The following is a 55,629-nucleotide window of genomic DNA, read 5'->3' on the forward strand; positions in this document are numbered from 1 at the left end:
ATTTGGTTTCCACAGAGCTCTACTTGGGGATCTTTCGGTAAATGGAGAAGACTGAGAGCATGGTGAGCAAAACGAGCAGAACTGAAGCGAACAATGCAACTGCAATGGAGCTTCCAACATGTTGACAGAATTTATCATACACATTGCACACCTTGCCCCATCTTACATGACTGTTGCCCTTCAATCCGACATATGCCACGCCTCCGGCGGCACCGGTTGCCGAGGCTACTATTCCCAACATAAGCTGCACCATCAACAGTATTTTTTGTTTATTGTTGTAGATGCGAGCTAATTTATCATTAAAACTATAATATCTATATTTATCACGGTTTTGTAGTTAAACTGTAGTGTAGATAGACATATCAAGTCAACTTAATCTTGAATTGGAGGAGCAAACATATCCTATTTATCAAGCCAACTCAATATTTATTAATTATTTAGTGTTTGGATTTGGATGGAAGGTCTTATTGAGGTACAAATAAAGGATGACATTAAAAAAACTTAATTGAAGGAGGACCATATTAAAAAACTAAGAAAAGTAAAGGGATGTTTGAACTTATCAAGATGTATAACAAAACCAAATATAATTAACAAAATGGAAAGCTTACCACGTCCAACAAAGCAAAATGGAGCAAGAACCGTGTTGCATAAGCTGGCTTCAAGACTGTTGAAATTGCTGCTAGGGTTGTCAGGATGCCATACAAGCCGGCAACGGATAAGGCCGAGATAAAGTATCTGCACAGAATCATACTTATATTAATTTCCATTATTCAAAGTTAAGTTGTCTTTTTAAGTTAAAATTATATTTAATATAAATAAATCAAATCAATTCTTTAATTTGAAGAAGACATGCAGTAAGATTTAAAACTTTTAATTCTTGATTGCATAAAAATCCCGATTCACTTTTATAAAGAACTTTTGATTTATAACTTTATTACAACTAAAACTAATTTAAATCAATTCATAAAAATCAAAGCAAACATAACCTAAATTTATGAACTATATTTTAGAATATAGAATAGTAATATTAAATCACTTTTATGCTTCATCAATGTAATTAAATACTAACCAATAATTGAAACTCAACTTATTGAACTTACTGTTTGTTTGTGAGTATGATTATAGTTGTTTTTCAAAGTGTTTTTCACTTGAAAATACATCAAGATAATAATTTGTTTATTTTTTAAAAATTATTTTTGATATTAACGCATCAAAATGATTTGAAAACATTAAAAAAATTAATTTAAAATAAAATAAAAAATAAAAAAAATTTAAATTTTTTTAAAAACATTTTTAAAATACAAAATTAAAATTTAACAACAGACTTAAAAAGCTACCTACAGACGCTTTACACCCAATCAATCATTCCGGATAATAAAAACTTACTGAGGTGGCTCACCAACTTCTTTTTTTTAAAAAAAAAAAAAACAAATCATTTAACACTCGACTAAAAATCAAACAACAATATCGGAAAAATATTCTAAAAATATAGAGTGGTCGACGTCGCGTCCGTAAGGGAGCAGACATGGTCGTATGGGACCTTTATCGTTCTTCGACGGCAATCATCGCCTTATTATTTATTACTTATAGTGGCGGCCCACGTCAATTTTCTATCTAATCGTCGTTTAATCTCAAAGGGTATTTTACGAAATTTTCTATCTAATCGTCGTTTAATCTCAAAGGGTATTTTACGAAAGTGTTTTAGGGTTCACTAATACAGCTTATGGTGGATTCCATATCTTCTTCTTCTTCTTCTTTTGCCTTTAATTTAAAAATAAATTATATTTTTTATTCAGTAATAAAAAATATTTCGAAATAGTTTGTGCATTAGTCGAGACTAAATATATATATCTCTTTCCAAGTACACTTCTTGGTGAGTTATTACAATATTCCATGCAATCAAGAACTTGAAGACCATTTCTCCAAAAGAAAACATAAACAAAAGAAAAGGTGAAGATCAAAATAGTTTTTTTTTTTTTTTGGGTTTCAGATTAGAATAGCCGCCATGTTTTACAGGTGGATTGACTAGAATAATTAACGCAGGCAATGAATTATTGAGAGCCTTTTGGACTTGCTGCACGCTGCCTCATTTATGAACAGATAAGAACATTACAAGTGTTTTAAATTGGAAAATATGGTAATGATTTGAAATTCAAAATCTTGATGAAAAATCTAACCTGTCCTGTAGGTTTTAAATTAACTTCGTTTTAATAAAATAAAGTTAAATTAAAAAAAAAAAAAAAAACAGGACAAGAAAAAAGTTTAAGCATGCACACCATGTCATTATTCAATTAATAAATAATTTATGGAAAGAATTACACATGAACCATATTAAAAAACCATAACTCTTAATCAAATGCATGCATGCCTAAGTATTAATTCATGGAAAAATATTAATTTTGTGTTTTTACTGAAATGATTAATGGAGTTTGTAATTAGCTAATAGTTTCGGCATGCTATGAAACTAACCATAAATCATGCTCAGTTTTTTTAGCTAAAGTTTAATACATGCAAGAAACCCGCTTACAGAAAGGCTGGGGAGTCGCTGAATTTGGCTTCGAGAGGAACGCTAATAGGTAATCCAGGCACAGGAACAATCTCCGTTTGCTTGGCAGTGACCATGACCACGACAGCAGTCACTGAGGCTGCAAACAACAAGAACCTGAGAGCAACATGAACAGAAGAATAGTTGGAACGGCGAGGATGGGCTGCAGGTGCCTCCTCGGACTTGATGGATTCACGGTCAGGCTTATCAGTGGATGCCATGAGGGTTTGGTTATACGGTGGCTAGCTAGCTATTATGGTTTGATCAATATGCAGCAAGTGATATATGTTCAAGAGTGGTCGAAAGTTGATATTGTACAAACGAAGATGGCTAAGATCTAATGTGTCCTGTAAGCATTTATATATTTTATTGTGGTGGTTAAAATCAAATGGGAATCCAATAAAAATTAATAATTGATTATTAAATAAATAAATAATGGTTGGTGATACCGCCGCCACAAGTGATTTCAAGAAAAATTCAATTGAATGCAAAGTTGACATTGAATGGTAAGTTGCCTAATGTGAACAAACTTTGGAGCATATTTGTTAAATCCATACCCAATACATGTTGATTTGAGAAATTGGTTGACTTGTGCCGGTTTCAGGTAGAGCCAAAAACAATATTGATTGAAACCTGAAGTTTAATCTAAGTGGGTTTCAAGTTGATCCTGAAAATATATTAATCCAGTGAAATCATGCATGTCCAGACTTGATCAAGTCAATAGTAAAAAAAAATATTTTAATTAATTAGTAGTCTTCTAGAAATTTGTTGATGTTGATATAGCATATGTATCTATTTCCCCGTGTTGTATTGTTATTTATTTTTTACCCTACAAAAAATCATGAGAAGAAAAAAAATAATCCAAAATACAAGAGGGATACACATTACAAAAGCTCACAAGATTGTCCAAGTTGATGATGAAAGATAAAAATAACAAGTGAAAAAGTTGAAAGACTAGAATGTACAAGATTGGCAAAATTGGCGAACTAATTCTGATTGACAAAAGACCCATTTGGTGAAAATATTTTTATTTGGGGTAGGGGTCTAAATGCACAAATCAGAAACCAAAGACTAAGATGAAAATGACAATAAACTTCGGGGCTCATATTTGAGTCTGGCGAGGGTTAAATTGAATACAATTAAAAGTTTTTCTGTAAATTAAAGGTGAATGTTCCATAATTAGAAAAACATGGACTAAAATGAAATATGTCAGATTTCAAATTAAAAACTCTAATTTCTAGGGATTTAACATAGACGATGTGTTGTTCAACCGCTGTTTATCTTCTTCATTGACAGTTCTAGATGATCAGGTTAACATCTTTTAAGAGCTCGTTGAGGAGTTCTAGACAACCAATTTTTTTTTAGTCTAATAAAAGTGTTAAAGTGTTAGTTTTGAATCTCAGATTGGTTAAACATGTTTCTTGTTATAATTTAACAGTTTTGAAAAATAAAACTTAATGCATATTTATGATGATTTGATGTTTTTGTTAGTTTTTTTTTATTCAACTATGCTTGATATTGATAATGTGGTATGTGAGGACCAAAAGCAGTAGGTTTAGAGGCCTAAAAGTCCATTTTCTGGGTTTGGTAGCTTGTTCTTCAATTCTAGGTTTTTGATGGGCAATGTTCCTTGTGTTCTTCGAAAGAACATTGGCTTAGCCTCATGATCTGGACTAGTTTTGGTCTATTTTTTTGCAGCAAACCATCTGGGAAACTCGATTAGTCAATAATCTATAATTTATTTGCATCATTAACAAGTTTTTAGGGGTTTTAATCATAGAATTTTGGTTTTGAAACGAAACTCATTTTGATCAAATCCTAACTTTTAAGTGATAATCGATGGGATTTGATGCTTGATTCTTGATTTATGCATGTTTACGAATAAAAACATGTCTTTGTTTGTTTGAAATTTGGTATGGGTTACGTTTCATGTTGTTAGGTTCAGGTTTGAATGTTCTTCATTTTCTTTGTGTTTGATCTATTTTGTTTAAGATATTTTAAGTTTTTATATTTTTTTTTATGTTTAATATGTTTTTGGCTTTGGTCTTTGTTTTTTATTTGTTTTCGAGTCAACCAAGTCGGGTCAGATATTTAAGGCTTTGTTTGGTTTGTCATTTGTTTTAATAAAAGAATTTTTTGTCTAAGGAGGTATTTGAAAAACACAACCTTAGATCGATTTTGGCAATTTTCTAAGGAAGAAAAAATGGTAATAAAAAAAAATATTAATAAAAAATAATTTTTGTCTATTTCATACGGCCCAATCCTTATAAAAAATTACATTTTTATTTTTATATATAAAAAACAGTATTGTTTTAGAAAATACTTGTGTTGATTTTCTTTTGCATTGTTTTTTGGGATTTACAACAAGTTTTAAAATTCCTTAAGGATTTGATCAATATTTCAATAACTCTAAAATTTCTAATCACTGAAAATTAATGGTCAATATTTTGGTATAAATATTGGACCTACAATTAGGCTGATATTTAAATATCAGGAGTTGACTAGAAAATTCTTGGAATTATTCTGGATATTCACAAATTTTATTTGTGAGTATTTTTCACCACAATATACGAATTGCGGAAAACCCTTTCGCCTTCTAGGATAGGTGAACCTTGTCAAGGCACCTACATGGATCATTTTCATAAGAATTTATCTGGGTATACGAGCCCATTATAAATTTAAAATATTAGATTTATTCGTATTATCTTAAGTCAAAGACTGACCATCAGTTAGAAACTCATCAAAACCTTTAAACCATATGAAAACCACACAATGCAGCTTACCTCGGGTAAGATACGTTAAGGGTGCTAATACCTTACCTAGCTACAATCAGTGCCTTACCATAGAATTTTTTATAAGACTAGTACACTCAGGTCTCCTAGTGACCCTAACAATTAAGTGGCGACTTCTTGACCCCTAACGTTATTCGCCCATGTGTGACATGTTGAAACATTCACAAATAAATAAAAAAGGACGAGAATATTTGTTAAACATGGATGGTGATGAAGTCAATAAAAACTTCAATGAATCTCTGAGCCTTTTTCTTGCTGGTAGTGGATTGAACTTGTATTTTTATGGTTGGAATTACGTATGAAAAAAACAAAAAAAAAAACTCTGATGCTTAAATCAGTTTGAGTTTTTTGTTAAGATGTTCACCAAGTAAAGATTTCTTTGGAAAATGAAGAAGATGAATTGTGTTTTTTTTTTTTTTTGGTATAGATCCTAGATCCTTTCACCTCACTCTGGTCCCTAAGTTTTTTTTTATAAAAAAAACTTATTACATAGATTACCTTTACCTTTCCTAATAAAAAAGGCCAAACATAGGGCGAGGCATCATAACAGTTCATAGCCCATTGTGTGAAAAGATTCTTGTAAAATAATAATCAGTGAGTTTCATTGGTTTAGAGGACGAAACCTGATTGGTTGTGTATGTTGTCCAATAAAATCACTTGAATTGAATTTATTGAATTGTGTGAAAATATTCGTACAAATAATATAAAAAATACACACAAATATGTGAAAATATACACAAAATGAGTAAAAAATACCCGATGGCATGGCCAGCTCGTCTGGGTTGACCAAATGTGTAGCTTGCGGGCCTTTGGCCCTTTTTTTCACCAACATTGCTCCCAAGTTATTTCTAATGTTATGTGTTAAAAATAACTTATCATGTCAAAAAACAAGAAGGAAGACAAATCCATTTATGAATGGAAATCTTAGTCGGGTTGTAAATTCAAACTTGGTGTCATGCATTTAAGGAACAATAGTTTATATAAAAATATTAGAAAAAAGGAGGCATAATTTGTATTAGTTTGGTTTGGGAGGTAAAAATTATGGGTGTGGAATGCATGGTTTTTTTATTGGTGTGTAAGGAAAAGAGGAGGGTGGGTGATGAGCTGTAAGGTATAAAAAATGTCTTGGCATATGTGTTGGCAACCATGCATTGTGTTTGGATGGGAGAATGACACTTTGCATTTATGTGGTGGAGGAAAATAAAGAAATGAAAGAAAAAACAAGAAGGAAGGTAAATTTTGTTTGAGTGGTCTTATGGTCATTAATATGTGTTCTTATGATGCGTGATGTGGTCCTATGTGTTAACATGTGTTGTATGTATTTTTTTTATCAGCATGAATGTTTCTTAATAAAGCATGTAGTCTAGATTGTTCAGGTTGTGTATACGTATTGTTTGTATCAAAACCTCCTTCAATATGAAGATTATGTGTAATCTATTCTACCATCTATGTAGAATGTGTAGAATAAAATTTTTTATTTAGCTATAAAGATTAATTAACTATGGAGATTATGTGTAGACAATAAACACATAGAGACATGAAGAATATGGAGATGTAAAATAATCATGGAGACAATTATTTATAGGAGATTGTCCATTCCTAAAAAGAATCATTAAGAGAAAACCAAACTTGGAGGTAAATAATTTGGAGGAAACCAAACATGTAGATAAATAATTTGGAGACAATGAAGGTGATATAAAAACTTAGATGACATAAAATCCATAGGCAAGCATAAGGCAAACTAGAATCATAGTCAAAATAAAGCACTTAGTATAATGAAACATCACTAGTGCTAATAGAGAGGCATAAACAAGGAAAAAGAATTTCATCACAAAAATAAAGATTAAAAACTTGATGTTTCAGCAGAAGCAAGTAAATCTTTAAATGGTCATAGTTCCACATATAGAGAAGATTTTCTCCTTGCTTATCCTGCAAGTGCTCAGTGTTGGATTTAATTGATCGTACTACTTTAAATAGGTCATCCCATTGTGGCACCAACTTTCCTCTTCCTTCAATGTTTTCTATTGCCTTCAGTTTTCTTAATACCATTTCCTCTACTTTGAAATGTTTGTTATTCACCTTAGCATTGTGGTATCGAGCAGCTTGGTTTCTGAAAACCTCATTTTTTTATTGTTGCATTAAGTCTCACTTTTTCCACCAAATCTAGATTTTCTTTCAATTCTTCATTATTCATATCGGTGGAGAAAAATAAAACCATCTGATTGAGGCACTTAGTTTCTACTGGGATCATTGCCTAAGTTCTATATGTAAAGAGAAAAGGAGTTTCACCTATGAAGGTCTTTTGTGTTGTCCTGTAGGCCTATAAGATTTTGTCTAAGAGTTCGACCTATTCTCCCTTAACCCTTTTAACTTCTTTTCTAGACCATTTAATAACAACTTATTAGTGAGTTCTACTTGTTTATTTGTTTATAGGTGAAAGACCAACAAGAATCGATGTTCAATATTGAGCCTTTAACATTGCTCTGTCATCTTCTTGTTATCAAATTAGTTTTCATTGTCTGTTATCAGTACCCGTGATAGTCCAAATCTACAAATGATATTTTTCCATATAAAAGAGATGATTTTGCTGGTAATTATTTTTGTTAAGGCTTCTGGTTCTACCTATTTTGTGAAATATTCCACAACCACTAAGATGAATTACTTTTTTTCAGATGCCTTGGGGGGAATAGACCTGGTACATCCATTCCTCATTGAGAAAAAAGTTATAAAGACATGATGGTGGTTAACTCAGCTGATGGTCATTGAGGAATTGTGTGAATCTCTAACACCTATTGCATTTCTTCACAAACTTGATTGAATCCTTCAAGATGGTTAGCACATGAATACCACATATCCTTTCATAGATTTCCCTCAATACATACTAGCTTTCATATGGCTGCTTCTGGCATTTTAAATGTGCTCTCTAGAATTAGAAAGATCATCATAGTTGTCCAAATTTATCTTTGTAACGATAAACTCTCTAGGGAGACATGTGTTCAACATATCTTGGCATAATAGAGAGTCCTTCATATGTCGTGTGATATTTTTGTCACTTATATCCTCTTACCTGCATGGTTTTTTAGGCTTTGGGCTATTAAATAGAGATTCTGATGAAAAATAGGGTCATTGTCGAGAGGTATGTCTGTAACTTTTCCACTTGATATTTCCATGAGAACAAGCAACAATAAGATTCAAAGAAATTGGGATAGAAAACTAAATAAAGCTTTTATTCAAGTTTCTACATACAACACAACTAATAAAATTGATAAAAACTTCAACAAATATCTGGATTTTTTTTTCTCACTAGTAATTGACAAGACTTGTATTTTTATGGTTAGGGTTACCTATAAAATAAAAATTATAATGCTCAAGTCAATTTAAATTTTTTTGTTAAGATATTCTCAACAGAGGATATATTTGTTTCTAGCTTATTGGAGGCATGGTTTATTTAGGAAACCCTTTTTATATTCTTTAAGTTTGAGAATATCATTCCTCTCTCTCTCTATATAAAATCATTCATTAAACTTCATTTCAAAGCTTAATTTTTTTATATAGAATATTAAACTTGGTCTAAATGTACACTAACTTTTTTTAAAAAAAATAAATATCTGGAACGCATTTAAAACAAAGAAAAGGTTCCCAGGTAGGCCACCAACCCCTGAGAATAGTCAAAACACTTTCTTCGAAATTGGAGAATCCCGATCACCTGTTCTGACCCAGATCAGCCACCGATCGAGACACGTTGCCTTTTCTTATTCTATTTGCTTCCTTCTTACGAAAATGGAGGAGCATTGCTTATTTTTTATAATGGTGATAATCAATTGCCAGCAATCAACGTTGTACGATCGGAGACTATATTGCCAAAGCTTCGTTGTAAAGAAGATATCAACAAGATATTTGCCACCTTAGCACCTAATAATTCTCTCAAGATTATTTTACCTTTTATATATATATATATATATTGTTTGGAATATTTTTATCCAATCTTTACTTTAGTTGTATCATTTAAAATTAATTAAAATTGGGAGCACAAAAAGGCAATCGTTGTGTTTCAATCCTTCTTGTTAGTTGCTCTACCAAAATGGATTTTCTGTTTCAATAGTTAATATAAAATTTTAATTTTATAAAAATTAAAAGAATTTGTTTTTCATTCACTGAGATCTTACATATAAAAATTTATTTCATAATATTTTTGATCAAATATATATTTTTAAAACCTACTTTTTAAAATCATAAATAAAAATACCTTTTTAAAATTATAATTATAGAAGTTATCACAGTAACAACCAAACACACAGATATACAATCAGAATTGAAAATACCATAAAAGAATATGCTCTTCTAATCACTTCTCTACCAAGCTCAGAATGAATTTTTTAATCCAAATGATAGCATTAATAGTAACTTGTGTAGATCAATAGACAGTGAAACATAGCATATCCTTTAATTCAACCTTCAGCCCAAATTAATTGATTTTTTATATATAATTTATAGCAATCTGATTTCGTGATCGACAACAGTGATGTAACATTCAACTTACTTCTTGACTTTTCTAAAGAAATATGAGAAAATAAGAAAGATCATGATGGAAATTAATTTCCTACATTCAAATTAGGGTAGAAAGGCTTTCACACGACCATGTTTTGATGGATGCATGCATGGTTGCCATTAAATATTCTCATCATTTTTGGATTATTCAGAATAATTCTGTCTTTTATACAAGAATATCTGAATATGTGATGGAAATAAAATTTGGAGAGACTTTTTAGATTTTTTTAAAAAAAAATACCACAATAAATTAAAAATATTGATGGAATAGAATAATTTAAAAAATAATTAGTCAAAATTCGTAATACCTTATCCTTTCATGTTTTGAAATAATGACACGTCACAAAATTTAATCCTAACATCGCTGTTATTAATATCGTGTTTTGTAAGAAATTCATCGTTGAAAAACATGACATTTACTTAATCTCAGGTTTTATAATCACAATTTTTTATATTTCTTGTTTTGAAACCATGGAAAGCGTAAACTGTGATATATTACTAAAATTTTAAATTTTCTACGCTAACGGCCGGAAATAGCGGACTTTTTACATGGAGCTGGTTCAGACAGTTGTCGTTGGATGTTGATATCCTACGTTCGTCCAGGCAATACATGCGTGGCGGGCTGCTTGTATCTTTTTGGCAAGGCAAATGGCAAATGACAAATCTCTCCCCGTAGCAAAAACAAGATATTTTCTTCAAATTATTTAAGGAAATTGAGAGTTGTAGGGAGAAATAAGTTGCAAAAAACGATGTTATACATGAACAATAAAATAAGTTTAATTCGTTGATTGCCTACAAAGTTATTTATCTTTGTCCACGTGGTATAATTTCATTATTATTATCAAAATATATAAAAAAATAAAGACTTTTGAAGATAATTTCATTATTTTTTTTTCTTTTATGTTTACACGTTAATTAAAATAAATACTTTTCTTTGTACGATTTTAAGTACAACACTTTTTATATCTTCCAGTTATATTTATAAAAAAAACAAATAATAAATCTTTCAAGAGACTAAGTCAAAGTTTCAATGTAACAAGATTAAGGAATAAAATATTTTATTGAACATTGATAATAGTTTATTTTTATAATTTTCAAATAAAAAGTTGTCAATTTGCCTCATGGTTTGACAGCGAGCGTGACCAGATTTATATATGACATTAAATGTTTCAATGATTATCTAATATTTAAATATTAATTTATGTCTTTTTAATTAAATTTTGTTGTAATTATCTAATTTTTAAATATTTAAGTATGTATTTCTCATTAAATGTTGTCATAATTATCTTGTATTTAAATATTTTTATGTCTTTTTCATTAAACGTTAATTAGTGAAATATGAAATTAGTTTGTGGCGGGGTTGATGCGTTATGCACAACTAATAAAATATTAAAGGTGTTGACAAATCATTATAGTCCACGCCACTATGAGACCATTTACACGCACGTAATTCATTATTTAGTTATTTATTTATGTATTTTACTTGATTAAATCATTTTAGACATAATTAATGATCAATTCATGTAAAATTGCTAAGAAATGGTAATATTGAAAGTTAGATGATAAAAATGAACAAAAATGAGAACATAAGTGGCGATTCAAAATTAAAGTGAAAAGTTCTTATTTTTAAAAAATAATATTTTAGTTTTTGAGAATTCAATTTTGATATAAAATTTTATTTTATTTATTTTAATTTTAATACAAAAATTTATTTTACTTATTTTCTAGTTTGAGAGAGAAAAGAGAGTTATCAAATTTCAGTTATAAAGAGAGAAAATTATTGGAAAACTCCATTTCAATCACTAAAAATGTTGATTAGTGAAATGTGAAATTAGTGCGTGGCCATGATGTGGCGGGGTTGATGCGGTATGCCCAATTAACAAAATATTAAAGGTATTGACAAATCATTGTAGTCCACGCCACTACGCGACCATTTACACGTAATTCATTATTTAGTTATTTATTTATGTATTTTACTTGATTAAATCATTTTATGACAGAATTAATGATCAATTCATGTAAAATTGCTAAGAAATGGTAATATTGAAAGTTAGATGATAAAAATCAACAACAAAAAAAACATAAGTGGCGATTCAAAATTAGAGTGAAAAGTTCACTTTATTCCTAGTATTTTTAAAAAATAATATTTTGATTTTGAAATAGTTTTGAGAATTTAATTTTGATATAAAATTTTATTTTATTTATTTTAATTTTGATATAAAATTTTATTTTACTTATTTTCTAGTTTGAAAGATGAGAGAGTGTTATTAAATTTCAGTTTTAGAAAGAGAAAATTATTGGCAAACTCGATTTCAATCACTGAAAATATTGATTTTAGAATCCACAAGTCTCATTTGATGTTACGAAGTTTAACTTGGGTATTATTTTCCATTAAAACTATCTAAAAAGATAAATCTCACCTCATTAATTTTTTAGATTTCATGTTGATTTTTTTATTTTTGGATTGTTTAAAAGTATAAAAGAGGTTTGTGTGGGTATTTATGTTATTTTGTAGGTGTTCCGGTCAAGAAAAGTTTTAAAAAATAATTTTTAAGGGTTGAAAAACCCCTGTTCTAGTGTTTTAGTGACCTGGTAGTCACTAGAAACTACAAACGTTGATGATGGGTAGGTAATATGTTGTAGTAAATGATGTGTCGTCTCTGTCGTTTACAAAAGTTAAATGGACAAGCACATACGCTCATGCCCTTCCTATTGGGGTAATTCATTAGGCCAAAGCTCATGTGCTCCTTTTTAAAGGGTTTCCTTTAATTTATTTCTTAACTTTGTTTAAATAAAATCAAAAAATTTATTTTTTAAAAAAAATCATAAATTTATTTTAGATTTGAATCACGAGTTTAACATTTATATTTACTTGAGATGTTTATTTAAATTATTTTTAAAATTTATTTTGTTATTCTTCAATATTTGATTTATTAAAATTAAATTTTCTAATTTATTTTAATTTGTATTTTATATTTCATCATGATTTCATAAATCGGATCTTGAATGTATCATATATATATCTCATAATCTTAATATTTTAAAAGTGTCATTCAATATACATTAGATTTTAAATTTTCTAAAATCTTTTATACTTTATAGTTTGAAAAAATAATTTAACTCACAAAGCTTAACTAATTACGACAACATTTAATGAAAAAGACATAAATAAATATTTAAATATGAGATAATTATGACATTTGTATTATTCAATATACCAGAAATTGTATTTTAATTTTTATAAAAATATAAAAAACACATCCAACATGACAATAGTTCAGAAACCTTATCTATCTATATACGATAAAAAAAAAAAAAAAGAATACAACACGGAACATATCGAATAATTCTTTTTTTGCTCAAATTACACAGCATCGACATCATCTAGTCATGATCTTTTGTTTCAAATTTCAACCTTAAATTTGATTCTGGACGTTTCATCAAAATTCTGGTTTTTTTTTTGTGGGCTTGTGCTGGTATGTTGTGTCGGCTATTTTTTGGACGGGCCATGGCTTTTGTACTTCTACTGTATGCCATGGATTTAACCCACTTGCTGTGGGTTCATAAAAACCAACATCTTTCTATTTAAACCAAAATTATTAAACCCAGTAAGACTAATGGTCACACTTAAAATTCAAAACAAGGGTTGAATGAATTAATTAAAATTAATTAAAATAATACAATTTTTTAATTTTTCTAAAAAAGTTAATAAAATTTTGACCAGTTCAATCATATTACGAGTTAACTTTCACTTAATATTTCTCAAAACACAACCCATGTTATATTTTAATTCAACCTGCCGAGCCGAGCTAGATTAATTAATGATGATTTAAACATATGAAAAATTATTTATTAATAATTAGAAATATATTGTACCATAATAAAGATTATGTAATAGTTTTTTTTTTTAAAAAAAAAACAAAGTTTATTGATGCAGTAGCATCTATGGGTCTAACAAGATGTCAGGTCCAACTTTTTGGACTCAGCTACGCATCAAGCCCAATGGTCGTGGGTCTAGCAAGATGACAAACCCAACTCCCTTAAAATCGGCCACACGCTAAGTCCAAACGTCTGCGAGTCTGTCAAGACGTGAGGCTCAAAAGAAGCCTGAAGTTGGGCATTGTTCTGGATAATCCTAGGTCTAAGGACTTTTGAGCCTAACTTTTGCCACACTCGCAGGCGCTTGGCCTTGACATGTAGCCGATCTCAAGGGAATTGGGTTCAACATCTTGCCAAACCCGCGACGCATGGGCATATCGTGTAGCCAAGCCCAAGGGATTTGAGTCTAACATCTTGCTAGATCTATAGGTGCTTGGGTCTAATGCGTAACTAAGCTCAAGAGAGTTGAGTATAGCATCTCTCCATATCCTCTTCTCATGAGTTTTGACTTGTGGCAGACTTTTATAATGAGCCTTCTTTTTCTAGACCCTTTTAGTCATGGGTCTTATAAGAGTGGATTTTAGTATGAAATAAATTGAACCATCATTGATTAAATAATTGTTCATTCTTTAGGCACTAAAAAAACTAAAGTTTCCTAGCATTTTGAGCATCATCATTTAAAATATATACTTTTTATATTAAATATGAACTAAAAAGAAAGTTAAAGTGAAAAAAACTTAAAAAGAGGACTAAAAAAACACATAGAAATATTTAAAAGCTAAATGGTTTAAGGACTTTAAAGTGTTTTGTGGAAGTGATAATAGTGTGCATGACTCATTTGAGTTGAATAGAAGGGAAAAAAAACCAATTTGAGTTGAATAAATTGTCCAGTGACATCCTTTAGTTGTGAACTAGAAACGTGGCCCGCGCTATGTTGTGGGTTAATTTTTTTTGCATAAAAAATATTAAAAAAAGTTAAGATATAAGAGTGTTAGGTCTTTCTGCAAAGTTATACCTAAGAGCATTGGGTCTGTCTGCAACGCCTGACCCAAAAGTAATATTTATAATATTAATAATAATATTAAACTTGCATGACTCAAGTTTAAGTGGGTTTGGCTGCAACACCAGACCCGAAGCCTTGGATATGAGTCTAGTTGAAAGATCGTGTTATAAAAGTGTGATAATTAAAAAGAAAAAAATTTAATATCACAAAATAAAATTTAAAAAAATTAATTGAAAAGAAAAAAACAATAAAGCAAAGCACTATTCATTAGAATAGTGCTTTGCAAGGAGGGGTACAGTAAAATCCTCTCATGAGATCACAATAATATAATGAACAGTAAACAAAACAAATTATAAAGTTTAATTCTTAATCAAATCGATATTAAAAGATGAAATTGAAAGAAAAAAACTACTTAAGAAAAAGAAAAAAAAATTGAATCAACTGGTTTAACCCGCCAAACCAGGTTAACCCGTCAAACCTGGGATCCATGTAATGAGAGTGTGATAACTAAATAGAAAAAAAAAATAATATTAATAAACTAAATTAAACAAAAAAAGATTAATTAAAAAGAAAAAAGCAAAAAAAAAACCTAAAACTAATAATATTTTTTTTCAATTTTATTAATTATTATATTAGCACTATTCATTATAATAAAAATAATAATATTTATAATACAAATAATAATATTATAATATTAATAATAATATTAAACTTGCATTACCTAAGTTTAAGTGGATCTAGCTGCAACGCCAAGTTCAAGAGTCTTGGGTTTGGCTGCAACACTAGACCCAAGAACCTTGGATGTAGGTCTGACTGCAAGATCGTGTCATGAAAGTGTGATAACTAAATAGAAAAAAAATTAATACTAAAAAATAAAATTAAATAAAAAAAATTAATTGAAAATGAAAAAAAAAAAAAAGCAAAGCACTATTCCAATGAATAGTGCTTTGCGAGGAGGGGTACAATAAAATCCTCTCATGAGATTATGATAATCTAATGAAAAGTAAACAAAACAAACCATGAAATTTAATTCTCAATCAACTCGATATTAAAAGATGACATTAGAAGAAAAAAACTAATTAAGAAAAAAAAATCTGAATCAACCGGGTTAACCCGCTAAACCAGGTTAATCCATCAAACTTGAGATCCGTGTCATGAGAGTGTGATAACTAAATATAAAAAATTTAATATTCACAAATTAAATTAAACAAAAAAAAATTAAAATTAAAAAGAAAAAAAAACAAAGAAAAAAGCAATAAAAAAACCTATAACTAAAAGGTATCTGCCTTTCACTATGGATTTGCACAGTGCAATCCACAGTGAAAGATTGATATATTTTACTTATAGTTACAATATTAAAAGATGAAATTGGAAGAAAAAAACTAATGAAGATAAATAAAAAAAATCTGAACAACTGAGTTAACCAACCAAATCAGGTTAACCCGTTAAACCTGGGATTCGTGTCATGAGAGTGTGATAACTAAATAGAAAAAAAAACTATAGGTAGAAAAAACTCATGAAAAAAAAGAAAAAAATCTGAATTAACCGGGTTAACCCGTCGAACCTGGAATCCGTGTTATGAAAATTTGATAACTAAATAGAAAAAAACTTAATATTAGCAAACTAAATTAAACAAAAAAAATTAATTAAAAAGAAAAAATCAAAGTAAAACATAAAAAAAAAAAACTAAAGACACCAGCATTTTCACTGTGGACTGCACTTCGCAATCCACAGTAAAAGGTTGATACCTTTTAGTTATAGTTATACAAAATAAAATTGGAAGAAAAAAACTAATGAAAAAAAAATATGAATCAACTGGGTTAACCAACCAAATCAAGTTAACCCGTCAAACCTGGGATTCGTGTCATGAGAGTGTGATAACTAAATAGAAACAAAATGTATACTAATGAACTAAATTAAACAAAAAAACTGATTAATTAAAAAAGAAAAAAAAACCTATAAGAAGAAAAAAAACTAATGAAGAAAAAGAAAAAAAATCTGAATTAACTGGGTTAACCCGTCAAACTTAGGACTCGTGTCACGAAAGTTTGATAACTAAATAGAAAAAATTTAATATTAGCAAATTGAATTGAAAAAAATTAATGAAAAGGAAAAATAAGAAAGAAAAAAGCAAAAAAAAAAACTATAAAACAAAAAAAAGATTAATTTAAAAGAAAAAAACAAAAAAAAAAACATACATGAAGAAAAAAACTAATGAAGAAAAAGAAAAAAAATCTGAATTAACTAGGTTAACCTTTCAAACCAGGTTAACCCGTCAAACCTGGGATTCGTGTCATGAAAGTTTGATAACTCAATAGAAAAAAAAATTACGGGTTAACCCAGAATTAGTTGGGTTAAACCGTCAAACCCGGGATCCGTGTCATGAAAGTTTGATAACTAAATAGAAAAAAATTTAACATTAACAAACTAAATTAAACAAAAAAAGATTAATTAAAAATAAAAAAACAAAGGAAAAAAAAACCTACAAGAAGAAAAAAACAATGAAGAAAAAGAAAAACAAATCTGAATTAACTGGGTTAACCTGTCAAATCTGAGATCCGTATCATGAAAGTTTGATAACTAAATAAAAAAAATTTAATATATAACAAACTGAATTTAAAAAAAATTAATTAAAAAGAAAAGAAAGTAAGAAAAAAGCAAAAAAGAAAGAACTATCAAACAAAAAAAAGATTAATTTAAAAGAAAAAAACAAAGGAAAACAAACCTGCAAGAAGAAAAAAACTATTGAAGAAAAAAAAATTGAATTAACTAGGCTAACCCATCAAATCAGGCTAACCCGTCAAATCTAGGATCCGTGCCATAAAAATTTGATAACTCAAAAGGAAAAAAATATTTATAGGTTAACCCAGAATTAGTTGTGTTAACCCGTCAAATTCGAGATCCGTGTCATGAAAGTTTAATAGCTAAATAAAAATAAATTTAATATTAATAAATTAAATTTAAAAAAAATTAATTATTTAGGGTGTAGTGCACTGCACAGTAAAAACACTTTGCCGTTATTTTAGTTATAGTTAATTAATAGCAGGACCTCGAGACTTGACGATTTTATCCTAAAAGTATTGAATGAAAATCAAATCTGACTTGATTTCTTCATCACCAATTTCATTTACTGGTTATATGCATTGAATACTTTGTTTGCGTTTTGCCCATTTTTGTCTGAATTTAACATTAAATGTCATTGAAGAACCCTCTTTTTTTCAACAATATATTGTCGGCCGATAGACGTATCTCCCAACGATATATGTGATAGAACCCTCTTTTTTTCAACAATAAGATTCAACTGAAAAGCGATATTCATTCCAAAATGCCATTGAAAAAACAAAAAGTCACTCCTTTTCTCTCTGTATGACGGAAGCATCCTTGTAAAACAAACAAATATATATATATATAATCTACACGTATTTAATCAAGAAATCTAAAAACTCCTAAATTAGAGTAATTAAGAGAGTTACCAGACAATCCAACATTCAACAACACACATACAACAATATATTTACACCGCGTTCTTAAATATATTCTTACTCTATCTAACAAAGTTATGTTTATTCTTCTTCTTTTTTGGGTAAATATTGTAATTCTTGTTTGTGGGTTCTAGAATTTTTATCTTTCCGGGTTTACATCAAATATAAAGTTCTAATATAATTTAAATTCATACGAAATTTCAACAACATACCTCTTCAAAACATTATAAAAAGTATGAGATTACTTACTTGGAGGGTATAGTAAGTATTGGGATGTTGTTATAATAACACTCTATTTAGCAAAATCAATTAAGATTATAAGGAAGTTATTGAGTCCCCTAATTATTCCGAAGAAAAGGAAGGACATAAAATACTTATCTACATATGCTCAATGATCTCAAAACAAACTTCAACATTAAGATTATGTTCTAAGAAGAGCATCCGTGACTAGAGTGAGATCATTTGGCTGTTTAGTTTTACTCTTTGGATGTTATGTGTAATAACTTTTTTCCTCTTCCAAAAAAACAATGGCTTTAGAGTTGGGAGTATAAAGCTTTTTTTTACATGACCCATCAGTCATTATAAATTGATCAAGGATTAATGTGTAGTTTCTATTTTCTATACATTAAAATTACCCTTAAAAGCAAAAATATTTTAGAACATGCTCTTTTCTTTTCTTTTCTTTTTTGTCTTTTTTACATACCCAAACACAATAAAATAGTTGATTTACCCTTAGGAGACAAGAAAAATAAATGTTGCATAAGGGGGTTTTTCTTTTTTTCATCCTGTTTTTTCATATTTATTATCAAGTTGGTCGATGACAGTTTGGTCTTTTAATAAATATAAAATATTATATTAATGAAAAAATTATTGGTGCTAGAGAGACACGCACCAGCGTGTGGGGAGTGCCTATAGCCTTTTGGTGATGTGTGTGACTTCTCTTGATGACCGAAAACACCCTTCCGCTGGAATCTTCATGACATCTTCTTGTTGGGGTGGCGCGTGGAGATTGTTGTGAGACGGATTATCACCAAAGAGGCTTTTTTTTTCTCTTTTCTCTTTTATCTCCAAAAAAATCACGTCGCAGTTCAAAATTTCATGGTTATCCTCTTAGTTATTGATATATGTTAATGATAGAGAACTTTTTTTTTATTGTGTTTTTTTCCTAGCCAGAGACCCTTTTTTTATATATTTTTTAGTTGGTTATCAACCCTTTTCAAAGTTCATTATATAAATACTAGAAGAATGTTTTATTTTTTTCAATGTGTGATTTGAAACCCTTTAGTATATATACTGTATGTTCACAAGAAAAAAATTATTTTTTTAATATGGGATTTGAAGCTTTTTAATATATATACTCTATGTTCACAAGAAAAAAAGTCATGTTTTTTCAATGTGGGATAAAAAACCTTTTTTGTTTAAATACATCAACTTCAAATGATAACATAGTATCTTTTTAATATGGGATAAAAAATCTTTTGAAATAATCTTTTAAATTTCATTATTTACAACATGTATAGCCTATATTCACATGGATTGTTTTTTATTTTTTTATATAAAATATTAAAACTTCAAATATTTTTTTTAATTTTTTCAGGTTGATTCGGGTTGACCCGGGTGAACTCGTGTAACCTAGGACCCGACTCCTTGGTCGGGTCAACCCCTGTATCAGATTTGATGACTATGATTAGGACTAGGAGATTATTATATTCTATGCTGTTTGGGAGTACAATAGGTTTTTCTTTTAAATGATTTTAAAAAATACGTTTACTTTGAAAAATATTAATTTTATTATTTGCAATGTGTTTTTAATAATTTTGATGTGCTGATATTAAAAATAAAAAAATTTATTTTCATATATTTTCAAATAAAGAATACAATGCATTGCATTACCAAGATAAAGAAGATGAGAACAAAAGATTAATTTTCTATAAATCTCTATTTATCTATTCAACGATCACAACGTCAACCTTAACGTAAAATAATAAATTGTATTAATATTTTTTGTTATCAAAAGTTCTCATTTGGGCCTCGTTTGCCTGGCGGAAAATGGTTTCCTGAAAATTATTTTTTAAATTTTTCTGTATTTGTTTGCCATTAGAAAAATTAGTCAATGAAAAACACTTTATAATCAAAGAAAAATTTGGTTTGATTTTCAGAAAAGTGTTTTCCTTTTATTTTAGGTGAAAAATACTTTCCAGAAGTTATGAAAAAAAAAATTAAAAATATCATATTATTTGCTGATTATAACAAATTTGGTCCTTAAACTTTTGATTGCTATATATTTTGTTTTGAATCTTTTTTTTTATTTCACCCTTTAGAATTTAATTTAATTTGATTTTTATATTAACTTTGGTCCTCATTTCTATGATTGTTATTTGCTTTTCTTTTATTATTTTTTTAATTGAAATTTTTTATCTATCAAATTTGATCCTTATTTTTTTTATTGTTATTTATTTTATTTGAAATAATTTATGAAATTGTAATTATTATTATTTTAATTTCATCATCTTTTAATTTTTTTATCTGTTAGATTTGATCTCTATTATTTTGATTGTTATTTATTTCATTTGAAATAATTTATGAAATTAGATTTTTTTTCTCAATTTTATTTTCATTCAACTTTTTAATTTGTAAGATTTGTTCTTTATTATTTTAATAAACTTGAAAAAAATATTAATAAGTTATTTTCCAGCTCATTTTTCATGACATAACCAAACACTGGAAAATATTTTCCAACTTATTTTCTATGACACTACCAAATATCGGAAAGTAATTCACTTTCTAAAAATCCACTTTCCAAGAAAACTACTTTCCAGCAAATAAACAGAGGCTTAGAATGTTTCTTTCATAACAAACCAATCATGTACTCTATGCTATAAGATGATATAATTTTAGTTATTTCATATATATATTTGATTATATTATCATAAACGTATTTATATATTATCAGCAATGGAGCCTGTCAACATAATTTGTAATAATTGTGAAAGAGAAAACTACAAACTATGAATGAGACTCACGTTTGTAATTAATATATTTTTTTCATAGAAAAATACAATTTCTTTAATATTAATGATAATACATTACTATTACAATTTTTATAATACTCGAATAACGATTAAAAAGGGTGAGACTTGAATCTAATTGAATGAAAATAAACAAGATAACTAAAATAATAATTATTAAAGCTTCGGGTAGCATTTCTTCTCTATTTAAGAACTTTTCAATGAGTTCATGGAGCCTTTCTCTTTTAAGTTGTCCACAAAGACTTTTTTCTATACATGTCTGCGTATCTTCGTCGAGTGGAGCCACAATCATTTCGCTAAATTTCGATTATTATTTTTTTAATTAATTTTTTATATGTTTTTTTATTATTTAGATGTATTAATATCAAAAATAAATTTTAATATATATTATTTTAATATATTTTTATTAAAAATAAATTATACATTTTAAAAAATAATATCTTGAAATCTGTTGCAACCACTTAATAATGAGAGAAAATGTTGGGCAACTAGGCCACATGGATAGAAGAATCCAATAACTTCATCACTTGAGACCACTTCACAATTGCAAGTCTATTTTTTAATCCACGATTGGTCCTTGAATAAACACGCAGCCGACGTTAATAAATAAATAAATAAATAATCTCGAAAACCAAGGATGAAAAACCAAACAAAATCACATGATATAAAACTTACAATTATTTGAATCTCTAAGAACATCGATCTAGGAAACCAAATATGAAATTGTTAAAAAGAAATAAATATATAAGGAGGGAGGGAGGAAGAGGGGTTGTCGTGACATTATATGAATCGTGCAATTAATAGAATTAGTTTATCGTTTCCCGCTGGACTGTCACACACACATCTTCTCATCTCTGGCAAAAATAATATTGACAGGATTTCTCAACGAGTGTGAAAATGGCTCCACTGCCTGCCTCGCACATATCACAAATCTTCTGAGACGTGTCAGTGGAAGACCAGCTTGTACATCTCTGTCTATATCTTCTAGACACCATTAATTCCACATTAAATCGCCTCCTTTCTCTGCCCTACTGCATCTGCCTACGAGACTTGGGCACAATCCATCGACCCCATGCCCTCCACTTCCTTCTTAATTCACGCCAGCGGCGCCAAGCATGTATTATAGTTTTTGTCTCTCTCACGCCTTCCTACCTGACCAAGGTTCACACTATTTAATGCCCCTCCTCCTTTCCTAGTGCTCGATCGACCGAGCTCCCTTTTGGGACCCTCCCTGCTAGCTCACCCTCTCTCGTTCTCTCTCTCAAGGCCAGGCTAGATTGTACGTACGTAGTCATTATTAGCATGGAGAGCCAAAACAAGGCCAGTCTTCCTGTAATGGATGGGCTTGAGAGGAGAGTAGTGGCGAGCCAAAGTGAAGGAGCAAGTACATGTGACTTGCTTCTACGAGTTTTAGCCTTGGTGCTGACTCTGGCTGCTGCTATAGTTCTTGGGGTAGACAAGCAGACGAAGGTTGTTCCGATTAAGATTGTGGATACCTTGCCAGCGATTAACCTTCCTGTCTCTGCAAAGTGGCATTACTTGTCTGCCTTTACGTAAGTTCTCTCTTCCAAGTTAATTATGAAATATATATATATATATATATATTTGGTTTATGTGTTTTTAATTACCATGACCTTGATTTATTATCTATTTTTGCTAACATGAAAGAACAAAATCCTCAACTTACAGAATCTCAGCGGTATGTTGGGATGCCATATAAAGTCTACAAAAATCACATAATAATAGATAAGAGATATAGATATTGTTTTGAAATGAAAAATAAAATAAAATCAATGTAGCGATCGATGATTGGGTTTTAAAACTCGTGAATAATGTCATTAAATTAACTATTTTTTTATAGAATTAATCATGTCTTTTTTTATTATACTTGAATTAGCTCAAATCTTGAATTGACCTATCATGTTACACTTATCTATCAAACCGATCTAAATTTTACACCTTTATTTACACCAATAACTCAAATATTGTACTAATTATAGTTGTGAAGCTCAAGTTAATATGACAGGTTAAGATTTACGACTACGATTAATACAAGATTTGAGTCATTAACGTAAATAGGAGGATGACGGTGACGAGGGCTAGTATGGCCCAGACCTCTTACAAAAACTCATTAATATTATGCCTTTATAAAAAGAATTTATTTGGCGCGGTGGAGCCACCCATCATTTCACTAAAATTATTAAGATTTAATTTCTTGTCTCTCTAGAATAAATTTCCTAGCTCCGTCGTAGAGGACTCAATTGCATAATGATCGTTTGTCGAGTGAGATTTGCGTAAAACAGCCTGGATCTTGAGCAATTCAAGTTGAGTTTCTTTATATATATATATAAAAAAAGAGGCCTTTTTACTGTTTTGGAGAATTATGCGGGGCTAGGCCTTGCCACTTGCGAGCCTGGTGGTCTGCCTCTCATAAATGTGAGCTTCTTAACCTCCTGTCATTTTAAATGTTACGAGCTCGTGACCAGAGAATTTATTCTTATGTTGCATGATGATGATGGTAACAGCACAGTTTTTTTCTTAGAAAGAGTTCCATTTCTTGTTATGATATGAAGATATTAGATCAATCTACGTATATTTTGGATGTGGAGCTACATATATCATACGTACGGGGGTTTTATACGGACCCAAATAGAAATTTACTTTTTTTTTTTTTTTTTTTAAGAATTAGGACAGTGTTTGGCCTTAAATATATATATATGAGCACTATATATACAACCAATTGAAGTGATAGATTTTAGTTAACCTCTATTAATCAAGGATCGTCGTCTACATGCAATATGTTTTACCCGACCACTTTGTGTTTGATAGGTATTCTGTTGCATCAAATGCGATAGCATGTTCGTATGCAGCACTCTCCCTAGTCCTTGCCGTGAGTGGAAAGAAGGGGATAATGTCCATTGTTATCGTTCTTGACCTGCTGATGGTGGCAATGCTGTTTTCTAGTAACGGAGCTGCCTTGGCCATTGGTCTTATGGGTTACCAAGGGAATTCGCATGTGAGGTGGACCAAAGTGTGCCATGTTTTTGGGAGATTTTGCAACCAGGCTGCAGTTTCTATTTCCCTTTCTCTGCTTGGTTCCATCTTGTTCCTCTTGCTCGTCGGCATCACTTCTTTGCGGCTTCACAAGAAATCCAAGTGAAAATCTGGCCCGGACCTTGTTTGTAATCTTATATTATAAAACCCCTTTTAATTCATGTCCTTAATTAATTTCTCTTATGTAATATTGTAGCCCTATATATATAATGCCTCAACTCTCAATGCTTAATTTATAAAAGAATTCCCCCCCCTGGGTGTAAAAGCTCTGGATCTGTGCTTGCATGTGTCAAGATCTCTAGCAGTCAATTAGTGAGTCAACGACCATATAGGGATTGTTGATTGAGTGTTCAGAAACAATTTTATCACAATTGGGCCTAGGAGGCTTAGAAAATTGTTGATCTAGTCCTCCCCATCCATATTGATCTAGTCCTCTGTGTATTGTAGCCCTATGTATTTATGTTAGGACTTAGGATACACTGGGGAATTTTTTAGGTTACAATAATTAAGACGCATAATTTTACAAGGTTAGCTAGCTAGATATATAGACTCAATTAATGTAATTAATATTCCAAGATTTAGCTCGGTCTAGGGGGTACGATTTTCAACTAATCAAATGGAATGGTTGGACTGTCACCTCCATTTGACATTTTTTCATACAAATCAATGTTCAAAAGTTTGAAAATTCAACTCCATTATCCAATCAGATACAAGAACTTGTTGCTATCTGAAAGGCTAGTTTACATATTGTTGATATTGATAGCAAGATTTTATTTTTTTCATGATTATAATGTAAGAAAAAAAAATATGTACTTTTGTAATTGTATAGTTTGTTACACTAATATTGCCGTAGATATCTAAACTAATTTACGCCTACTTTGACCATTCCAACACGAAACTTCAATTCTCTTGATATTAATGTTGTCTTTGTCGATGATTGTAATGTCCCCTTCCCGGCGACTTCCAATCCGAATTTCTTGGTACAACCTCACAATAATATGATAAGAGATTCCTTGGCAATTCCTACGCCAAGAGGTTTAACTCACGATTAATACTTACTAAAATTGCTATATAGCAGGAACATTCTCAGCAAATGTTAAATGTTTTTTAATTAAAAATATATTAAAATGGTCATTTATTAATTTAATCGAAATCATCACCAAAAAAATATTTATTTAATATTTCTTAAAACAGAAGGAATAATTTGTAAAATACATTGAGAAATCTAGGTTAAACTGCAAAAACTAGGAGAGAAGATCAACCATGTCTGGGCGCACTCTACACATGGCCTCAGCTGGCTCTACTCTGCACATGAGTGTGTGCATCTTGTCAGTCATGTCGATGTCCTTTCCATCAACCTTCTCCCACTCGAAGCATTGAATCAACGAGCCCAGTGTTATGGCCATTATTCTCTGTGCCAGCCCCTCCCCGGGACAAGCTCTCCTTCCCATCCCGAAAGGCATATGCGTGTATGCTTCGGATTTCCAGTTTTCAAATCTCTCAGGCTTAAAACTTGTTGGGTCATTCCACAGAGTAGGATCTCTATGAATACCCCACGCATTTGCAAACAGAATTGTACCAGCTGGGACATCGTATCCTCCAATGGTACAGTCTGCAGATGACATATGTGGTGCTAGGAGTGGAACAACTGGATGTAATCGTAAGCTCTCAAGGATGACACTTTGAAGGTAGGGTAGTTTCGAGATATCTGCTTCATCTACCGTGTGGTCTTGACCAATCTGAGTATCCAATTCTTCTCTTGCTTTCCTTTCCACGTCAGGATGGTTCAGCAGATTGCAAACTGCCCATTCTAAAGATGTACTGAGGGTCCTTGTCCCCGCAAGCAACATTATCTGCAGAAGAAATATAGACTCTTAGATACAGAGTTAATCATCTATGATCAGCTAGAGCTAGAAAATGAGATCTGAGGCTAATCAATCACCAGAATAAGCCCTTTAATTATGTCCTCTGTGTAGTATTCCGGTTGAGAATCCTGCAGAGTAAGCAAGTGGTTTATCATGGTATTTCTATCCCTGTCACGTCGATGCTCATCAACCAGTCCTTGCAAGATCAAATCCATCCTCTTACTGAGCCCCACGCACTTCTTCACAAATCCATTATAATCAACACTCTGGAAGATTGGGAACACATCTGCTAGATTTGTCAACCCACCAAGGTCAGCATACTCTTGCATGGTCTCCTTAAACTTTTTTGCCTCCTCAATTAAATTCACATCTTCACCGTAATACCGCTTCCCTGCAATCATTCTCATTACGATATTAAACGTCAGGTCTGTAAACATGGACCTTAAATCTACCTTAGCAAAACCGGTGTTGGAAACCTGCTGAAGTCTGCGTGCTAAGTGCTTGATTTCGTCTCTTCGGATGCCCGAAGAGGAGTTGAGGCGGGACGACGAGAAGATCTCAATTGCGCATATGCGGCGAAGGTTGCGCCAGTGATCACCATAGTTGGCTGAAGCAACCGTGGTGAAGTTGTAATGTAAGTGCTTGCCATTTAGAAAGGGAGGGCGGTTAGCGAAGTTGATGTCGTTCTTGGTGAAGCATTCTTCTGCCAGAGATGGGGAGGATACAAGAATCACGGAGCGGGAACCAAATCGAAGAAAGACGATTGGGCCATATTTTCTTGAGAGATTCTCAAGAGTTCGATGGATGGGTTGTTTGAGAAGATGAAGATGACCGATGATTGGAATAGCTGGCGGGCTTGGTGGGAGATTTTTGCGCTTTTTTCCTGTTGGTAGCAAGAACTTAACGGCAAGGACAAGAAGGAAAAAACCAAAGAGTGAGTATAGATGAGTGTTAGGCATGGCTAGTTCCTGCCTGGTCGCTATGCCTCCAACCTGATGAGTTCGGCCGGTATTTAAGCTGGCTTGTCAAGTTGTATATATTGGACATTGAATTCCTTCCTCGATAATGTGTGGTTTTGTGAGTTTTCTTTTGCGCCTTTTTTGACCATAACTCCCCAGAAGGACCCCAAGTCAAGGGATGGCTGCTTCCTAAGCTTTTAAAAATCAAATGTGTTGTTGATATCCATATTTTCAATTCCGTTTCGTTTCCGTTGGAATAACTGAAATATTTCGTATGAATTTAAAAAATTAGAAGAGAATAATATTTTAAATCTTGATTTATTCTGGATTTTTTAGATAAATTTTGATTAAAATATTCTGGTTTCATTTTATATGTTCTCTTTTTGATCTTGAAAATCCATTAAATTAAATCCAAACTTCAACTTATTTTAACCAAAACAAATCGTAAAAATACCATATAAATATTAATAACTTCATTTTCAACTACAAAACAATTTTTAATCAATCTAAAAAAAATCAAACAAAACAACAATAATAATAAATTTACGATCCTGATCTATTTTTTTGACACGGTCAAAGAGCAAATTCATCTTCTTTGAACTATCCTCTCCTAACAAACCTTTATTAACACCAATAATTATTTCATTCCTTTGGTTGAATAAAACATGAATTGCATATTTTTTTTTATAAAATGTTAAGAAATAAAAAAATCACTCCATTAATATCACAATAAAAATATATTTTGCAATACGATTATAATATAGAAAAATCATTTTTCATTTTGGTTTTTGCTTTAAAACCAAAATATTTCATTTTAATTAAAAAAATTAAACATTTATCACAATAGAATGGACAACCTTTATCGAGTTATGTAGTTATAAGATGACATTTTCATCGAAAAAGAACTCCAAGCTGTAGCTGTCATTTAGCTCCATTGATTCGTTTTGATTTTGGGTATAAAGGACTTTATGTTGGATTCTTACAGATCTTTTTTCAAAAAGATCTGACAATGCCATGGTCGGCTCTAGATCGATGAATTCTTTCACTATTCCTAATTTAAGCAAATGATGTATGAACACCATATATCCAGTCTTTCAGATGCCATGAGTTAGTAGCCTAGCCAACAAGTATGACTACTGAATCCACAGTAAATTAAGGAGATAAATATGAAGAATGCTAAATTTTATTGCAGAAAATGAAAGGAAAAGGAAAAACAAAGACAGAAGATGAGTTACAGCTACGTTATTCTTCAATCTTTGGCCCCTTTGAATTTCTTGCCTGAGGTTCTGTCCTGTCCATCTTTCTTTGTTTCTTGTTCCTAATTCATTTTCTCGTCTTGGAATTATTATCCTTTTGGTTGGTCAATCACGTATATAAGTTGTTATTTAAGGATATCATGTATGTAACACATAGACTCCTTTTGCCCTCACATTACCCAGGAATTTGCAGTACATGGACTCCTTTTTACTCAAGTTTGGACTTCTACAAAATGAAGTTTGGTCCATTCTTCGTGTCCCAGACTTCATCTCTTCTTAATTAATTTTATGCATAACATATCTCAACTTCTTTGATTTCTTAGGCCAAAAGAGACCTCCTCAAAGGCAAAAAGGCCGCAAGCCGCAAGAGAGATGATTGTTGGTGGAACAACTGCATCCATTAAGTCACTTAAAAAGGAGGTAAGAACATTGGAGAGGCTGAAGAGGCAAAAGGATTCATCAAATAGTTGGAATTCGTCAATAAATATAACGGTCTCTAGTACTGAGGTCTCCATTTTCAGGATTCAGGCAATGGCTAGACAAGGTCTGGTGAAAAGAATTCTCAGGATCTTCCAAAAGAACAAGTCTGAAATTTTGGATGCAAATGGAGTCCGCAAGTACTGAAATTAACTGTCACAGCAACTACTTACTCATGGCAATGCCATGTTTAACAAATATTTCATTAGATGTATCATTGGTGAGGAAAGGGTACTGAACAAAAAGAAGAGAGGATTTTCATGTTAACAAATATTTCACACTTTTTGAATGTATGAGTTTTTACGCCTTGTTTTTTTTATGCATGTATGTCTGTGCGAGCACGTGTGGATGAAGATTAGAGCTTTTTGAAAATGTAGTTATGATTATTTTTTAAAGTAATATAATTTTTTTAAGTTTGTTTTAAACATGGTTGAGAGAGAAATGAGTTCAATTTTGCATAACATCATTTTTTAATAGACTACTACGTACATCCACTTAGCTGGAATCGGATTATTATTTAAAAAAATTTTAAAAAAAAATTATTAAGAATATGGAGATTTTTTTGACATGATGATCTTGAAACCTGTTAACTCGGTTTTTTGTCTAACTTGAATTTTGAATTAAACCATCTAGAAGCTGATCTAAAGTGAATCATTAAATTTAATGGGTTCAAAAACAACTTAGATAAGCGGTAAAAACATGACATAACTTTTAAAAAAACTTTAAGATGCTATTTTTTTTTAATATTAAGATAATATCAGATTGGATCGACCTTGGTCACCCTGCGACTTGGATTATGGACTTCAATGGATTTAAAACTTTGTTATTTTGTAAATTATTTTTATTTAATTTTATGATAAATTAGATGCTTTTAAATCGAGTACCAACTCTAAAAAAAACATTTATTTAAGATCGTGATATATAAAATAGAAAAAAATAAAAAATGAATTTTATTTTTCAACCAATCCAATATTGAAGAAGAGTGAAATAAAAAATAATTAGAAAAATTAAAGGACCGAAAACTAAAAAAAACAAAACATATCGGGTTTGATGGATAAATCAGTGAATCGGGTAACCCAGGTCAACATGTCAAATCCGCAAACTGGGTAATGGACTCTATTAGGATTAATAACTTGTTTTATTCTAAACTATTATTTATTTAACTATATGATAACAAAAATAAACAATCATAAAATTGAGCGTCAAACTAATACTAAGACTTTTTTTTAAGATTACAATAACATCTTAGAAAATTATGGAACTCAATTCTCAATCAGCCAAATATCGAAAGATGAAATAAAAAAAATAAATTTAAAAAAAAAAGTTAAACTCGTCAACAGTCATATGGACTTTCTAAAATTTAATAACATGTTTTGTTCCAAAACTATTTTTTTAACTATATGATAAAAAAAAAAAAACACGATCACATAATCGAGTTCAATAAAAAAAAGGTATCCCGCCAAACCTGCGAACCGGGGCAACCAAGGTTACCTCGTCAAATTCACAAACCGAGTCAGTAACTCCAAAAGCTTTAATAATGCAGTTTTTTTTTAAAATAATTTTTTATTTAACTAAACTTTTTAAAAAATAGATCATATTGTGATGCTGAGATATTTTTCTGATACCAACCCGATGTTGAGATATTTCTTTGATACCGCGATAACCATATAAAAAACAGATTAAAATATATTATCAACTCTAAATCCCTATAAATGCATCATATAAGAACTAAATAAAAAAATTCAAAAGTCAAAGGGAAAAAAAGGCGTCAAAATGCAAATGAAAAAAAAAAAAACATTATGGATTACTATTGTAATCCACAGTGCTAATGGGTGTGGGAAAACTATATTTTCACTTTTTATTTAACTAATATTTTTAAAAAATAGATAATATCGCGATACTGTGATTTTTTTTTATGCTAACCTAATGCTTGAATATTTTTTTGATACCATGATAACCAATAAAAAGACAAATTAAAATAAATTATCAACTCTAAATCTTTATAAATACATCATGTACAAGAACTAAATTTAAGAAAATCAATAACCAAAGGAAAACAAAGGGGTCAAAATAAAAAAAAAAAAATACCACTTATTATTATTGTAATCCACAGCTTATTATTATTGTAATTCACAGTGCTAAAATGTGTGGAAAAATAATGTTTTCCCTCTGTACCTCTAGCTGTATACTTTACATAAGCAATGTTAGTTAGGTTGATTTCTGAAGCCTTATAAATCAGTTATGAGATTTCTTTTATCAGGATGTGGTTAGGAAGCATAGCAGAATGAATATTTGTTGACTGTACTGCAAGAAACATTTGGAGGTCAAAGGTTTTTTTCAAATATGGGAGAACTGGCTTGATCCTCTCAATCATGCAATTGCTACTTGCCCTAATGCTACATGTTCTTCCTCTTGTTTATGTTCTTTTCTTCCCGACCTAAATCAAATTGGATCATCAATTTGATAAGTCAATCAGTTCATTGAAAACCTAATTGGATCGAACAGGCAATGTATTATCCAATTTAACTGAAAACTAATTAGGCTCCAAATTCTGGGTTATCTAAATCTAAACTACTAGCCATCTGATATGCTCGTAATTCCACTGCCTTGCACTGTGGCTTATTGTTAAAAAATAAAAGTCAAACCAGTCCCTTGAGCTTCAGTGCCTTCTTTCATCTTTTTTTCCCTTTTCGAAGAAATGAAATCCCTATTTTTCCACCTCACCTGCCATCAAAAAACAAGCAAACAAAAAAAAAATCACCCAAGCAGTCACAAATGCGGTTCTGCCAATAGACTGGCACAAAAAGGCCTCCAGGCTTTACTGCAACTCTTTATAACATTCTTCACTTCTGAAGAACAAGAAAATTGCTTGAATACCATATACAAGACACACAAGCTCATGTCATTCTCGGCAATATTGATTATACAGCATTGGCATTCAGGCAGAGGATATTATTTACAATAGAAGCAGAAAATCTAACTGGCAAGACAAGGAGGAAACGAAGCAAAATTAGAATAGAATCTGCGACGAGGGACATCCATAAATGCTGTACCGCCAGGTTCATCTGAGATATAAACTAGAAGCTACAAAATTGTCTCTTGAACATGGAGATCGAATGAATATCCTACAAAACAATCTAGTCTGAAACTTTCTTTGGTTCCTCCAATCGATTCTGAATTTAGAAAATTACTGTATGAACATTGATTCTTAACGTACTGTTATGAAAGATAACAAATTTTTTGTTACAAGTCCAGAGATGCTAACAATTGAGCTCCAGCTTGGTCCTGCATAAAGAGGTGATTATTGAATTGCTGCTCCCAGAGTTCTGACACGGTTGTTTCTCTCTTAAGGTTCATATTTCCATGCTCAATTGTCCATGTCCTAGACATTTTAGCATGGGATTTCTTCCTTAATTGCTAGGTCTTCCAAATTTACTTTCGCCTCCACGCCCATGTTTGGTAGACCATTAACCATTGCAGGAATGCCAGATTTTAATACAGCAGCTAGTGCCTGATTGATCAGATAATAACAAGGACAAGCAGGGTAAACTAAGATCCCAATCCTCATACTACAAGAAAAACATGTGTGTGCGCGCGTGTGTGAGTAACTTGACCCTTTAAAATAAATGCACAAAATATCAGAAAATACTGTACCTTCCTATTTTCCTCTTTCTGGTGTTTGACAATAGCCATAGGCCATTCATTTACTAACTTCTGAAGTTCAACCACCATACCTGACTTCTTGGTGTCAGGTAATGTCTGCATCCAAGGAAACTGACTTGGATCAACAGTGGTGCCATACAAAAACAAGTTGGAAATCTATTTTTCATTGTATTCTAGCTAAGAAAGTACAAAAAACCTCTCTCGCTGCGTTAACACTTTTCAATATTATTTTCCCTGATGCATAAGAATGCATCTAACCTTATGATGTTCAGTTGAACCAAAATTTAAACTGCTTAAATTGCTGTTGAGGTTTTTAATTGATCTATGTCAATTTAGGAATCCATGACAGCTAGCAGACTTACCAACCAAGCAGCTTTAGCTTCAACTATTGTTAAACAGCCCTTCCTTTTGGTAGAAGAAAAATAAAAAATACTCCCAGCAAGGAGAAACTGAGTGGATATGGGTCTACAGTTACCGATACAAACTATGAACAATGATAGGCACCTGATCAAGGACTTGAATAACAGCAGCAGCATCCAGAGGCTTGCCTTCTAGTATTAAACCCTGAAAAAAACAGCACCATTCAAGAACTTCAGAGAAAGTTTTCCCTCCAGAAATATCCATGCATCAGTGTAATTTTGCCAAGAATGATGAATTCACAGAGTGATCACATTGCACTTGACCTATCAAATAAATCTTGATACTGGACTATGCATGCGAAAAAGATACAGAAGGTTGATTACCTTAGCACATGAAAACGCACTCACAAGAGTGTGCTGCTTCATCGACTCGGATCTAACCTTCTCAGTTTTCCATAATGATTCGGTATCTCCTGTAAAATATGAACTTCAGATTCTATATAAAAATGATATTTAATTCTGGGCTTCAGAGAATGTATTATTCTCAAATCTCAACCAAAGGAAAACAGAGGTTTGACTGCATTGAGATTGTTCTCTGACAAAAACCTCTTTGTAAGAGATGATATTCAGACTCCAGACACAAACAAGAGAATGTTTCTATAAAGAAATTCTCTCATGCTAACGAGCTGACAAAACCATACTATAGCATGAGAAAATTAAGACATGAGCATCTGTACTCTGAACATATGCACCTGCACATATGCACCCACCCTAGATTGATTTGTATTTTGTCCTGGCCCTTAGTAAAATAGAGGAAGAAAGACCCTAGCTCAATGTATGAGCAAATAAAACCAAAGCCTAGAGTTCATGGCTAGGGAAATATCTCAACTACAACCTCCCATCCTCAAAGACATCCCAATAACGGCAAGGAACAAACATAAATCACAGAACAAACAAACAGAGGCAGGCCTCACAAACAGCAAGCAATATTTATTACAAAACTGGAAGACAGAACAATTAATCTATACTAGTAATAAACAAGGGAAGTGCATGATAAAATGCATTCTGAAAATCCATCTACTTTCTAAAAATATCAACAAAGGAGTTGGTATTTCAAGCTGGAATCCTTACCAACAATCACAGTGACCACAAAAATTGATGGCAAGTGGATGAAAAACATAGGCAATTATTTGAAAAAGGAGAAGTAAGAGATGTAGAGACCTCTTTTGGCAGCAAAATCCATCCATAGGTCAAATGCATGTCTGCGCAGTTTTACCCCAGCCTTGAGAAACTTTCTTGAATACTTAGAAATCAACTCCCAATTATCAGAATTGTAACAGATGCTGCAATTGTTAAATCCAAATAAGTTAGTGAAATCATTGTTGGAAGAGCACTAGAGCAACATAATACTCTTGCACAGACAAGATTCTTTAAGTAACGTCCAAAATATTTTTGATCAAAGAATGTGTAATGGTACAGATCCAAGAACAATTGCACAGTTTTAAATTCACTAATACTGAATCATAATCTAGAAACGTTAATATGGAAAAGTATTTTAGACTCGAGGGGTTGTTGAGGTGCTAGCCCTTCAGATTGCAGGATGATCAAACTTGAAATGTACATTTTCTTTGGAGATCTAGTCTTTTCCTATTTGGGGTTAATGGCTCAATTTTTCCTTATATAATGAGGCATTTCACCAATCTGTCCTTATATCCCTAATTGAGCCAATTTTATCCTTGAATATACATTGAGTTTCTAATCTATCCTTCTGATGAGATTTTCAAGCCAACTCATTGGAATTAGTACAAATTACTTGAAGATCTCATCAGAATGATAGATTAGAAACTTAACATATATTCAAGGATAAAATTGGCTCAATTAGGGGTTTAAAGACAAATTATAGAAATACCCCATTACATAAGGACAGATTGAGCCATTAACCCTTCCTATTTGAGTATAAATCAACAAAACTATTTTTATTTCGTAGCATTTGGAGTTTACATCACAAAAAAAAGAAGAAACAAGCTATAACAAATCCAAAATTATGCACCTGGAAACAAGATCCGCGGTACTGGGCTGTAATGGGATGTGATTCCTTTCCAGAAGTTTCATTACTTCAACCATGAGTTTGACATCATTATGATGCTTAGCATACAACTGCAGAACAAAAATACCAATCATTTAACAAAAAAAAAGAAAAAAGAAATACATGAAGAACAAGAAAATCTGACAACTTAATAGAAGAGTACCAGCAAATGGTTAGCAGATGCAACACTTGGAGTCAGTCCATACATATTATGATTCCACAAGGCCTTCTTTCCTGCATCATTCTACCATGCTTAAAATCCTAGCAAGTTCACAGTTCCAAACACCAAAACAAAACACAAATTTTTGCTACATGGCTTGAAAGGTTATATGTAACTAATAAAAGCAAATCTAATAATTCGAAAATAAAAAAGCAGACTAAAGAAATTCAGCATACACCTACCGAAGTCAACAGCACCCAAACGAGCACATGCTTTAGTAACTTCGCGGCAAAGATTGCAATTAAAATTGTCATGAATTCGAAGATTTGACAATCTCTGCATACCAAATACACACGTTAACAAAAAATTCAAAACCCATTAACCAAAAATCTCTAGTTACAACAAAAGGTGCTGCAAGATTAGCCACTAACAAATCTTCGGAGATTTTGCAAAGCATCAAAAAGAAGCTTAATATCCTCACGGGTCTTGCAATTCTCAATCAATGACCACAACCATGCATTCGGCGCCATTGTGCGTCTAACATTCACCGAGTCAATAATATCATCATAAATCTTCTTCACAGCCTCTGTCATTCAACAACACAAACCAATCATCACTAGAAAAAAAATAATTAAAACTTCAAATTTAACTAAATTTTACATATACATAAAAAAATATATATTAATTCAACAAACCTGTTGCAGTGCTCTCTCCACCACTCGCAGTACAAAACGAACCCTTTGATGTCCTAGAGTACATTAGATCTCGCACCGTTGCGAAACAATAATTTCCTGTAAAAATTTTATTTACACCATATGACAAACAAATAAATAAATAAAATCAAAATCAAAATTGAGCAAAAAATAAAATAAAAAAATACGATGCCTTAATAACATTTATTCCCCAATTTTATTATTAATTTTCTCAGAAACCAAAAGGAATAGGAAAAAATCCTTCTCATAACAAGCAAAAATACCAGAAAAAAGAAAATAAATAAATAAGTAAATGCGAAATCACTAAAGAGTACCTGAGGAGGGGAGGGAGCGCGAGGAGTAAGAGTGGAGGCTTTGACATTGAGAATAGATGATTAATTTGTGATCTGAGGGTACTGAGTTGAGGAGAATTTGAGGCTTTAAAATCCTGGTGAGTCCACGCGCGTTTGATAGGACTTGCATCGTTTCTGTGGAATCGAGATGAGCTGGTGACTGTGAGTGTGAGTGTTAGTGTGAGTTACGAGTTTTGAGTGAGTGGACTCGGCGGTTTGCGGAGCGAGGGAGCTGATGTCTCAGGGTAGGGAAAAATGATCGAGAGGGTTTAGAAGGGGAGAAGAGAGGGTTTTGCTTATGTGGTACGGCTGTGTAGTTTGGCTCCCTGCACTCGTGAGCTTGGAAAGAAAAACTATTGCGGTTAATTAGGTTCTGTTCGGAATTATGTATTTAGTTATATTTTTTAAAGTATTTTTATTTTGAGATGTATTAAAATAATAATTTATTTATTTTAAAAATTTATTTTAAAATAATTTTAAAATATTAAAAAAATTAATTTAAAATAAAAAAATTAATTTTTTTAAAAACACGATATCACCACAAAAATAAACACCCTTAAAGCGATTAATATTAAGTTTATATTTATTTTAGTAAGAAAAGCTAATTATTGCACACACAATGTCGTGGTTAATATAAAAAATATCTAAGTGTTGTTAATGTATTTTTTAGCAGAAAAAAATTAAACTACATGAGAATTGACTTGATGTGACCTGGTCAATTTTATAAATTTAAAGACAAACTATATACCCAATAAAAATATAGTTCGACTCAAAGACAACATCATTTTTAAAATATTGAAACAACTCAGGTTAACCTGCAAAATTCGTTGAAACCTTGATAACCTTATAGAAAGCCAATAAAAAAAATATTAAACTCAATTATCAATCAACTTAATGTTAAAAAATGAAATGAAAATAAAAATCAACTAAAAAAATAAACCAAGTTAACTCAAGTTAACTTATAAAACATAGGTCATAAGACAATAATAATTCTATAGAAATTAAATCGAAATAAATTATGAAGCTCAATTTTCAATCAAAATAATGTTTAAGGATTGAATTAAAAAAATCAATTAAAAAATGACACAAAAAACCACTCAAGTGAACCGACAAACTTGCGACCAAGGTCATGAGATCAAAATAACTTCGAAAAACACAAACTAAAATAAATTATAAAATTTAATTCTCAATCAATCTGATATTGTGGAATGACATTGAAAGAAATTCAACTAGAAAAAAGAAAAAAAGAAAACATGAGTCAATCAGCCTAACCGCGTCTCGGGTCATAAGATTATGATAATCTTATAAAAAGTAAATGAAAAAAATAATATAAAACTCAATTCCAAATCAACTCAATATTGAAGGATTAAATTGAAAAAAAAGTTAAATAAAATAAAAGATAAAAATAAAATCAAGTCAACCTAGTTAACTTGTCAAATCCAAGTTAGAAGACCAAGATAACTTCATAAAAAATAAAAAATAAAATATAAAGTTCAAATCTCAATCAACCTAATATTAAAAGATTAAATTTTAAAAAATATATATTCAATGAATAAAAAGGACAAAAAAAAACACGAGTCAACTTGGCTAACCCATAAAACTCGCGACCCTGACCATGATAACCTCATAAAAAGCAAATCAAGAAAACAATTATGAACCCAATTATTAATCATTCGGTGCAGTTTTGTTTTTAAAATAGTTTTTTTTTAATATATAAATTTAAGATAAAAAAAATATTGAACCTAGTTGAGTTCATGACCCGGATCACAAGTTTGACAAGTTAAGCCACAACACCCGAGTTATTATTTTTTTCTAATATTTTTTTAATAAATATTTTTTTAAAATAATTTTTAAATTAATATCCCTCCTCTGTGATTTCTTTTTGCTCATTTAACCTTTTTTGATAGATTTTTTTTTTTGGTGTTGTGTATTTAATTTTTGAAAAGATTGTTTTGATTCATCTATAATTTTTTTTAATCTTTTGTATGGATGGACTTTATTTTTGAAAATAAAAAATGTTTATTTTTATATAATATTTTTAATATATGCAATCTTGCATAATATTTTTTTTTCTTTTATTTTATTCAATCAATTTAATATGTGTCTATTTCTATTATCGATTGATTAAAAAAAAATCATGTTAATAAATAAATGTAGCAAACACAACTTGATAAATATCTTATCTTACAAGATTAAATATCTTGATCTATATATGACTCTTTATTTTTTCAATTTTATTTTTAGTTATCGTTAACGCTAAAGCATGTGGTGTTTTTACTATAGACAAAACACTATGTTGCATTGTTCACGCATTCACAAATTATTATTCACTTACTGTATATTTTCATTTTTCATTTTAGTCCTCAAACTTTTATTCTTGATGATTTGACCCTAAATTGAAAGTCAATTGCTTATGATTTTTTAGGCGAAGGCAACATAGAAAGAATGAGGATCTAAATGAAAAATACAGCCAAAATGGGTGGTGTGGCCAATATTTTTTTTTAAATACACTTTGGTCTTAAGCTTTACAAATAATATAATTTAGGTCTCTTTTAACGTCTAAGATTTAATTTCACTCCAAAACTTTATTTTTCTTATATTTTAATCTCTAGTTAGAGAGGAGAGAGAGAGAGACTTGTTGGATTCTATCATTATAGAAGAAAATTGATGTTTACAATGATTCCAGCCACCAAAATTATCTATCTTGATACCAACGGGTTGCATTCAGTAAGAGGGGTTCAACCTAGTTGTTTTTAAGCCTTATAATTGCCTAAAAAAAGATCTAAACTCAAGAAGTGTTTTTGTTTTAGGTTTGTTTTATGGGTTTTTAGGTTTATTTATGGATATTTGTGGGTTTATCAAGGTGTTTAAGGTCTTTTCTAGGAGTTTCAAGTTTAAAATGGGTTAAAAATTGGGTTTCTATGGAAAAAAAACCAAGAACCCCAGTTTTTTGGCCACTATAATAGTTGAAATTTGGGTAATTCCAACAACGCGTCGTATGTTTTATTTTTTTTAAAGAAAAATCGGGGCAGATGACTTCAGCTTTTAAAAAATATTTAAAGGCTAGGGCGCGTGAGCCACCCTTGCAAGCCAATACACAGGCTCTATCCTTATGGGTCAGGTGCCTAGCCCAACTTACCAAACCCAACAACACCTGGCCTGTTTTTTTTTTAAAAAAATGTTTTTTTTGTTTTCAATTAATAATTTTTTATGCCTTTTTAAAATAATTTTTAAATTTATATTTTAATTAATACCCCTCTCTATGAGTTTTTTTGGCTTATTTAGCCTTTTATAAGTAGCAGTTATTTTTTAATTATATAGTGTGTATTTAAGTTTTTAAAGGGTTAGTATGATTCATATATATTTTTTTTTTGCATTTTATATAAATTTAATTTAACTTTTTTAAAAATAAAGATAAAAATTATTTTTGGATAATATTTAAGAGGTTAGTATGATTCATATATACCTTATTTTTATATTTTAGAAATGTAAAAAAACACTTTGAAAATGTCCCGCAACGAATCGAAGGTCAAATGGCTAGTATTATACAACACCAGAAGATTCAACAAGATGACACAATCAGGAGGAGTACATAACAGGAACCAATGTTTTGGTTTGTTTGTGTATAAAGAGAAGTTTACATGAACCCAGAGACTCAATAACTGGGTTCCGACTCCCAATATTGGAGGAAGAATAACTTGAGAGAAGTTTCTGAGGCACCCAGATGCCACTTCTGAATCGTTTTGCAATAGAACAGAATTAGTAAACAATTTGCCAGCATTCAAAATGGTCGAATACACGTAAAAATATCCAGCATGGTTCACATGCAAGCAACCAATGCTCCTACGAGGCTGGATGCATTTTGCCAAGCCTAATCATTGAGGTAGAACTGGAGGTGCAATTGTTCGGGTATTGTATGATTTGCAGTGGCTGCATTTCTGCCCGATTATGTGGAAATAAACTTCGGTAGTGTCGTTGCAGTCGTTACATAGGATCCAGACCTGCAAATTCACATACATACCAACTCCGGTGAGTTTATTACCGCAATACTGATGTGTGTTTAGTCATATGAAACGAACCTGGTTGGAATGTCTGCAAAAGTTTTTAATGCTAATGAAAAAGAAAAACGCCTAGCTATCATCTTTTTCGACGCGTTGGAAACTTCATACAACTTTATCGAAACCTTTTCCTAATAATGATGACTACATGATGAGTAAAATGCCCAAAGCCATAGCCATACTCAATCTTAGCTTCACATCATACCGCCCGTCGATTCAACATCATAGTTCACAAGCAGGTAGCTTGACTTGTGCCGTGGCAATGTTTAAATGCAATTGAATAAAGGGTAAAATAACAGACAAAATGAATATGTAACACCAGGTTGGCTTAAAAGAATGAAAAGCAGGCGCGCACCTTCCTGTGGCTGTAATCCTCGGGCATGACAGTTGCTTCTATCTGACAACATATGTTGATAACAAATCAGTATCTGACAACATATAGTGTTATAGCAAGCAAGTCAGAGAAGATTAACTAAAACTAGCAGTCCAGCATCCATGTTTAAGCTCAAATTTAATAGTAACTTACCTCCTCATCTATTCTCTCCCAGGTTTTAGACATGTCAATTATAGACTTGGAGCATATGGGACAGCAGTATCTGGTGAATGTTATCAATTCAATCAGAAACCAATTTTTGACATGTACATCACTAGAGAAAAAAACATAAGAACTGAAGGCCACTTACTTGTCACGCTTTATCATCTCATCGTAGCATTCACCATGCATAGTGTGCCCGCATTTCATTACAGTAGTTTCTTTTAGTGAATCAAATAAATACTACAGAAAAAAGGACGGAAATATCAGTTTTATATATAAAAAAAAAATTACTTCTTCACACAATTAAGGCAATTATAATAACAACCTCATAACATATGGGGCAATGATGACGCATAGAGTTCTCCACACACAAATGATTATCAAGAAGAGATGTTGCATAGCAAGAACCTGCACACTTGTCAAACATAATTGGTATTCAAGATTTGAAAATGGAAAACAGAAAGCTTTAAAACCATATCCATGTAATCTATAGATAGACGAAAATCAAAACTCTTGACAAAGAGCTTACATCAGCAGAGGTATAAAAGAGAGGTTGGGAGGCATATTGTTTTTGTAAAGGTTATGTGCTTATGTGCATACCAACAAGGAAAAAAATATCAAACATGGTAACCAATTGCATGCTGAGGTGATGAGATTCCAACTGTTGGGAACAACAAAGCCAAAAGGTAGTGAATGCATACCACACTTCTTGCAGTGAAAATAATTTTCGCGACCACCAACTCTGTTTTTGATGAAGAACAAACACAGAAGTTTAGTCTTGTGACTTCCTTAAACAATTTTTCAGAAGAAAGAAACAGGATAAACTGATCAAACAAGCTTACTCACCTACAGATCCCACAATCATCACAATGGAACTGTCCTTTTGCGGTCTGCAATGAACATACCAGATCAAGTTAGCATCAACTACAAATGTTAAACAAGTACCGTTCATCAAAAATCAAATAACAACCAAGTAATAAGATGGTAAAAGAGGTAACTCAATAGCAATAAAGAAGCGAATGTTCTGACAGTAAAGAATCAATATCTAATAGACCAAAGCTGAGAAATCAATTTCAGAAGGTAAAATTACATCATCATCAAAGAATTTGCAAATTTCGCAGAAATATTCCCCCATATTTACGCCACAGTTCGTGCAAACTTGAGCAACCTGGAACACAATTGAAATCGGATAATGTATCAAATACAATCAAGATCAGAAAAGAAAAGAAAAACCCAACAAGATAACTTTCAATTACAAATCCAGAAATATACATACTGGCTGTTCTGTGTCACAAACTGCACATATAACCTGAAACATCAATACAAACCACATCTCTCACATCAATGCTAAGTCATAAACCAGTAGCTTAAGAAAATAAAAAAACATGCATCGCAAAACAAAATTTGCGAGCAACAAACTAAGGTTATACAGCATACTTGTTTGACATCATATCGATTGAGCTCATGACGATCGCAGAAGTTCTTCAACATATTCTGATAAATCAAAGATACCAAATAACCCCGAATCAATACGAATATTTAACAGTTTCAAGCTTAAAGGACAAGAAGAGACAAGAATATTGCTCTAGAAGAATCAAAGAAGAAATGATACAAGAGTAGCATATTAATTAAACTTTCAAACTAAAGAAGGAAGAACAAGATAGAGAAAATCTTGCTGCAAAAGCTCCAAGAAAGACAATCCAGATCAAGAAAATGTATAAAGATAGAAACATTGAGCCCAACAAAGAAGATATAATATTATAATACCGTGGCCTCGTTGTGACAGTGGCGACAAGTGAAAATCTCGTTGCAACATGGAGCCCGAATCTGGCACCTTCTCCTGTAGTGTTGGCATCTACAAAAAAAGAAAATTTAACATCGAGAAACGAATACCAAGCTAAGAGATGGAAGAAGGGGAATGAAACTACAAGAAAAGTATGAGGAAACATCAAGAAATGAGAGAAGGGGGAGAGAGAAAAGGCACCCGTAACCCATCTTTCCAAAATCAAGACGTTCATTGGAAACAGGAGTGGATTCCATGAGTTATGGAGGAATGGATGAGAGGATAAAAAAATGAAGAAGTAGAGAGAAAGAGGAAGGAAAGACCAGGGGTGCACAAAGGACTTTCCTGATTTGAGAAGGATGGGATGGTCTTGTCTTTATCCTCAAAATAGCAGCAATCGCAAAAAAGCCACCCCGCCAGCAATTTGCAACGAGAAATATAATCTTTTTTTTTTTTTAAGTGATCCACTGATACTTTTCCTGTCCTTTTCTTTTAATGGCAAAAATATTCAGACATTAGCTTCAACCAGATTATCAGAGAAGGTTAACAAATATATATTCAAGGTATTAGCTTCAACGTACCAGATTATTAGCCAGAAATTGTGAGTCAGACAATAATTTTTTAAAATATTACGACAGTGACATGTTGGCCTACATTTCTTATATAAAATATTAGAATAATATTATACGATTCAATGGGTTGATTTTCTTATAATATTATACTTTTTTTTAATATAAAAAAAGTCGATTGGATAGATGTAGAAGTAACTCATCAAGAAAATCTAAATCCAACTCACTTGTTGATGGATAGATAATATAATAAATGGTGATTTCGCTTCATGGAAATAAAAAAGTGTCGACAACCACTTATAATAATGTAGAAAATAAATTAGAGAAGTATAGTTTAATTGGATATATTTTGAGTTTATTTTCTAAAAATCACCTGTTCTAGTATTATAAATTTTAAAGCCACTTGAGACTTATATAATCGTTAATTTCATGGTTTTAAAAAATTAGTTAAGGTGCGGATAAACTTATCCGGATACTTATAATTAAAAAAATAAAAAAAATAAAAACAACAATCACTATATATAGAAAAATTTTGATAACTATCCATGAAAATCATCAAGCACATATAATGGGGCATGTTAGGCCACTTGGAGGAGAGAGGAGAAGGAAGGGGATAAGGTGGGGCTGCCAACGGGTGGTGACTTTATACAAAGCAACACGCGCCGCAGCATGGACCAATTGGAAATCACTACAACTAGCACAAAAAGGCAGCGGGCATTTTCACATACATATCTTCCCCCTTTCGTGGGAGAGGCGGAGGGAGTCTATGTTTATCATTCGGTGCAGTTTCGTTTTTAAAATAGTTTTTTTTTAATATATTATAATGATTTTTTTATATTATTATATTAAAATAATAAAAAAATACTAAAAAGACATCAATTTAATAATTTTTCAAGTTAAAAACACTTTTAAAAAGTACTATAAAATTAAAGCAGAAACATTGAGTTCTCAAACAACAAGTTATGAAGTAACCTTTCATTTAAAAAAATATTAAAATAATTTTTTTTTAGTTTTTTTATTTTTTGATATTAACATCTTAAAATCATCAAATAACACTAAAAAAATATTAATTTGATATCTTTAATAATTAAAAGCTGCTTTACAAAAAGCATTCAAAAACAAAAGCATAATCACAACCTAAATCCATCTAAAACCATTGAGTTCTGCAAATAAAAAATTATGAAAAAAATATTATTTTTCAGTATTATGTTTTAACATAAAAATAAGATTAATGGGTGGTTAACATTGGAACATAAAAAAATAAGATTTTTTGTTAAAATATTTTTTTAATTTCTACTAATATAGATTAAGCTTCCAAACAAAAAGGTTTAAGAAAATCCCTTTACATTTAAGTTAATACATTTAGGAAAATCTTCCCTTTTAAAATCTCTTTTCCATTAAAACCTTGACTGTAATGATGAAATAAATCAGCTTAATCTTAATAAAAAAAAATATATGTGACTTAATTAAGTATAAAGCTAAAATTTGTGTGGAAAATATTGTTTCTCCACACCCATTAGTACTGTGAATTACAATAGTAATCAACACTGTTTTTTATTTCTTTGCATTTTGACCCTTTTTTTCTTTTGGTTATTGATTTTTTAATTTAATCTTTATATAATTGCTTTTTTAATTGTTTTTTTTAATTCACTTTTCTTCAATATTGGGTTGGATGAGAGATAGAATTCATGATTTATTTTTTATTCTATCTATTGGGTTATCACGATCTCAAATAAATGTTTTTTTTTTAGGGTTGATGTTCGATTTTGCAAGCATCTAATGTTATTATAAATAAAAATAAAAATAATTTACAAAAAAACAAAGTTATTAAACTCATTGAAATCCATAACTCAGGTTGCAGGGTGACCGAGATTGATCCAATTTGACATTATCTTAATATTAAAAAAGATTATTGTTTTAAATTTTTTTCAAGACAAAAAATTTTAAAACTCATAAATCTTTAACATGGTGGTGTAAAAATCAAGGTTTTTAACTCACTTCCAAGTTATTCATTTTAATTATAACACTTAATTATTGATTTTAATAATTATATAATTTTATTATGTTATTTCAAGTTTACGAGTAATATCAATTATTACATATAAAAACACACAAAATACATTTTTATCTTATTCTTAAAAGTATTTAAGAGCACAATTATATCCTAGTGTGATGTTTATGTGCGGGGGTAAATAAACACATTATAAATATATTTTTTTTTAAATTCCAAGTCAAATTTTTTTTTATCAAGATTACAACTCCAACATCAACTAGAATTCATTGATTTTTTTTTCTTAAAACAAACAAACAAAGTAAAGCATTTTCTTAAATAAAACAAGACCCAGTTAGAAACTTGGTTTTAATCCGTTGATTATTATTTTAGTTTTTATCAAAACAACGACGTTTTGATTTATAAAAAAAATAAAATTGATTTGGTCAAAACTTGTAATCCGAGCCTTAAACTGAATCAACCACCAAGCCGATTTTAAAAACATTAATTGGGAGTAGAACATGTGTAATTCCCAGTACCGGCTGATTTTCCTTGGAAAATAACATCACCATGCGTGTGGGCTTCCGCAAGATTTATTCCTTTCATGTTCGTTTCCAAGTTCCAGATAAAGGAAAAGAGTCTGCTTAGAGTTCTGTGCAGTTGCAGTTAAATTGGAAGTGCACATGCAAACAAGCTTCAAGTTGCACGCAATATATTTAACTTGTAAAGGTGATAGAAGATGATGCAGTTTAAAATATACAAGATAACATGCTCGCGCGCTGCCGCGGGCTTATAAAACAAATATATTTGATAGTGTTATAATTATAAACCAGCGCTAGATAAGTAATAGAAATTAAAGGTATGATGAAGTAAATATTTCATGACGAAAAAAAAAGTTGTGTTGGTGATCCAAAACTTAGAGACTGAATAAAATGATTTGTAGTAATTTACAGTGTTTTGTGAGGAAAGATACAGTGCTTTTGCCACATGATTTAGCTTTTCAGTTAATAAAAAGAAAAAAAAATTACAAAGCTAAATTCTCTACCAACTTAATATTAAAAAAAAAACCAACAAAGATAATTTTGGAAGGAAAAAAACCCATGAGAAAAAATGTTGTAGCAATCCACAGTGTTTTGTGAGAAAAACTATAACGCTTTCCTTATATGATTTAGTTTTACTGTAATTATAATTCTTAACCAACTCAATATTAAAAAAAAAATCGACAAAGATAATTTTGGAAAAACACTGCAACAATTCACAGTGTTTTAAAGAGAAAAATTATAAAGCTAAATTCTTAATCAGCTCAATATTAAAAAAAAATCGACAGAGACAATTTTAGAAAAAAAAAACAAACACCAAAAAAAGGAAAAAAAATCATGTTGGAAACACTGTAGCAATTCACAGTGTTTTGTGATGAAAGCTACAGTGCTTCCCCACATGATTTAGCCTTATTTGTAATGACTTGTAATTGTAATTCACAAATAACTTAATATTAAAAAAATAAAATTGAAAAGGATAATTTGAAAAAAATTAAAAAAAAAAAACCATGTGGGAATGAACAATAATTTTTTTAAAAAATTACAGTGCTTTCCTCACATATTATAACTATAATTTTTAACCAGCTCAATATTAAAAAATAAAATAAAAAAAAAAGATAATTTTGGAGAGAAAAAACCATGCGGAGAAACACTGTAGCAATCAACAATGTTTTAAAGAAAAAAAATTACAAAACCAAATTCTCAATCAGCTCAATATTAAAAAAAAATCGATAAATATAATTTTAAAAAATAAAGAAATAAAATAGAAAAACTAAGTGGGAAAACATCACAGCAATTCACAGTATTTTAAAGAAAAAAATTACTAAGCAAAAATTTTAACCAGGTCAATATTTAAAAGGTAAAACCAACAAAAATAATTTTGAAAGAAAAATAAATGGAAAAAAAGAAAAAAATAAGAAAATTGAAAAAAAAAAACGAAAAAAAAAAGGGAGAAGAATCACTGTGGATTACTGTTGTAATCCACAGTGATTTGTGTGTGGGGGAACAGTAAATCCCCCACACGTTTTAGTATATTAGTTAATTTTATTTGGAAATGTATTAAATTAATATTTTTTATAATTTATAAATTATTTCTAATATTAAAATATCAAAATAAATTTTAAAAAATTAACTTTTTTTTTAAATACAATGTACACATGTTCCCAAACATGAGAGAATGGATGTATTAGAGAATAATATAAATCATGTCTTGGGATCTAGCCTAACAGCTTAAACTATTGGGTTGAGATGATTATTTGATATAGTATAAGAGCCTTGATAATCAAGCGGTTACGAGTTCGAATCTCATCATTTCCATTTATTTGATAAAAATTAAGCACAAGGTAATGTAAGCATATGCAAGTTTTAAGCTTAAAGGGCTTTCACTTGAGGGGGTGTGTTAGAGAATAATATAAATAATATTTTAGGACCTAATTTAACAACTTAAGTTATTAGGTTAAGATGATTATTTAACAAAAGAGGGGCGGGCACTATCACATTTGACAAGGTTCCTTCCACAGGCTTTTACCATAGTTTGTCTTTTCACTATAGATATAATGTGTTTGTTTTTGTGTTTTAAAAATGCTTTTAATTTTTTTAAAATTAATTTTTTAGTTGTTTTTAGATTATTTTTATGTGCTGATTTCAGAAATGATTTTTAAAAAGAAAAAACATTATTTTGATACATTTTCGAATAAAAAACACTTTAAAATATAACCGCTATTATACTCTCAAACATTTCATAGTCAAATCAGATTTTGATTTATAATTATAATAACTCAATTTGAGTTAATTTTTTTTATATAGATATTACATATATCTACATTTTGTGCATATGAATTTTTTCATTATTCAACTATACTTAAAAAAATGCATTTATAAAGGAATCTGGAAAGGTAAAACAGACTATACATCTTCTCGACTCTCATTTCTTTCTTGCTATCTTGCCCATAATCACAAAGCCAGGAACAGTTCGAGGATTGAAAAATTTCAATGATATTAGATGTGTATTTACAAACCTTCTTTCTGTAACTTCACTAAAAGCACATTTGATGTTGTTGTGGAAATTTCAGATAAAAAATATTTTTAATTTTTAATTTTTTTTTTAACATTAATATTTCAAAACAATTTGAAAACATTAAAAAAAATTAAATTAAAATAAATAAATAAATAATTTTAAAATGTAAAACAAATATTCCAATAGGCGATTAATATATCCTCTAACTTAAATAGACAAATATTTTTGAAAAATTAAATTGATATTAATATATCCTCTAACTTTTTTTCTTTTCGTAGGCGATTCTTCTTATTGTTGTCACCGTGCATGATTTTTCAAAAGTAAATTATTATACATGTATTGATTTTAAAACTAAGGCTATGTTTGTTTTTTGGAATTCATTTTTAAAAAAATTATTTTTCAAACTTTTCTGTATTTATTTGTCATTAGAAAAGTTGGTCAACGAAAAACACTTTCCAGTTAAAGGAAAATTTGACTTGGTTTCCAGGAAAGTGTTTTCCTGAAAAATTTGGGCGGAAAATACTTTCCGGAAGTTGTGAAAAATTTAGAAATGTCATATTATTTACTGATTATATCAAATTTGGTCCTCAAACTTTTGATTGCAATACATATTTTGTTTTGAATATTTATTTTTCAATTTCATCTCTTAAAATTTCATTTTTATATTAACTTTGATCCTTATTTTTATAATTGTTATTTGCCTTTTTCTTATCATTTTTTTTATTGAAATTTTTTATATATCAAATTTGGTTCTCATTCTTTTGATTGTTACTTATTTTATTTGAAATAATTTATGAAATGTTAATTATTATTATTATTTTAATTTCTTCTTCTTTCATTTTTTTTATTTTTTAGATTTGATCTCTATTATTTTGATTATTATTTCTTTTATTTGAGATAATTTATAAAATTATATTTTTTTTCAATTTCATTCTCATTCAACCTTTTAATTTGTAAGATTTGTTCTTCATTATTTTAATAAACTTGAGAAAAATAAAACATTAATAATTTATTTTCCAGCTCATTTTCCATGACATAACCAAACACTGAAAAGTGTTTTCCAACTTATTTTTCATTACACTACCAAACATCAGAAAATAATTCACTTTTCTGGAATTCATTTTTTTAAAAAATACTTTTCAACAAACAAATGGGAATAAGTACTAAGAAGAAGCTAGAACCCTCGTAGAAGTATAGTTGCCAATCTGACTTGAAAACTCAACGGTGCAAAAAATCATTACTTCTCACAAGTAAAATATAATTCACCTCTCCAGCAGAATGACAAGCATCAAAAGCCCTCCCTCTTTCACCTTTAAACCAAGGAATTACCATTCATGTATTGATTCAGCTTATTGGCAAAGGTCAAATCAGAGAGGCATTGGGTAATTTTGATTCAGAGTTTGTATCCAGCACAAAAGGCAGCAAAACCCATCTCCGTGGAAACCCAGCTCCGTGGCCTAGCCGAGAAACATTTGTTGTGAATTTTTTTAATTTAATTTTTAATTAATTTTAAAATTTTAATTTTTTTTTATGATTTTAATCTTTATTTAAACCAATTAACTTTGTAAAAATTAAATTTGGTCTTCTAAAATTTTAATTTTTTTAATTAAACCCAAAATTGGGATTTCAAACTTAACCAATTAAGCCCCTAGTAAAATTAATTTGATCTATTTAAAGTATCATTAAATCCTTATACCTAATTAAATCCTTTAATTGAAACCAAATTAATTCTTAAACATAATTAAATTCTCAATTTGGGTCATGATTAAATTCAATTGACCTATTAAAAATCTAATTATGTTCCTGAGCTTAATTTATATGCAGAGATATCATTTTATTTGACCTGAAATCGCAATTGTTTTTTCAGTTTTGGTACAAAGGGGTTTAGGCTCCTAATTTGTCAAAAAAAAAACATTCCAGCTTGATTTTTTCTATATATTTGGGATCTTTCTGAGTCAACTTTTGTCAAAATACCAGTTCTCTTGCTATTATTATTTATTTTTATTTTAAAATAAAAAATAATAAATTTTGAAGTGAGTTATATCGTCTTTTAGTTGAATACTAGTTAGGTGGCCCGCGCTTCGCCGCGGGCTCACCATTTATTTATTTTTTAAAATTGGGTTCTGACGATGGCAAGATTCAAGGCTATATGCAGGACCCAAGTTTATTTTGGGCCCTGCACATCCAATGATTCAAGGCTATTTTGAGTTCTGTAACATGCGAGGCCCAAGGATAGTTGGGTCTTAGCGAGCCCAAGCACCACGTGCGCGCTGGGGTGTGCCCAGCCCCCAGGCAGACAACCCAAGCGCCACGTGTGCAAAGGGGTGTGCCCAGCACAGAGGCAGGAGCCTAAGCACCACGTGGGAGCAAGGGTGTCCCAACACTGCGACAGGAGCCCAAGCGCCACATGTTATAAATTATTTATTTATAACACAAAAAATAATATTTTTAATATTAATACTTTTGATTATAGTAAAAATAATAATATTCATAACACAAATAATACTATTTTTAATTCCAAGAATATTTAGAACACAAATAATAATATTTTTTTTATATTAAAACTTTGAGTCAATATAAGAATAATAATATTATAACAAAAATAATAATATCTTTGAGATGAATACCTTTTATTATAAGAAAAATAATAATATTGACAACGTAAATTATAATATTTTTTTATATTAATACTTAGAATTGTTGAGTATTTTTAATAATACTACGCCGCGGGCTCACTCTTTATTTTTATAAAAAATATTATAAAAATTATAATATAAATAATAATATTTTCTTTCAAATTTATTAATTATTTTATTAATAATATTAATTATAAAAAAATAATAATATTTCTTAAAGAATTAATAATAATTAGAATCTTAGGACCCATGAACATTGAGTCATGATAAAGGACCCAATTGAATTGGGTCCTTATGCTAGACCCATTGATCTTGGGTCCGGACGCCAGACTCATTTCCTTTGAGTACTTAGCCATGACCCAAGCACCACTTGTTCCCAACCCAATGTCGCCCAAGCGCCACGTGTGCGCTGGGGAGTATCCAACTCATAGGCAGAGCTCAAGTGCCACGTGTGCGGTGGGAAGTGCCCAAACCTGAGGCAGAGCCCAAGCGCCACGTGTGCGCTGGGGAGTGCCCAACCCACAGGCAGAGTCCAAGCACCACGTGTGCGCTGGGATTGCTCACCCATAGGCATAACCCAAGCACCACGTGTGCGCAAGGGGTGTGACTAAGCGCCACGTGTGTGCACAGGGGGTGTGACTAAGCGCCACATGTCCTCACATGGTTTTTATTGAATAGTAATAACAATTTTTAAAAATTTATTAATGATGATAATAGTAATACTAATACTAATTTTTAATTTTACATTTCAAATCACATCTTTGGTTGTTTTTCAATATTAAGAATAATTTTTTTCTAATTTAGTAATTATTTATTAATAATATTGATTATTAAAAAAATAATAATATCTATAACACAAAAAATAATATTTTTAATATTGATACTTTTGATTATGGTAAAAGTAATAATATTCATAGCACAAATAACACTATTTTTAATTCCAAGAATATTTAGAACACAAATAATAATATTTTTTTATATTAAAACTTTGAATTATTATAAAAATAATAATATTATAACAAAAATAATAATATCTTTGAGATGGATACTTTGTATTCGAAGAAAAATAATAATATTGACAACACAAATTATAATATTTTTTTATATTAATACTTAGAATTGTTAAGTATTTTCTATAATAGTACGCTGCAGACTCACTTTTTATTTTTTTTTAAATGCCATAAAAATTATAATATAAATAATAATATTTTCTTTCAAATTTATTAATTATTTTATTAATAATATTAATTATAATAAAAATAATAATATTTCTAAAAGAAATAATAACATTTAGAATTGTAGGACCCATGAACATTGAGTCTTGATGAAGGACCCAATAGAATTGGGTCCTTATGCTAGATCTATTTCCCTTGGGTCCTGACACTAGATCCATTTCCCTTGAGTCCTTAGCCATGACTCAAGCGCCACTTGTGCCCAACCCAACACAGCCCGAGCACCACGTGTGCGCTGGGGAGTGCCCAACCCATAGGCAGAGCCCAAGCGCCACGTGTGCACTGGGGAGTGTCCAAGCGCCACGTGTGCGCAGGGGGTGTGACCAAGCGCCACGTGTCCTCACGTTGTTTTTATTCGTTAGTAATAATAATTTTTAAAATTTTATTAATGATGATAATAGTAATAGTATACTAATTTTTAATTTTATCTTTCAAATCACATCTTTGGTTGTTTTTCAATATCAAGAATAAAACTTTTCTAATTTAGTAATTATTTATTAATAATATTGATTATTATAAAAATAATAATATTTATAACACAAAAAATAATATTTTTAAGATTAATACTTTTGATTATAGTAAAAATAATAATATTCATAACACAAATAATACTATTTTTAATTCCAAGAATATTTAGAACACAAATAATAATATTTTTTATATTAAAACTTTGAATTATTATAATAATAATAAAATTATAACAAAAATAATAATATCTTTGAGATGGAAACTTTGTATTCGAAGAAAAAAATAATATTGACAACGCAAATTATAATATTTTTTATATTAATACTTAGAATTGTTGAGTATTTTTAATAATACTACGCCACGGGGTCACTCTTTATTTTTTTTTAAATACCATAAAAAATTATAATATAAATAATAATATTTTCTTTCAAATTTATTAATTATTTTATTAATAATATTAATTATTATAAAAATAATAATATTTCTAAAAGAAATAATAATATTTAGAATTCTATGATCCATGAACATTGAGTCTTAATGAAGAATCCAATAGAATTGAGTCCTTATGCTATATCTATTGATCTTGAGTCCCTGAAGCCAGACCCATTTCCCTTGAATCATTAGCCATGACCTAAGCGCCACTTGTCCCCAACCCAACGCCGTCCAAGCGCCACGTGTGCGTAGGGGGTGTGCCCAACCCATAGGCAGAGCCCAAGTGCCACGTGTGGGCTGGGGGAGTGCCCAAGCGCCACGTGTCCTCACGTGGTTTTTTTTGATAGTAATAACAATTTTTTAAAATTTATTAGTAATGATAATAGTAATACTAATACTAATTTTTAATTTTACCTTTCAAATCACATCTTTGGTTGTTTTTCAATATTAAGAATAAATTTTTTCTAATTTAGTAATTATTTATTAATAATATTGATTATTATAAAAATAATAATATTTATAACATAAAAAATAATATTTTTAATATTAATACTTTTGATTATAGTAAAAATAATAATATTCATAACACAAATAATACTATTTTTAATTCCAAGAATATTTAGAACACAAATAATAATATTGTTTTATATTAAAACTTTGAATTGTTATAAAAATAATAATATTATAACAAAAATAATAATATCTTTGAGATGAATACTTTGTATTCGAAGAAAAATAATAATATTGACAACGCAAATTATAATATTTTTTATATTAATACTTAGAATTGTTAAATATTTTTAATAATACTATGCCGCGGGCTCACTCTTTATTTTTTAAAAAAATACCATAAAAAATTATAATATAAATAATAATATTTTCTTTCAAATTTATTAATTATTTTATTAATAATATTAATTATAATAAAAATAATAATATTTCTAAAAGAAATAATAATATTTAGAATCCTAAAACCCATGAACATTGTGTCTTGATGAAGGACCCAATAGAATTGGGTTCTTATGCTAGACCCATTGATCTTGGGTTTTGACGCCAGATCCATTTTCTTTGAGTCCTTAGCCTTGACCCAAGCGCCACTTGTCCCCAACCCAAGCGCCACGTGTGTGCTATGGAGTGCCCAAACCTTAGGCAGAGCCCAAGCGCCACGTGTGCGCTGGAGGAGTGCTCAACCCATAGACTTAGCCCAAGCGCACGTGTGCGTTGGGAGTGCTCACCCATAGACTTAGCCTTCACCAACAGTGCAGTCCACAGTGAAAGCTTTTACAGTTCACAGTGAAAGCATTCACAATACATTCATAGTGCAGCACAGTGCAATCCACAGTAAACAGTAGCTCGCGCTATTATAAAATACTGATTCTTTTTAGTTATATTTAATGTTGCAATCAAAACCAACATTACGCAAGACACTTATCATAAAAATCCAGATAGGTAGGTTGATGGTCCATCTCTGATAGAGACATTAAGTCACAAGATCAATTAAAAAAAATACTCATTAACTCAAAATCAAAGCTTTTATGTTCAAAGAAAAAAAAGTTCACTACCACGTTGAATAAGATTTGAAAGAGTGAGACTGAGAGAGTGAATGATTGTTGAAGGTGTGGTGTGGTTGGGCTACGGGTTATGGGAGAGAGAAGAGAACAATTAAATACACTATTTATATCAAATATCACTTTTGTGATTATACTTATTAAGAGGGTGGGTTTTAAATATTCTGATTTATTATTGAATTTGTAATATCTATTTTTTAATTTTTATTATTATTTATAATATCCTTTGAGTCGGGTTGAATAATGTAATTACTACAAATACCCCGATTTATTTTAACACCCTTCCGTTTTACTAGACGAGATACAAGTGCAAAACACATTTTCCTTGTATAAAAATAGTTTATATATAACGCTATGCTACCGTTGAATTTATTTTCTTAAATGTAAAGAAAATATGAAAATAAAAATCATTAAAATATTTATTTGATTGTAATTAAAATGATATTATTCAAATACTCTTCCTAGAATAATTACTCCACTTGAATCCAATATAATTTTAAAATAAAAATATTTTGGATTCAATTTCTAAATTCTAAACCCCATTTCGAATAATAACTCAAATTAATGTATTTTTAATTGATTTAAAAATTTAATAAATTTATTTATTTATATTATTTTAAAAAAAATAATTTTAAAAAAGACTTCAAATTGAATTAAAAAATAAAGATGAGACCAATGTGGTGGCTGAAAAATCAAAGGGATGAGATTCTTTTTCTCTAAAATCTATTTTTCAAGTCATTTTCACCCAAAAACACTTAAAACAAATACGCTACTCACCTCAATAAATCAATCTCTCAGCTCAAAATACTCCTAAATCAATTCAAAAAAACAGAATCAAACCTTAAAATAAAAAGATTTAAAATTATCATCATCGAACTCTTTTTGTTGAATAAAATCCTTTAATACTGAATTTGATCATTTTTGTTTTTGGAATAGTAAAAATCATGAACTTTCTCTCTCATCATTATTTTCAGGTGAGTTTCTCTTTCCTATCTCAAAATCAATGTCCAGAAAATAAACAAAATGAAACTATAAAAAAATAGAATAACTTTCCTATTTATATGATTAGTAAAGCTACATAAGAAATGCCAAGTTTTTATAA

General features: G+C 30.2%; 5 protein-coding genes across 6 annotated transcripts in view; 1 reads left to right on the forward strand and 4 right to left on the reverse strand.

The window, feature by feature from the left end:
• LOC7481640 (CASP-like protein 1D1) overlaps positions 1–2,886 on the reverse strand; it is a 3,166-nt gene extending 280 nt beyond the window's left edge. The window contains exons 1-3 of the mRNA XM_002312719.4: positions 2,528–2,886; positions 609–735; positions 1–244 (exon numbers count right to left, since the gene is read on the reverse strand). The exon at positions 1–244 is cut by the window's left edge and continues 280 nt beyond it. Of these exons, the coding sequence (XP_002312755.4) occupies positions 20–244; positions 609–735; positions 2,528–2,766 (591 nt within the window). The 5' untranslated portion in view covers positions 2,767–2,886 and the 3' untranslated portion in view covers positions 1–19. The remainder of the gene's footprint in view (positions 245–608; positions 736–2,527) is intronic.
• Positions 2,887–22,300: 19,414 nt separating this feature from the next.
• LOC7481641 (CASP-like protein 1E1) lies at positions 22,301–24,603 on the forward strand. Its single transcript, XM_002311809.4, has 2 exons — positions 22,301–22,831; positions 24,108–24,603. The coding sequence occupies exons 1-2, from the start codon at positions 22,581–22,583 to the stop codon at positions 24,436–24,438; spliced, it is 582 nt and encodes a 193-aa protein (XP_002311845.4). The 5' UTR covers positions 22,301–22,580; the 3' UTR covers positions 24,439–24,603.
• Positions 24,604–25,452: 849 nt separating this feature from the next.
• LOC7454262 (cytochrome P450 81E8) lies at positions 25,453–27,314 on the reverse strand. Its single transcript, XM_002312720.4, has 2 exons — positions 26,275–27,314; positions 25,453–26,185 (listed from the first exon to the last, which is right to left on the reverse strand). Exons 1-2 carry the CDS (start codon positions 27,154–27,156, stop codon positions 25,577–25,579), a joined length of 1,491 nt encoding a protein of 496 aa, XP_002312756.4. The 5' UTR covers positions 27,157–27,314; the 3' UTR covers positions 25,453–25,576.
• A 4,585-nt stretch (positions 27,315–31,899) lies between these two features.
• On the reverse strand, positions 31,900–36,332 carry LOC7481642 (uncharacterized). Its single transcript, XM_002312721.4, has 11 exons — positions 36,185–36,332; positions 35,853–35,948; positions 35,589–35,743; positions 35,400–35,493; positions 35,161–35,231; positions 34,962–35,068; positions 34,133–34,254; positions 33,296–33,384; positions 33,057–33,116; positions 32,544–32,648; positions 31,900–32,400 (listed from the first exon to the last, which is right to left on the reverse strand). The coding sequence occupies exons 1-11, from the start codon at positions 36,330–36,332 to the stop codon at positions 32,281–32,283; spliced, it is 1,167 nt and encodes a 388-aa protein (XP_002312757.3). The 3' UTR covers positions 31,900–32,280.
• Positions 36,333–39,726: 3,394 nt separating this feature from the next.
• LOC7481643 (E3 ubiquitin-protein ligase MIEL1) lies at positions 39,727–43,094 on the reverse strand. 2 transcript variants are annotated; one of them, XM_024606592.2, is made up of 12 exons: positions 42,780–43,094; positions 42,563–42,650; positions 42,233–42,289; positions 42,072–42,104; positions 41,886–41,963; positions 41,642–41,685; positions 41,497–41,537; positions 41,118–41,203; positions 40,944–41,035; positions 40,787–40,856; positions 40,616–40,657; positions 39,727–40,203 (listed from the first exon to the last, which is right to left on the reverse strand). In XM_024606592.2, exons 1-12 carry the CDS (start codon positions 42,833–42,835, stop codon positions 40,078–40,080), a joined length of 813 nt encoding a protein of 270 aa, XP_024462360.1. In that variant the 5' UTR covers positions 42,836–43,094; the 3' UTR covers positions 39,727–40,077. The 2 variants fall into 2 exon arrangements, with proteins under 2 accessions (XP_024462360.1, XP_002312758.2); XM_002312722.4 differs by having other exon boundaries at positions 41,121–41,203; positions 42,780–43,090.
• Positions 43,095–55,629: the final 12,535 nt, after the last annotated feature.

This window comes from Populus trichocarpa, chromosome 8 (assembly GCF_000002775.5).
Source record: "Populus trichocarpa isolate Nisqually-1 chromosome 8, P.trichocarpa_v4.1, whole genome shotgun sequence".
In the NCBI taxonomy this organism is placed as follows: domain Eukaryota; kingdom Viridiplantae; phylum Streptophyta; class Magnoliopsida; order Malpighiales; family Salicaceae; genus Populus; species Populus trichocarpa.

Bases quoted from the DNA above. Each gene is read 5' to 3' on its own strand.
- LOC7481641 (XM_002311809.4), top strand. From the start codon at position 22,581: ATGGAGAGCCAAAACAAGGCCAGTCTTCCTGTAATGGATGGGCTTGAG. The intron at 22,832-24,107 runs GTAAGTTCTCTC...TGTGTTTGATAG, and splicing joins CATTACTTGTCTGCCTTTAC to GTATTCTGTTGCATCAAATG.
- LOC7481642 (XM_002312721.4), bottom strand. From the start codon at position 36,332: ATGCAAGTCCTATCAAACGCGCGTGGACTCACCAGGATTTTAAAGCCT. The intron at 35,744-35,852 runs GTTTGTTGAATT...GTTGAATGACAG, and splicing joins TGGAGAGAGCACTGCAACAG to AGGCTGTGAAGAAGATTTAT. The intron at 32,649-33,056 runs GTGCCTATCATT...CCTTGGATGCAG, and splicing joins TTATTCAAGTCCTTGATCAG to ACATTACCTGACACCAAGAA.
- LOC7481643 (XM_024606592.2), bottom strand. From the start codon at position 42,835: ATGGAATCCACTCCTGTTTCCAATGAACGTCTTGATTTTGGAAAGATG. The intron at 42,290-42,562 runs GTATTATAATAT...TTGATTTATCAG, and splicing joins ACTGTCACAACGAGGCCACG to AATATGTTGAAGAACTTCTG. The intron at 40,857-40,943 runs GTAAGTGGCCTT...AACATTCACCAG, and splicing joins GAGATGATAAAGCGTGACAA to ATACTGCTGTCCCATATGCT.
- LOC7454262 (XM_002312720.4), bottom strand. From the start codon at position 27,156: ATGCCTAACACTCATCTATACTCACTCTTTGGTTTTTTCCTTCTTGTC. The intron at 26,186-26,274 runs GTGATTGATTAG...TTTCTTCTGCAG, and splicing joins TAATTAAAGGGCTTATTCTG to ATAATGTTGCTTGCGGGGAC.